The 60948-nt window shown below is 37.9% G+C and overlaps 5 protein-coding genes across 6 annotated transcripts; 3 read left to right on the top strand and 2 right to left on the bottom strand.

Moving 5' to 3' along the window:
- Positions 1–5018: 5018 nt before the first annotated feature.
- tsg101b (tumor susceptibility 101b) lies at positions 5019–9036 on the bottom strand. The gene is made up of 10 exons (XM_079454969.1): positions 8790–9036; positions 8621–8708; positions 8319–8384; positions 8015–8178; positions 7759–7885; positions 7602–7662; positions 7090–7187; positions 6752–6954; positions 5969–6208; positions 5019–5881 (listed from the first exon to the last, which is right to left on the bottom strand). The coding sequence occupies exons 1-10, from the start codon at positions 8832–8834 to the stop codon at positions 5792–5794; spliced, it is 1182 nt and encodes a 393-aa protein (XP_079311095.1). The 5' UTR covers positions 8835–9036; the 3' UTR covers positions 5019–5791.
- Positions 9037–9657: 621 nt separating this feature from the next.
- Positions 9658–14794, bottom strand: hrasb (HRas proto-oncogene, GTPase b). Its single transcript, XM_079468058.1, has 6 exons — positions 14469–14794; positions 12542–12673; positions 12181–12359; positions 11914–12073; positions 11668–11791; positions 9658–11493 (listed from the first exon to the last, which is right to left on the bottom strand). The coding sequence occupies exons 2-5, from the start codon at positions 12650–12652 to the stop codon at positions 11672–11674; spliced, it is 570 nt and encodes a 189-aa protein (XP_079324184.1). The 5' UTR covers positions 12653–12673; positions 14469–14794; the 3' UTR covers positions 9658–11493; positions 11668–11671.
- A 2039-nt stretch (positions 14795–16833) lies between these two features.
- On the top strand, positions 16834–28056 carry rassf7b (Ras association domain family member 7b). Of its 2 annotated transcripts, XM_079453880.1 has the most exons (6): positions 16834–17176; positions 21494–21641; positions 21727–22604; positions 23682–23838; positions 25732–25839; positions 26462–28056. In XM_079453880.1, exons 2-6 carry the CDS (start codon positions 21539–21541, stop codon positions 26491–26493), a joined length of 1278 nt encoding a protein of 425 aa, XP_079310006.1. In that variant the 5' UTR covers positions 16834–17176; positions 21494–21538; the 3' UTR covers positions 26494–28056. The 2 variants fall into 2 exon arrangements, with proteins under 2 accessions (XP_079310006.1, XP_079310007.1); XM_079453881.1 differs by lacking the exon at positions 25732–25839 and having other exon boundaries at positions 16964–17176; positions 26462–28053.
- A 621-nt stretch (positions 28057–28677) lies between these two features.
- Positions 28678–34026, top strand: LOC306895554 (malignant fibrous histiocytoma-amplified sequence 1). The gene is made up of 10 exons (XM_079458899.1): positions 28678–28793; positions 29307–30174; positions 30791–31088; positions 31162–31348; positions 31440–31624; positions 31712–32205; positions 32390–32535; positions 32913–33111; positions 33205–33272; positions 33358–34026. Exons 1-10 carry the CDS (start codon positions 28778–28780, stop codon positions 33378–33380), a joined length of 2484 nt encoding a protein of 827 aa, XP_079315025.1. The 5' UTR covers positions 28678–28777; the 3' UTR covers positions 33381–34026.
- Positions 34027–35633: 1607 nt separating this feature from the next.
- Positions 35634–37129, top strand: ascl1b (achaete-scute family bHLH transcription factor 1b). Its single transcript, XM_079470549.1, has 2 exons — positions 35634–36422; positions 36532–37129. Exon 1 carries the CDS (start codon positions 35834–35836, stop codon positions 36416–36418), a length of 585 nt encoding a protein of 194 aa, XP_079326675.1. The 5' UTR covers positions 35634–35833; the 3' UTR covers positions 36419–36422; positions 36532–37129.
- The last annotated feature ends 23819 nt before the right edge of the window (positions 37130–60948 follow it).

Here is a 60948-nt window from a genome sequence, read left to right as displayed (position 1 = left end):
TAAATTCCCAGGTAACTTACTTCAGAGCTTCATAAACACTTTGAAGTCACTCTGAACATCTGGCCAGGTTGTGTCTTATCATCTCAACCTATCCCCCTTTCAACTTTCCATCTGAGACTGGGTCTGGAAGCTGTGTAAACAAGTGCCAGATATAGGAAGATGACAAGAGATGTGCAGAACTCTGGATTCATTTTAGCTATTCCAAAATTTGTCAATTGAAGCTGATTCTATGATTGTTTTAGTGATTTCCCAGTTACTGTAATAAATCTCAGTATTCAGAGGCTCAAAGGAGTCGTCGCCAGTACGAAAACACTCTGATACGATTAAACCAGAGGTCAAACGCAGTTGTGAGCATCTGCCTTTATTCGTTTTAATCACAGAAGCTGTAGTGAAAAGGCAGATGAGACTGACCTTTGAATGCCTCTCTTAAAGATAGGCAGACACTTACTACAACGACTGTCAAGCGAGAATGACATGTCATTTGGTCCGTGCAAGTTGACCTCTAGTCCACAACAACAGGGTTTTACAGGCAGACGTTTCCATTAATTAATTACATCCCAAACCCCATTTCATTTAAGCCATTGTCTACGCTGAATGAAGCCATAACATGACAGTTAAATCAATCACCATTTCCTATTGTTGAATGAAAAATCTGTTCTGGGTAAAACATTACTTTAACTACTCATGTTGACTCGAGTCATTTTCCATTTATTCATGGTGGATGGACAACCCCTTAAAATGCACAAAAAGAACAGGAGAAAATCTGTACACTATATTTCCTTCTCCATTAACAAATGGTGCTCATGGGCATCATAATATGCTTATAAATAATGGGCATTCAACTACATGCAAAACATGTTACATTCTACGCTGAATTTAGGCAAATTGGTGCATTGCAATGACCTTAGAACCTGGCTTAGAAAAAGCATAATTGTGCTTTAAAATGACCATTACCAGGATCCGACTTCATGTTAATAAAAGTCCACTTAGTGGTGACTGACTTTATTTTATCATAATATTTGTATGGAGTTATTTACCGCTGCACTAATTTATGTTAACGCACTAAAGCAAATAAGGAATAAGGAATATTATCAAGGATATCAGCCTAATGTTCTTGCTATGAATTGTTGAGATCTAAGTGTAATTAAAAGTAGCCTTCATATATGTTCATGTATAATGAAGTTTTAATCTGATCAGGCAAGGACCATTATTGATAAAGTAGCTCTGCCCCTAAAAATATGTATATAATTTGCTGTTATGCATGTTCCTTGCTATGAATATTTTGTAGATCATATAACATGATTGTATTATGGATAATATCTAACAAAATAAAACATGTAACGCTATTCTTTTTCTCTTTCAATCCCTCTTATTTATTCAACCTCTCCTTTGGCGAGTTTTAGTTTAGTTTGGAGGGTTTCCACCCAGATTACATAAGAAAATGAAATAAAAGTATACAAAATCAGATTTAAGAACAATGAGAAATTCAGATGGATTTGTATGCCTTGTGTTAGTACTGAACCCTGGGTCACAGTTGTTATAAACACAGGTAAAGAGCACTTTTGTGACAAATGTACTTTTGCAAAATGATGCAACACTGCAATTATAAATTCATTTTGTTAAACTCTGTGAGTTTGGGAGAGCATGGCCTACAGTGTAATAAAGCTACCCCTGATTTTTATTAAATCGCTTGAGCCTAACCAGTAAGATTTAATGGCTTTCTAGGATTCCATCCGCCAGACCTGAGTAACAGACCCTCTGAGACTATTAAAGTTTCGATTATAACCAATACTATTCTTATCAAAACAATGAAATCCATTACAATGTCTGAGATATATTATATTTCCAGCAGAGATTAATACGAGATAAACTTAAAGTGCTGTTGCATTATGTTTTTTTTATATTCTTATTCAGATGGAATCATTATCATCGCAATCACCATAGTCGATATACATACTATAATCTTTCCATTACTGAAGTCTCTTATGTAAATAGTTCAATGCAAGATTCTTACCAGCAAACAACACAACTACGCCACTTACAGTGTGAACGACGAAGTCAGTCCGTGGTTCTGTGACGCTGCTGCAACGCCCTCTTCAGGGCATCTTTGAAACAGCGCACTCGGAAGTCTAATCGCACATTTGTTCTTTTTTTGTGTTGAGGAAGGCAGAGGAAAGACCGAGACCAACCACTATACTGTTTTTAGAATCTTGCTTATTTAACCAGTGCTAAAGAAAAACATGTAGTATAAAAAAGGAACATTTAAAAAAATTCATATATATATGCATTGTTGTATATGATTTAAAAGGGTGGTTTCCCAGACAGGGATTAATGCTAGTCCTAGACAAAACTAAATGTTAGAGCTGTCCAAACTGAAACAACTTGACATTGAACTATCTTAAAATACATTAGTGCCACTGCTTTGTCTCAAAATTCACACAAATGATGTAAATGTTACACTAATCCCTGTCTGGGAAACCCGCCTCAAAATGGTTAATAGTAATCATAGATTTTTGCTTTGCTTTGTTCTAAAAAAGAAAAGTAAGAACTATATGGTAACCATGGTGTAACTATAGTAACAGCACCATTACGCAAATGGTTTTACCGAAACACAATTTGCTAAAAAACACCATGGCAAATGTTGTTGGACACCTCAACATCCCTGATCAAGTAAATACTTTTTTTAGTAAACAGTTTTAGTGTATATTATTATTTGTACTTTATAAGGGTATTAGAGCCACCATTTATTATGTTTATCGAAACTGACATCAGACGAATCATCAGCATTCAGGATTCATCTATTCATGACACCCGCTCACTTTAGTTTGTGAGTAAAAATGTGGTACTCTTGCTTTCATTAAAAGCTGCCATATACTAACAGGTATCAGATGGTTGCCGGGCATTATCACATGATTCTGCGCTCAGACTTTGTTCCAATTCAGAAACAAAGAACATGAGAGAGAATCTTTTGAGCAGCTCATTAAGTTACCAATGCATAAAGTAGGCTTGGGAGAGAATAAATATAAATACTGTTCATCCTTAATTATAATTAGAGAGAGATGTTTCTGGGGTAAATAATTGCTACATAAGGCACAAATTGTTAGCAATTAGACGGAGACTCTGGTGCAAGCAGAGATAATTAAGTCTGCACTGCCTAAATAATTGCACAGTGGCAAACACAGAATGCAGCGTTGTTATTGTAGTAGACCCTTCAGATCAATGCAATTACATTAGTCCGTGGTCCAGTTGACCCTTGACTAAATGCAGAACACAACTTCAGGGCTACATAACTCTGATTACCTTTAACAGCAACTATTTGTGTATTACAATGATGTTTGTCCTGAAGAGTGTGAGTTGATGTTACAGTGATTGTAATCTTATCTGACAGTATATAAATAAAGGATTTCTCAAGATCCTTCTTTCCTATAGGAACCTAAACTGGATTTGAAATCCAGAGGCCCTCTCTGTGTAAAAAAACACGGTGTTTAAAGATATCCTAGATATACTGCACTGATACGAGGACCTTCTGGGGATCCACATGGGTCAGTTCAGTCAAACCCTTGACTGAAAAAACATTGCTCTGGGTTTTGCCCAGAGAGCTTACTTAAACTGAGGTCAACGGGCTGTCAGAAGGAAGAAAACCTATAACATTCCTATATGATGGGCTTTCAGAAGACAGACCATAAATGTTTCAGGTTTGCCTTGTCACCGTAGGACACAACCATTACTCCAGCTGAGAGCAATGGCGGTGACCTGACTGCCAGTAAACACATGCACCAGGCTCCTCTGCCTCACACACAAAGGCCTGTAAAAATCGACAAAGCCAAGGTGACACATTAAGCCCCATAAAGATATGTGTGGGCTCTGTGGTTTTTTTATGAGATTTTGTTTACAGGCCCGATCTGAGATAGTACATCAAATACACGCCACAGTAAATCAAACATGACTGTTTACCACCCCTGAGATAAAAAAAAAACACTGGAAGTGGTTGTAATCCATTCAGTTCTGAAAAGGATGCGAGAAGGTAATCAATCAGTACAGTGCCACTGCAAGCAACCGAGAAAATATGACGAACACGACTTCAACCAAGATTTTAAAAAGAAATCTACATTGGAATGTGAGGCGAGTCAGAGAGTGTGGGGTTTAAGGAGCCAGGCTGTTATGAGGTTACTCCGAAGGTGAGTGATTGAGGTTAGCAACTATGACAGGCCCATTAGCTCTAACATCTCCACATGCTGACACATCACTGCCTAGCAGCAATGAGTGAATTAGATTTAACATCACATCTAGCCTCAACACATCTCTTGTCCCCCCAACCCAAACTCAAATCGAGAACAGCACAGGTTCCAGTGGTGGTGGGCTGTTTCTTTCTCCCATGTGCAATAAAAGCTGATTAGAGTTGAAACAGTTGGCCGGTCCTGCCCGCCTTCACAGCTGCTGGATTAGAAGCTGAAGTCCATCATCTGTGAAATGAAATTTCTGATGGTCGAACAGGGACAGTTCGAGTTTGAGACTGTATACTTGTGCAAGAGGATGGAAGGTAAAAGGAGGCACACAACATGCAATTTCACACATCACAGGTAAAAGGGTCATGTGAGGTAGAAGATACGCATTTGCCAGTCAAGTGATGAACGATATGAAGCCCACTCATTGGATATTATGATAGAGATGGGTTTGTACCCAAAGCAGAAATTTTATAAGCTTTCTAGACTTTAAAATTTCCAGTATCTTGACCCAAAAAATAAGTAATCTGGAATTGTTTTTTTGTGGATTTTGCAGCATTTCATAGAAAAGGACAACAATCTACGAATGTTTTGATTTTATTTCAGACATACACTTTATAAAAATACCCTTTTACCTTCAACAGATTTGCTGACCAAGAATTTTTATAAAAACGTTTTCATCACGGCCGTAATCAAACACTTCATGATTGGACTGTAGTTACGATTCCAACGAATTCAGCAAACAAACACTATTAGCAAAGACATGCAATAAAGAGTTCCCTTCATACTTTCTGGTTAACATTTATCAAAAAGATATATAACAGTACAATCAAGCAATGTTATGTGCATGACTAATTTATCCCTTTGTTTAATGGTCCTCTGCACAAATACCAAATACATTCACGTTAATTGACAAATTACTGTAAATAGGAGTAGTTACAGCTCATCACAACACGTTTTAAAATCACACTGGTATACTGTGGAGAAGGATAATAGGAATGTATTATTACTCTATAGGTTACAAAAGACGTTTTAAAACATCTAAAAAAGTGCTGATTGTAAGAGAATGTAGTACACGTACATAAAAATCACATATAGAAACAAGACTAACATTCAGGTTGAATGTAATTCCCAGAATACTTTCCCTTTACCCTACATCAGAAAAGACACTTGGATAAACGAGGCACAAGTTACAAAAAGTGCAACGATTGCTGTTTTCATAGGAGTATGCAAAAATGCTTAGCTGAGCAAAAAAATATGGTTGATTTCCGTCCTTCATTTCACCCTCTCTACTTAGGAAACATGTACAAAGGTCATTTCATTGTATGTATAAGTTTATTTCTAAGTACATAGTTATTCGATGCACTCGTTGTCAGTTCTACTAATAATTTCATGAATGTAAACTTCCCACTCTGTTTCACAGAGATTTTAGGTTTTGGTCCTAGTAAGGTTGTAGTTAACCTGTAATATACTTATAAACACCATGGTTAAATAGGGTTTGGGAAAAGAGACCAATGCTTCCACTACAGAAAATGCAGGGTAATTGTTATACGTGTTGAGCAGCAAGGTCAATACAGGTCACTGAAACCTGCTATTTTCCTGGCCTTCTGCATCAAGGCTCGTAACTGGAACTGTTTTCTGGAGAGCAGCCTCACATGCTGCAAACAACCACACACACAAAATAATCATTATGGTTAATATTTACAGTTTGGACAAGATGAAAGAGAAATGTGCTTAGGACGTACCTTAAGAAAGACGTCCAAGTCAATAACATTTCTGCGTAATGCTTCTCCCAGATAGAAGATGGTGTCTTCTATGGCATTTTCCTCTGCATAGAGGTTCAGAATCTGCTTATATAGGGGAGCAGTGGGTGAAATGACATCATCAATGTCATTGTCCTCTGACTGTTTCTCCATCTTTCCCAGAGCTGCGGTCATTTCTTCGTCTTTACGCTTAAGGAGGTCAATGTTTTTGTCCACATCAGCCTGCAATACAATACCCTCGTATCAAAGTGACATATATAGAGTGGGGTTGAAAAAGAAAAGTCACACAAGACAGCTGGGATTTAAATATAAGCTTTAAAACTAGAAAAAAAAAATTCTAGAATTGGTATTTTTAAAAATTGACATAAAAAGTATAAATATTCTGTTAATTTTACTAATTGACATACAATTTATAAATATTCTGTATTATTTTTCTTTCTGTATTTTCTCTATTAAGTATAAACAGGAAGACAACGTTATTAACGGTGTACAAAAGCTCAGACTTCCTTGCTTTCTGCAAACCCTAAAAGACACTCTTTGGAACATTCTCAAATCATGCTGAAATAACATTTATCTGGTTTTGTGGAATCCATGCCTGATCAAGTGAATGTAAACATTGAAGGGGTATATTTAACAGTTATAATTCATTGTTAACCTGATAATATAAATTTGATATGGGCAACCCTCATTATTAGCTGTGGCAGGCAATGTTTTGCGTTTTTTTGCAAATACGATTACAATGTAATTTAAACGTGTACACTGTACCATCTCAAGGTCTAGTTTGGTCACCATCCCCTCCAGCGTCTGATGTCCCTTCTTCAGATCCTCCTCGGTTCTTTTCAGGGCATCAAGCTCTGCCTGAGCTCGATCCATCTCTTCTTTCATCCTCCAGCGCAACTTGTCGCTTACAGCAGACACTAAAGATGCACGAATCGTGTCTTCTCCAATGGTAGCATCACGGCTGGGACCTGAAGAGGTTTAAGAGATTAAGCAAGTCATCATAAAAATTGTGGGATTTCACTTGCGTTTTTGTAATTATCGACTTTTTTAATCAACTTTTGATTTCACTATTATTGGACATATAATACTGTATGTTTGCTCACCCACTGTAGTGACAGTAGACACTGGAGTGTAGGGAGAAGGACCTGATGTTGTGGGATAACCAGACACTGCAGCTGGATAAGGATAGCCCTGAAATCCACTGGCAGAAAGACAACAAAATACATTGTACTGGCCAATGCGAAATGGAGAAAAGAAAATACTCTACATGGGTGATTGGTAGCTCAGTGGTGAGCCAAGTGGGCATGTGATGATCACAACCCACATTCATTTTAATACTAAACACTTTCTCAAACCAAAATTTAGACCTACAGTATATCCAGACTTTACTAACATTTGTTTCCCAACATATAAGCCTGCTAACATATAGAGGCAGAAATCAGCACGGACTTAATGATACAGGTACGGTCAATTTCACCGCCGTGAATAGAGGCAAGTTACATACCTAAAAAAATATGAATACATCAACCCCGTTTTATCGAGGTAAAATATCATTCCACCAACACTAGAATACATTATTATACACCGTGAATTGTCGACACTTGAGTCTACTAACCCTGGATTGGAAGACTGACTTTGAGCAAATGGCAGGGCTGGTGTATTTGGCATACAAGGCGCTGAAAAACATTGGATTATATAATTATAGTCTAAATAATCTTACAAATGTTGTTTAAACACTCCACACAACGTAGTCCAAGCTACTTTACACTCACTGTTATGTGGCCCTGCTGCTGGGAATGCTGGGTAAGGTGACTGAGTGCTCGGCCGTGAGAAGACTGGTGGCTCCTCTCCAAACACCACAACCATCACTTGGATCAGTCCTAACAAATCTGATTGGGGCTAAAGAAGAGGACCAATTAACGAAACTTTAGCATAATGTCTGCACTAAAAACATGGTGCTACAATAATAATCATGGTCATAAAATCAAAGTCAAAGTCACAGCAACCTATAAAATCAAACAAACTCACAGCGTTCCATTCATGCAGGTACGGGAGATAAATCTTTCCATTGGCATCCACATGTTTCCCTGTTTTTATCATCATGGCACTTGTAGGTTTGACAAAACATATGGGAGGATTGTATGGATAGGTGTCGAGAAGCCACAGGCAGATAGGAATATTATACACATTTCCTAGTTAATAAGAAAACAGTAAAAAGTTACAATTGAACTGTAGTAGTTACTGTGTGCATAGCAGGGATTTGTACTCTGAACAGTGTCACAAACAACTACAGAATCTAACAGATCGAAAAACACAGCATGGCTCTCTATACCTCGGTAGTTTACTGGCACTGTTCCCGTAAGACTCAGCAGCTCTTTGTTGGAACCATCATTGAACACTGCAATAGAGAAAGCTAACTTAGTGCAAGAACATCAATATCAATGATCACTTAGAAAAATCGAAAATTACATTTCCACGAATGCACTGAGTAGCCCCTTGTTGCAGTCAGTTTGACAAGAGGAAAGTCTACAGTAACACGTAGTTACATGTAAACGTTTCAGCATCTATTTGATTTAAAGGTTTGCCTGTGGTTTATGTTTGTAAAGATATTTTTGGCAGCATAGCAACTCTTACCGTAGTTGTCCATCACAAGTTTAAGATCTTTGTACTGGGACGTCACGTTTGTTACGTCGCGTACGGTGAGATCTCTGTATTTATAAAGCTGCACAAAGAACAACCGTGAATACAAATGTAGTCACATAAACAAGTTCAGGTTCTTGGTAACGTCAAAAGTTCAACATACCTTTGACAGCAGTTTCCGTAAAGATATTTCATTCGCACCCGCCATGTTTTAAAACAATTACAGAAAAGTAGTCATAAGAAGGGCTATGTGTCGCCTATTAGTTGAAGTGTTTAGTTGTTGTTTTATTGATATAAATCATCGCTAGGAAACAACCACAACAGCTGGAAACCATTAGGTAATTTCCGGTCAGCTGACTGATGACGCTCTAATCAGATGGCGCTGCGCAGACTGACCACCTCGTGACATCAAAGTGCCGCGAGAGCGAATGTAAAATTATGCTCTCGCGGTAATTTGATGCAATAAGTCTGCGCAAAGCCGCGTGAAGTAGAACAAACATTTACATTTATTCATTTAGCAGACGCTTTTATCCAAAGCGCTTCAGGGAGCAATAAGCGATATGTCATAAAAGAGCAATAGTACGATAGGTGCTAATACAAAGTTACTAACCTTTCTATGTGTGGAGCTACATGGCAGGAGATGATATACAGTCTTTATAAATTCGTTTTTAGCATATTGTAAGCTGTGACCAGATCTTAAGTATAAATATCAAAATGATGTCAAATAAAGCAAACATGAAACAGGCAAACATTGTTCTTGAATAAACTGCTAAGGGGCGAGGTATAGTTCCCTTTACATGCGTACGCGAGGGACAGCGTACAGTGCATGTGACGCAAACATCGTTAACCACCATATAGGGAAATAATATTGTATTTATTTCTGTTTTCTTGAACACAAAATGGGATATTTTGACAGTCATGCACACATTTTTTTGTGCACAACACACAGAAACATGTCCTATACGTACAAATACATACATTTAAAGCAAGAGAATATCTCATAAGCGTATTCAAAACATGGCACAAACATTGCGATAATTCAATTTATGGATACAATCTGATTGATACATGAATCTCCTTCACATTAAAAATGTTAAATTTTTTAAGGTAAATACATCACTTTCGTGTGTTTTGTATATCTTGTATACAATTTTGTGCTATAGTAGTTAAAGAGTCATTGTTTACAAACAAATGAACATTTGCACAAAATAAAAATTAAATAAAAATGAAGCAAAATATTATTCCAATAAATTCAATTGATGGAAAATGCAAATAAATGTATTTAAGAATAAGTGACATACTAAAGACAATTCATATTTTAATTAGTCTATTAATTGCTGCAACAATCAATATGCTTTTCAATACAAATTCTACACTGCTTTTTAATATCAAAAAAGCTTTTTAAATATCCACAGGAAATTATTTGTATATACACACAACAGTAACACAAAAAACCTTGCAAATTTAATAGCAGCATTTAAAGTATGATCGGAATATTGTTTTAGGTCTTGTGTTTGACAGTGTTATGGGAAATGGCCATCAACCAGAAAAAAAACTAAATTCATCATTCAATCAATCATATTCATCACACTACCTGTCAGTGGTAGCAAACTAAATATGGAGAAAACCAACGAAAAAATGTCTGGACACCTACAGAATTCTGAGAGAACGAGTTGGAGGTCATATCCATGGCTACTGACTTAAGAGAGAATCATAGTATGTCCTTGAGAACAATCAATAGACTCTGAGTATAACACACTCCAGTCTATCAAGAAAAATCATTTAGCCATAAAGAGAAGACACTCTGTTCAAGCATATTACACACATTCATGGGAGTTAGTTTAAAATCTTTAAACTTGCACAAAGTTGTTTTGAGCAATTAGAAAAGAGAAAGCCATGAAAGTTGCTCCTCTGTCCAATTAAAAGGTAACATGTTGCTACTTGCCAACAAATATGGTGTGTATTACTATCAACCTGTTTTCTTATGATTATTTACAATAAAAATATAATACAATCAATGTCGTGCCTGACAGTGGGTATCCATTAAATGTGTAGAGCATTAAATTAAGTCCAGTTTTCCATGACGGGAGATATATCACTGACAGAAATAAGGCAAAGGATAGCATATAGTATAATAAAGTCAAGCTTACAGCACAGTGCTTGGTAATATCAATGCTTTTAAGGTAGTACATGTGTGGAGTTGCCTGATAGATGGGGTTATTCTGAGATGTGTCGAGTTCTTCAGCCAATTCTGATATTTGGAAACTATACAGATGTCCAACACAGTGATTTTTAAAAGAATCACATATAGATACCCAATCAAAATTGAGGGTCAATAAAAACAAAATGCACTGTAACCTGTGATAAACACACTGCATAATAGTAATTTTCCTCTTTGCAAGACCAATGAACACCAATGATTATGTACAATTTATTATTTGTCATCTACACATGGGACAATACAAATATTATCTTTCTCACATTCAGACATATACTAATCTAACTGATGCAGTGATTCGCCTCTCCGTATGGTCATTTTATGTGTTTTTCTAAAATCCACAGCTGATAAAGCAATACATGAGGTTATTTTCTGGGTTATTACTTCCAGTTAAGAGTAAATAGTTGGTTAAATCTAAATATGTGTCAGCTTTCATCCAGTCGTAGAAACTTCAGTGTTGAGACCATAAAATTGAGGTACAACTTTCATCCCCTATAAAGAGGAAAAACAGGGACGCTCCTAAGACGACTGCCAGAATAAGGGTTTCCCTTATAAACAGCCTCCTCTAACGTCCAGCTTATGTGAAGGGGTTGCAGCGTTTGCGGTCTCGAAGGCTGCACCTCTCTAAAAGCCATCTGACGCACATACACTGCAAAGAGAATAGGCGAAATTGAACACATGAATGGCAGCACACAATGACTTAATTGTGACTCAACAAAATGTGTAAATGTGTGTGTGTTTAGGCTGTGTGAGTCACTTTCAGCTTAATACTTGCTCGCATGGTTGGAATCATATACTAAAATGTTCTGAATAAAGCATTTACCAGATCATGACACCACGCAGCGGCAATTCATGCAGTCCTGGCCATTGTCATCTGGAGGGTTCAGTTTCCTCAGCTTGTGTTGCCTAATTTCACGGACAAGTGTGTAAAATGCATCTTCAACTCCCTATTTGGAGAAACACACAACAATTATTAGGGCTGTGTCTAATATAACGGCTGTTTGATAAATTCTTAGATACACTTTCATGCATTTTGCCCCTTGGAAATGTACTTTATCACGGAACGAACCTGTCTTGTTTTTGCTGAGGTTTCAATGTATGGTATACCAAAGCTACGGGCAAGTTCCTGGGCTTGTCTCGTGTCCACAGTGCGGGTTGGTAGATCACATTTATTACCCACAAGCACCATAGGCACATCATCAGAGTCTTTCACCCTCTTAATCTGTTCCCTTTTGAAATCATTACAAAAAATCCAAATTTATAGCAGCCACAAACAATATGCTATTTAATTAAGCTGCATATAAATGTTTGTATACTTAAGTTCCTGTAATTTAACCTGTACTGATGAATGTCCTCAAAAGACTTGGTATTGTTGATGGCAAAGACACATAGAAAACCCTCTCCAGTCCTCATGTATTGGTCTCTCATTGCACTGTACTCCTCCTGACCTGCAGTATCCAAGATATCCAAAAGACATGTTTCTCCATCAATCACCACCTGCTTCCTGTATGAGTCCTGCAAGTAACAAAAGAGTACAAAGTATTATCCAATGTAAGATATTTCACAGAATTTAGAAATATATTTTTATATACTGCAAAGATTCACCCTCAGAATGCTAAAAAGTATTTCAAGCTATATAAGGTACCATGGTTACATGACTTAAAATCTTCCTTTAATCAAATTGATTTTTGGCTAACCTCAATGGTAGGGTCATATTCATCAACAAAGTGATTCTGAATGAGTTGGATGGTCAAAGCACTCTTGCCCACACCACCTGCTCCCACCACCACTAATTTATATTCTGTCATTATTTCTGCTGGCGTCAGAGGCTGAGAAGAAGCAAGAGGGAACAAGGAAACAGGAAAAAATAAACAAGTCAATTATGACAGTAAATTACACACTTAAAATAGCTTACCCAAAATTGAGAATTGACAACAAGGAAATACAATGAAAAACATTTGCAAAACAGTATCAAACATTGAAGGTGTTATGGAATGTTAACCAATCTCTATCTAAATCTTATTTACTCTTCCTGGATTGAATCAATTTAATCTATTTATGCTGCCAATAAAACTTGTTTACACTAAACAAAAAGATGTTCAATCATACAGTGGTGTTACTCTTATGTTGTGTTTACTCTGGACTAAATGTGTTTAGTTTACAATGTGTAATCCCATTCTTTCCAAACATAATCTGAAAGTCTGGCAACTTTGACATAGTCAATAAAATACAGATTTACAGTAGAAATGTAAACTTCTGGATTATTCAGTGTGGTAACTACAATAGGATCGTCAAACGATTAAGGGATTAATTGCATCCAGAAGTTTGTGTTTACATAATATGTGTCTGTGTACTGTGATTTTGTATTTATAAAAAAAGACAAATGCATATGTATATATATATATAAATACATATTTATTTACACACCCATATTCCCTAAATATCAATACATGCATGTGTATATGAATACAAAATGAATATGTACAGTACACAGAACTATACTTTTATTCTGGATGTAATTAATCGTGATTAATCTTTGACAGCCCTAATCAACAAAAGACTTAAACAACCACGTTATTGCTCGCAAATAGGGTTGTTAAAAAATGTTTACACTGCTATAATTCATCAGTCAAGGTGGACACCGCATCAAGTATTCCGTTTGAAGATCTATTTATTTATCTATTTGCAGCATCACCTGATAAAATCAAATAATATTGCTCATATATATATAATGTAATACCTCGTCCCATGTGTCATCTACAATTGAAGTTTTGTACATACATATCTTTTCCTATAGTGCAACATAGCTTCAGTCTTTAGATGCTGGTCTATTATGTCTCTAATCTGGAGTTTCACGAGTAAGATTAATCATATCTGAGTAACACCAGGACACAGTGCATCTTGATGTCACCGACATATAATCACTAAAGGTCTCCAAATCACTAAATTCTTAAAGTTATATTAATTGTGTTATGATGAATTCTGCTTCATTTCCCATTTCCCTCTCTCTCTATATAACAAAGTAACTTTAATTTCTCCCATTATTGCTGGAATACAATGACATCACCACATAACATTATTGATTTCTCAGACAGCAGGATGTAAACAATGTGGTCATTTAGGTGAGCCCATCTCTGCTGCTGTACAATACAATGAACAACACATAATACGAGCTTCAAAAACGTCCCAAAAACCATTTGAATACAAAAACAAGTCTAGTCGAATGTTGCTAAAAGCGCATCTGTTTGTTTAAATCAATCGATCTTTTCTGTATTGAACATTGCAACTGTGCGGCAAACCGCGGGATCCTATGGATGCATGTACACATATGGGTGTGTGTGATACTTTTCTCAGGTTGCTACAATAAACAAACTGAATGAGATGAATGGAGTTGAGGCGCGCGCGCAGTGATTTGACGCATTTGTTTCGTTTTCATGTAACACGATAGTAGTAGTTTTCTAGTTTCGAGATGCCGGGAAAACGATGAATGTCTTGCTGGTATAAGTTAACCGCAGCAACATAACGTCCGTTCGTTTTGCGTTGGGCGTCAGCAAGGAACGTTTCGGAGTTGATGTTATTCCTGCAAGACACGCAGCAGGAAAACACGGCGACTGGAATACTTACAAAACACACGGGGCTGTTCGCTCGTCTCGACGACAGGACGCAAGTCAATAATATGTCGACATCCTTCCCGCTGCTTCACTCATGGCATTGCTGGGAATCGGACGGCGTGTGTTTTTCTTCTTCCGCTGCGTTATATCATTGAAGCAAATGCGTTCAACACAAACATCGAACAACGAGCTGCCGGTGTGCGTCGACAGATAGGCAAACAGTGTGTGTGTGTGTGTGTGTGCGTGTGTGTGCGTGAGTGTGTGTGAAGAGGGAGAATACGAAGAAGAGGGCGCTAAGAGCACCGCACACGCCCAAACCCAGTGTGTCTCAATACACACACAGCCTCACACACGGACAACACACTTAGCTTCCACAAGCATCATTATAAATTGGCCTAATGCTTTCTTTCTTTCTTTCTTTCTTTCTTTCTTTCTTTCTTTCTTTCCCTCCCTTATGAAAAAATAGAACCCTGGTTTTATTTTTGTCAAAGTTTATTTGTATAAGCCTTCCATAGTTTCAACACAAATATCATGGTTGTGGATACCATATTGAGAAAATGGAAAATTTGTAAAGTTAGGGCTCTTAAAACAACAAACTGTGATGACAAAACATATGTTTTTCCATTTTTATGATAAAACATCTTACTATCGGTTCTTAAATGTCTTCCTTTTACTTATCGCTGTAACATCACCAATACCTTTTAAAATAGTTTCAAGGCTTGTTTTGCTAGACTGAATGATGCACACAAGCTACTTAATTAGTTGAAATTCTCTGAGGAATACAATTATAAACTGAAATGTCAACCAAAAATTGTATCAGACGAGAGCAAACGCTAAACGGATTGGAATGAGAATTATTTATTAAATCTTACTTAAATGCAGTAGGCCTAAATGTTTAAGGTTGAGTCATTTTGTATTTTATCATCTGAATTGAAATTCCCAATGCCTATTGGTGTAATTCTCGGAATGCTCCACTCGGTGGCGTTCGTTACTCGTTGTAGCCGTCAGGTACACAATTACAATCGCTATTTAACCACGAATATATTTCATGCACTTTAGTTAGATGGACGCAGTGATCATCGCTGCAGATTTAAAAGAGCAGAAAGAAACAACAATGTTGTTGTCTATTCCTTCGTCAATGATGACTTCTTGTCTCACCGATGAAAGGCAGCCACAGAGTGTCACATGGCCCTTTGTGTGACAACCAGTGCGCCTTTCATTGGCTGTTTTGCTTGAAAAAGCATCGGTCACCAAGGCAACCAAGAGCCCGCAGTCCCACTTCACTTGTCTGTTGAGGCCTTGACAAAGTCTCATAGATCCATTATTACCCTCTGCTTGTTTTTACAGTGTCATCTCTTCTGTGCGTCTCGAGAGTTTGTACTAGGTAAGCCAACATAGAGGATGTATTATTCGTCTGATGTTTTGAACACAGCAATATGCTTTGAAGTATTGTGTGGTGAACATCCCACATGTTTAGGGGTCCTGAAAGATAATACGTGAACTGTTAATACCTTGTCCTTGTATGTTGTTTTCAGGTAAGTTACATGTTCCTTTTTTGCTTGTGTTTGATCAGCGGCCATAGGATGTGATAAATGATTTTTAACGGAAGAAGAATAATGGTTTGTTCCTGCAATTCTTTACCCGTTGAGTAGTAAAAGGTTTGACATGTTAAATGCATTGTGCTTCGAACAATTAGTCGCCTCATTTGCTTTATCCTGAAGTATATCACTTCAGACTTTATCGTGCCGCGTCTAATAAGTGCAAGATGTTCTATTGTAGATAATGGAGGCTTTGCCTTGGACTGATGTAAGCCAGGACCCGACTCTGTTATGTAAATTAGGAGTAAACATGGTCATCAAGGTGGCCACCTCGATAGTGAATGCAAAAAAAAAAGGGCAAATATTCCTTAGGCCTTCTTGGTTTCAAAGTCACATTTAGAGACATATAAAGAAATGTGTTAATGATTTCTGTTAGAAATTAAGCATTTTATTTGAAGTTCTGGTCACTATATAAAGTATAGGTTCCTAAAATTGTATTTCTTGTATCTTGCCTTTTAAATGTTAATGCAGAGGGTTATTACTTTATAAACAATAGAAATGTAGTTATGTAAATATATTGATACAGTTAAGCCTATATTAAAAAATACTTTTAGGTAAGTTAGTGTTGTTTTGTTTGTACATGTTTGTTATCTACATACAGGTTGGTATAAAGGGGAAATTTATTTGGAGGAAGTTATTGAGTTTAGAAAGGAAGCCAAACTATTTGTTATTTTAAAACAGTCTGGCAGTTTTCATATAACACACCTTTTGTTTCTTATACATATCTTATAAGTTTAAGGAAATAAAGTTATATCTTTCCACCCAAACAAAGACAAGAACAGAGAAAGACAGAGAGAGAGAGAGAGAGAGAGAGAGAGAGAGAGAGAGGGAGATAGTGAGAGGACTTGTTACCTGTGGAGGGGGAGGAGCATATGGTAAGCTGTGGTATGTGTCAGCATTGTGGAGAGTGGAAAGAGAGAGAGAGTGATATTCACGAGAGCAGTACGCCATTACTCCTGCTTCTGTAGCTACACCGAAACAACACCTGTGGGACACCAACATCTACGTGTTATATCTTAACTCTTGGATCATTTCCTTGAGAAAAGTTTGAGGACAGTGCTTTACGGAATTCAACATGATAACAGCGAAGGAGGGCATGAAAAGGCGAGTTTTCAACTCTAAGGTAAATATAGCTTTCCGTCTGACCAGCAGGTTTGTCTAGTTATTCTGCAGACCTGACAGTAAAAGCTGCCAAATTTTACACAGGTGTTTCCACCCTGTCTGGAAAAGAAGAGTCGCTTTGATTTGTTCTTTAAAAGCAATAGGCATTTTAATCAATGCTATGGAAAGATAATAAATATCAATGTGTAAGATTGGTACAGAAATAATGTCAACGGTTTGAAATCGCATCAGGTTTTGTTAAAGACTTCTTTAATTATAGGAAGTTAGTACAGTATGGTTCAGTCTTTATTTAACCGTGTATTATTTATGTCGGCTGGACTGTTTGGATTGTGTGAGCTGTAGAGCTGTGACCTGAGTGCTAGTGAATACTGGCGTGATCATGTTCTCTCTGACTCATTTAGTCACCGCGTTGAATGTCTTGAAAACTGGATGTACATTTTGTTTTGTTTTTATTTGTGACTTCATTCCTGATTTAAAATGTCTAGTACAAATCCAGTCCACGTGTAAAATTATCTTCATGGATTTTATTACATTTTATTTCAATAATTAAAATCATGTATGTGCTGTTGGTCATCAGCGATCCGCTATCATTTCCTTTTTCAATATGACTGTATAGTCATAACATGAAACACCAAAATGAACAAAATCACAGATAAGCATAAAATCTGTCTTCAAGAATCCTGCTTGCATTCTTTCTCCATATAACTTTGTAAGTATATGATATGGCACATGTAAATAAAAAAATACTCAGCTGACAAAATGATGTCACTCAATTTGAATATGCAAAACAAACTATGACACATCTGCTGCTGTTCACAAAGCATGTAACCAAGGGCAAATTGTCTATTTTGTCATCAAACTCATATGAGAATAGAGTAATGTCATTATTGCAGGTCAGTCAATGGTTCTGTTTAAACCTGCATGTAATGAATTGAAGAACAGTCTTTGACATCAATGTTCCTGAGCGTAATGTTACAACCTTCAGTGAAGAGATGGTCTCGCTCTGGGATGGTTTGAAAAGATGACCACTCCCAATTTATATCGAGAATGTGGATATTCAGCAGACTGGCCAAAGCCTCTACTTTTAGTCTGAAATACATTTCCTTAGAAAGCCAGGTAACACACTGACCTCCATTTCAACCTCTTTGTAATGTAAAAATCATAACAAGAGAGTGTTTTAACTTTTTCTTCGAATGGAATTTTTAACAGGAAAAGCTAGATTGGCCCACCTGTAATACCGCATGCCAGATGTATCGTACTTTGTTTGTAGGTATTATTTACCTCCACTCTTCAATGACCTCATAAGAAAGGGAGGGACTACACTCCTTCTTTAATACACAATGAGAATGGTTTAGATATGCTGTCCTACGTAAGCAGGCCAGTTTCGCCTCATTAAACCTGATGAAACCTAATGCCGGTGAGACACTTCCGTCAACCTGGTCCTAGGTGGTTCACATAACGAATGGACACACTGTTTTAAAATGTTTCTGGGTATCTGATTCTCACGGTTCATTGAGCGAGAACGCCGTCTACACAGTATCGCTTTAAGGAGGTCTATGTTTAATTAAGATGTATGCTCAGGTGACGTTTCGGGTGAAAAGAGAGTTCTGTAGGTCATGCAGCTGTCAAACATGTAGGAGTCTCAAACCCATCATTAGAAGGAAGGACGACTGTCAAAACCTGTCTTTCTAGTTGACCATATGTTCTGTTAGCATGTGCCTTCCTGGGTACTTATAACCCTGTATTGACAGGGAAACATGAGAAAAGGTAGGACTGCCTAAAGCATATTTGTTCACATGATCTACGGCTTCACTTTCAAAAATACCATATTCAAACAATTCACAGAAACATTTGAAAGAAGCATTTTGAAAGGAACATTAACACTATTACTTTTACACTATTGTACCTTAAAGGTACATTTAAGGCTGGCTTAAATGTGATTTGAACTCTATGCCAGGTGCTTGTTCATTCCGGCATTAGACCTTCCTATTTTATCACACAATACTTTCAATGTTTTATTGAATTGGCACTGATGATTATGCTCTTTGATGTTCCTGGACATAATACTGGTCTGGGGTTCAGGGTCTTACGTTTTTTAGGAATGTAATGTATCATATCGGGTTGACTTCATGGGTGTTTACAGCAGACTTTTGTAGGCAGACGTGCAGTTCATTTAAGATGTTAGAAGAAGAAATGTCTCTGCGATGCAGACACTAGTGTTGATCTGCTGATGGATGTAGACATGATCAAATCTGTTACAGATGAGAGCAAGCTTTCACAAAGTTTGCATAGTTTGATATTTTGTTTTAAGAGATTTCATTTCTTGACTGTCTCTCAATGTTAAGGGCCCAAAGTAGGTTAAAAGTTTGTCTCGTGACATTAATCAATCTACTAAATGGCATTAACACTAGCTATAAAGGAAAACATATTTACACTTGTATTATACAATTATAGAGCCATTTAGAAATGATTAGATTTATAGGATTGCATTTCATGATTTTAGGGTTTTCAGTACGGTACTGTATGATGTTTTAGCAGCCGAATCTGGTTGTGAGCCATACCTAGAGGTAGAATATGTCGCAACCATTAATGGAAGTTAAATCTGTCAAGGTCACTATGGTGAAATAGGTGATTACAATGAGTACAATATTTGACAAAGAGGTGTACCTGATTGAGACAAACATGCGCCATCTCTGCTTGGTTACCCTATCATGAATTAATAGCTGCTAGGCATTGTAAGACAGACAACATATTTGTCGCTTATTATTTTTACCATTAATAAAGGGCAAAGGGTGCATTAAATGCGAAACTAAAATAAAACTAAATCTAAAAAAGTTTTGATTCGTGTAAATGGAGCAAAACCATTGACCGGTAGTGTAGTTTCTTATCAAGCAGTGAAATCAATGATCTATTTTGACAGAAAGTAGTGTTTTGAATGTGAGTGCAGTACACACATTCTTCGAGCATGTGAGCACAGTTTCAAGGTTTACAGGAATGTGAAGGCCGGTTAATGATTGCCTCAGTAGTCAAGCATTATATATTATAAGGTTCAGGACATGAAAGTGTTTCTGACTTTCATCACAAGGAACGGCACGTTCTTATTAAAAGCTGATCATGAAAACCCATGATAGCAACCAGTTTTAATAGATCCAGTTTACCAGCATGTTGCTGAATATCAGCACTCCCCAAAAGTATATAAAAATGTATGCTAACTTGGGAAATAGGGCGGTTGCTGTTTTCATGGTTTATTCAAAACTCTTTGATCTGTTGCCTCCAGCTCATTAAAAAGAAAACTTGATTTTCATTTATGTGTGGGCTGTGGTGATTTATTGGTTCTGTGGTGAAGCAAAGACTGTTTTGAGCTACCTGTAACCGGAAACATAACCTAAATCATAGGTCATGTACAGTCTGTTCAAGCATGAATTTCCTCATTTTCCAAACATGCTTAATTCTAGTAAAACATGGTGTCAGGTTACAAGCGCCAACAATTCCACAAAACACATAAACAAAAAACTGTGTTTTGTTGACTTTTAAACATTTTTGAATAACGTGATACAGTGTTTCTAATTTCAGACATGTACAACAGCATTTCTCAAATTCAAACAATGAAACACTTCCTAAATAGTTTACTACACAGAAGCTTTGTATCTTTTTTTAGTTTTGGGATGTTCAGTTGGTTTCGATTTCAATCAACCAATATAACAAAGGAACAAAATCTTAAAAATTGCCAGTTCAAAATGGTTTTCAGTTCACATCAGTTTTAAAATTAAGGATTGTGCTGGTTGAGTTGACCAACAAGTCACGTTTAAAAGGGATATATTCCCCAAAATGAAAATTCTGTCACAAATTACACAATCTCAAGTAGTTTCAAACCTGTATAAATGTCTTTGTTCTGTTGAAAATCTGAAATGTATACAGTTTTTGAACCACTTGAGAGTAATTCATTTTTGGGTGCACTATCCCTTTAAGACCACACATTTCAGAAGTATAATGCTTGTCTGAAGGAATCTACTCACTGTTTAAAATACGTAAAGCCTTTATTACGTAAAGACCTGAGAAACAGCTTGCATCAGTATTCAGATTATCAGTGACACATAGCCAAACTTAAATTTGCTATATTAAAGGTTTCTCACTTTAGCAATGTGACTTGATGCTGAGTAGGTATGTACACACAAAAATGAAAGAATTAGAGATTTTTAGCTTGTTTAGATGGTTTAACAATTCCAAGCTTATCCAACTAGTCCATTTTGTGAACTTGTAAATGCATTTATCATTCATAATGTCATCAGTAATTACTCTTCACTCATCTCTTCAACAGAGCACTGTCATGTAGACACGCTCCCTGCTGACTTTCCACAGAGTCATGGAGCTGAAGGTGTGGGTGGATGGCGTTCCACGTGTAGTCTGTGGCCTATCTCAAGAGACATCTTGTCAGGATGTAGTCATAGCTCTAGCTCAGGCCATAGGTAGGCTATTGATTAAATTTGCAAATTTTTTGCCATCAGATAGTGTGGATTTGCACTTAAATGTTTGCCTTTTTGTGCTCTACAGGGCAAACTGGTCGGTATGTCCTCATCCAGAAATTACGAGATAAAGAACGACAGCTCGTGGCTAATGAACGCCCACTGGAGTCCCTCGCTAAACTTGGCCAGTTGGGCAGCGAAGTGCAATTCATCCTCCGTCGAACTGGCCCCACAAGCAGCGAAGCTTCATACAAAGGTGGAGCCCCTCCCTTGTCCGTGCCCCAAGATCCAGAGCCCCCCAAACACAAAGAGCCGAAAAAGGCTCTTACTTTTAATCTGGGGCCCTCGGCCCCGTCTCAAACACGTGTGAAAAAGTTTGAAAAACCAATCAGAGACTCTCCAAGGGTGTCCCCATCTCCAACATCCTCCATTGCTTCAGATGATGTGTCCAAAGAAGCGCTCTATCAGCAGATGCTTCGACAACAAGCAGAGCTGCAGGCCCTGCAAGGGCAGATGACGGGTGTGGAGAGGGAGCTCGCCGTTTGGGAACGATCTCCTCCTCCGGCCCTTTCCCCTGACCTCGTGGAGGAAATGAACCACCTGCAGCAGGCTTTGAGGAGGAAAGAAGCAGAACTGGCCCAATTACCGTACTGGGAAAAAGAATTTCACTCTGAAACTCAGAGGGAAGAGGACATACTAAAGCAAAAAAATGAACTTCGTATAGCAATAGATACGGAAAGCCGAAGGCAGCATGATGCAGAGACTCTAACAGAGGAGCTGGAGCGAGATATTCAGCTACTCATTGAAAGCAAGAGAAATGGTATGCATAAAGCCAAGCCCAGTATTGAAGATTCTGTGACCATAGCAAAGAGACAACTGGACAACCTTCAGCGCCAAACGGTTGAACTGCAGACATCAAAGGAAGAGACAGAAGAGTTTTTAAGAAAGGCGGAGGAAGAATTTCTGGTCAGTTCTGTTTTTATTTACCATATCAGAGGAACAGTTCACCCAAAAAAGAAAATTCTGTCTTTGTTTGTTTACTCTTATTAACCCTAAGCTGTTTCAAATCTGTATAAAATGATTTGTTCTGATGAACACAGAGAAAGATATTTGAAAGAATGCTTGTAACAAAACAGTTCTTGTTCACCATTGACTAGGAGATTCAACTTTGAATAATGTAGAAAAGCAAACAGTTCTGGGACACTTTTGACTACCGTTGTATTATTTCCTACCACGGTAGTCAATAATGGCCAAGAACTGTTTGGTTACAAGCATTCTTCCAAATAACTTTCCCCGTGTTCATATAAAACAAAGAGATGTATATAAGGTTGGAAAAACTAGAGGGTGAGTAAACAATGACAGAACATTTTTTATTTTTGGGCGAACTGTTCCTTAAAAGATTCACTCTTGTAACTAAGTTATTGCATTACTATTAATATATGTTTTTTATGCATAAATAAACCATTTATCTTTTCAGTTCATACGATTATATTGCAGTAAATTATGGGCATGCTCTGCACGTGCCAGAACTATCTGTCAACTTATTTAAATGTCTGAAAGTCATTTTAATTCAGCTTTTTTCCAACCCAGTTGTGCTAGTTGTTGTGTTAAGTAAAGTACACTCATCATGACTGTAACTGATCCATACAGCACCATACACACTATACTGTTGACTCACTGCAATCTCCAAGAAGAGAATTATGTATTATGTATGAACACTAGTCACACCTTTAATGCTTAAAGTAAGAAAGTTTATTGAGAAATCGACAGGCTACCCATTCACATCGCTTATCTCACATCTAGTTTTACAGTGACATCTTCATGTTAATTTATCTGGTTTGCATGTTTGCAGCCACTGTGTGACTGCTGGTGTTATCTATTTCTGAACATTTACACATGCAAAATTACATTAAAGCCACCTCACCATGCCACCAGAGCACAGCAGTGAAGGTCATGAGTGGGTGTTTCAATAAAAAAAGAGATCATCAGTCATTGCTTTAGCTTTTATTCCTCCAACATAACTCCAAATCTCACATTCTGTAGATCAAGAGCAAAGAACTGGATGATCTGAATAAGGAGCTACGCCAGTGTAACCTGCAGCAGTTCATCATGCAAACAGGTGTCACACCAGCACAGACCAATCAGCAAACAGATGACATTGATTTTGCTCTCCTCAAGCCTGACGGACAGAGTGATGAAGGTGTGTAACACTGTTAACCAGTAGCGAACCGTGCTGTTTGAGCCTTTGCCCTCTGCGCATAAGCACCACCCCCAACACACACACACTTACCACAGTGCAGTAAGGTTTTTTACCTCACTGTGCTTTCCTATAGTAGTGCGCATGCATCATTATACCATCACACTTATCACATAAGGCATTTACAATGCTACACCAGACTTGAAACACAACAAGCCGAACAGCACAGCAAGAGAGTTATCACCAATACAACACACAATACAAATCATTATTACCCATATGAATTATGATCGGCGTGCCGCGTGTATGCGCTCTTCAACGGAATGATGGACCGGGCTGCACACACATGAGACACTGCCTCCCAGTCTCATAATAAAACCAACACAGACTAATGTTCACAATACCTTTTGAAAAAAGCGACACCTCATGAGAATGCTCTCAGCACAGAATACCGCTGACTACACTAGCAGACAGTTAACAGAGATTCACCAGCGAATAAACTATGATTATAATAAATCTTAATATTAAATTGGTACAGTGAACTAAACATATGGAACTGACCGTAGTAAATGTACCATTTATCTTATAAAATGTCACTGTTATACAGAATAACAGCAAAAACGCACAATATGTTCAATTTAAGAATGACCACAGTCAAAATCACTCATCTGAAATAAAGCTAAGCAGCTGTGCACATCAACAAACAGAATGAATTGAGGCCCGGCGGCCTAACAAATCATAAATAAGTTACAATTGATAATAAAATTGCTTGATAACAAAGTCTTCTTCTTGTTTTTTGATTGAACAACGCTTATCAGCTTTTCACTTTTTTTTCGAGACTTGATAACAAAGTTCATCCGAATGCTGTCTTGAATGATGGTTTCCCGCATTTCTTCTTCTGCTTTTGAAGCTTTATGGCGTTTGGCAAACCAACTTATGATGCTTCTTCCACCTTACGAGACTGCTGGTAAAACAACCCCCCAGATGGCGGACAGTTAGCCAAAAATAAAGTGCGCTCATTTAGAAAGATGATTTGATTGGTCAGTTTCACTGTCATTTAAAATCAATCTGTCTAATTGATTTACACAATAGTACTGTCAGCAGTTGCCTCATTGAAGGCTCCCGACGTAAGCACGCGTTCGACTTCTTGCAGCATGCACAGGCTGCGCAGACAGTGTATGACATCACAGAACTGCGACTGTTCCGTGATCTTACACAAGAATACTCTTGTGAGACTTGGAAATCTCACGTAGATAGAGACCGCATCGATCCAGGAAGTCAAATATACATATTTGAAAGGGAAAATCGGCCAAATTTTATAAAAATGTATATTTTAAAGTTTTAAAATATTATTTTTATGATACTTTAGGTCCTCACAGAGGGCCTAGAAGGCCCTGAGGGTTCGCTACTGTTGTAAAATGTTTTTCTAACCACCAATAATACAAATTCTGTCATCATTTTTGATCACCCTTGAGTTGTTTCAAATATGTATAGACAAAATTTATTTGTTCTGGTGAACACAGTAAAAGATATGTGGAAGAATGCTTGTCACCAAACAGTTCTTGGCCACCATTGACTACCATAGTAGAAAATGTTACAATGATAGTCAAAAGTGCCCCAGAATTGTTTTCTTTCCTATATTCTTCAAAATATCTTCTTTTGTGTTCAACAATATTTCCTACTATGATAGTAAATAGCATCCTTCCAAATATCTTTCTCTGTGTACATCAGAACAAAGACATTTATACATATTTGGAACAACTTAAGGGTGAGTAAATGAAGACAGAATTTGAATTTTTTTGTGAATTATTCTTTTAAGAGGAAACTGTAATATATCATACAACAAATAGCAAAGCTTAGAAAACTTTAACATTAAGCCCATTTTGTTTATGCTAGATTCCAATTTCTCCATCTTGGAGTTCAACCCTCGCACCTCTGCCAAGCAAATACTTGGGAACCCACGCAGCCTTCAGAACCCACTTGTCTCCAGTCTTCATCCTGAGGGTGTGTATGTGTGACACGCAGCTTGCGTACTGCTGCCCTCTGTTGGCCTAAAGTCTTCTGCATGTCCACCTCTACCTCTTCCTGCTTCCCAGAATGCCTGCTCATTTCGCTGCACACCTCCTCTCACCTTTGATGGCTCTCTGTTTTGTCAGATGTATTGCAAAGAATGTATGTTGTAGGCACTTGTGAACTCCGCTGTTGTCTGAATGGACTTTTTTAAAATATAAATTATATTAATAAAATTGCAGATTTGGGAGCAAGAAAACTAAAACAGATTTATAATCAGATTATTAGCGTCTTCGCTTCATGCTGAAACATGCACTGCCTTGGGGTTCTTTTATTACGTGCAAGCTCTATCAAGTATTGGATAAAATAATTATGAATTCATGGAGAAATATAAGGACTTTCTTTACAAAATGACATAAAAATACATGATCAACTAATGTAAAACAAAGTGATAATGCATTGAGTTTCTTTTAAGCTGGTGGTTTTAAGACTTTTTTTCTTTTACAGTATATTCAGGTCTGTGTTTTTTGCACATCTGTCACATAAAAAATTACCCCTGTTTTTAAACCGTCCTCCGTAAACCGGAACCTCATTCCATTTTGTGTGTGTCTTACAGTCCTGTCATCACGAGAGGCATCATGGCACTAAAGTCTGGAGTACAACCCCAAGGAATTATTCACTGTTCACTTTATATTAGTATATCTGCATCATTTTGTTTTAATGTTAATGTTCTTTTCTTTTGTATAGTACTCGATGAAATGTATTTGTGAAAGCTATGTACAGTAAATAGAGTGCTGTCTTTGTAATTATTAAACAGATGAAGATTTTACACGTATTTTAACTATCTATGTATATTTCTTTTACTTAAAACATACCAAAATAAAGAGAAATTATTTCATGTTGCCTTAAAGATTCATCTGTGTTACTCTGGGTCAAAGAGATATGGTTATGTTTCTAATATTTACATTTGGTCATTTAGCAAACGCTTTGATCCAAAGCGACTTACAAGGAGTTCGGGGAGCAATGAGTGATATATCATAAAAGCACAATAGTACATTAGGTACAAAGTTACTAGTTTCAACAAGAGCTAGACCACTACCTGTTGAGAGAAGAGGGTTAGTGTTTTTTTTCAGTATTCGCTGAAGAGGTGTGTTTAAAGTCGTTTTTTGAAGGTTGTGAGAAATGTGGTTGACCGGACCACATTAGGAAGAATGTTCCACCAGAAAGGAGTTGTGAAGGAGAATATTTGAAGGAGATATTTAGTATTTTTTGTGTGCTTTATTTTTTTAAATGTTTGCAACATTGTCCAACATATCGTATGGGGTTTTCCTCATATTGTAAGAACATGATTGTCAATGTTTAAATCCCAACCAAGTGTTTTATTTCCTACATAAATGTTATTTGTGGATACTGACAGATCCTGGTTCAGATAATGTAAGCAGTCCATCGCATGCAGCTTTCAGATGCTCATTTCAGACATAAACTCTCCATCACTTTTCTACTGTGCTGCACTTCGGTCTTTCAACTCCACTGAAACAGGGCAAGCTGTTTATACTTTAAAAGGTCTCTGCAAGAAGCTGAAATCAAGTGAATGACGGATTCAATGCTTTCCTCCTGATTATATTATCAAATGCAGTATATTTTGTATTACAGGGGTGGGCACTTCAATGGAACTTAGTGTACTGACAAGAGGTGCAGCCATTCAAAGCCTTTTTTGTAGTGACATCATCTTCTCTGTGTTTGCTGTCATGTGGAATGCGTGTGAGGTTCACACAACTGCAGAACGTTTACTGGTTATTACATAAAATGTTTATTAAAATCCTGTTTGCTATGTTACGATCAATTACAGTTTGTAAATCTGAATCATACTTAGGTGTTACATCCGAAAAACCCGACAGTGAATTGAATTCCACATCTGCCTTCAATTACATGTTCACAATGTCTTTAATTGTGAATTTCAAACACATTTATACAGTATATAGATGAGTAAATCTCACGTAGATAGAGACCGCATCGATCCAGGAAGTCAAATATTTCATTTAAATCATTTAAATGTTGTGTTCTTTTACTTTAAACTCATTCATTTAAGCAAATACACTAGGGAACAACATGAATAGCTATAAACTGCATATTTGATCATAAAGCGCCATTTATTAAATATACTGTAAATTCAATACAACTCTAAAATAAAAAGTCCAAAGTTTGTGTATGTATTTATTAATGGTTGTCTATCTGGTGTGACTGGAAAAGCAAATGGCCTTCAGGTCCAGGCTAGTCTTTTGGTTTCATACATTTTCTATCATTTTGTCTTAGAATCATTCCTATTAAAATGGTCAGTCCAGCAGAGGTTTGCTTAAACGTCATGGGCTGTTCAGAGAGCATTTATTTTATACTATTCTTTTATAAGAGGCAAAGGTAGAAGGAAGAAAAAAAATCACGTCTGTTGTCTTTCCTATGAAAAGCAACGGTTACACTTTATTTTACAGAGACCGTGTTACAGTGTAATTATACATTTAAGTACCGAGTTATAAAAAAGAAATACATAACTATAGAGATAATTCATATTTACTATAGGGTTAGGATTAGGGTTTGGTTCAGGATTAGTTTCATGTAATTATGCATAATGTATAGTAAATACTATAGTAAATACAACATGTAACATGTGTAACCACGGATCCGTCAAATATTGTGTTACCACGGCAACTTCTGCCACATAAAACAGGAAGTCGCACTCACTTCGCATTTTGGCCAGGTGATGTGAGTGCCACCTTAGGTCACATGACAGAAACTGAAAAAGACACAGCTGAAGTTTCCAGAAAATGAAAGTAAAAGCTTACTGCTCTGAAGCATAAGTTGCCAATAAGGAAGTAAGTTACCGGTTACATTGACGCAGAGAGTGAGAGCGAAAAGCTTCTTGTAGCTACTTGACAACATGCTCTCTGTAAACGGTACGTTTTCACTGTTTATTCTTTAACTTGAGGAAATTCTAAAGATTTGTGTAAAGGTACTAAGAACACCAAATATAAAAATGAGCAGGTAGTAAGGTGACACCTCAGGATTTGCTGTATCATTGTAGTAGCTATAGAAATTGCTAAGCTCAGTAAATGGTGACACTCGCATTCACCTTTTAACTTCAGTTTCACTGAAAGAAAGAACCAATTGTCATTCTTGTAATGTTTTTGTCTCACATTTCCTAGACATCTGTGTTACGAATGATCTGTGTCAAAACACTGAATGACGTTTGATATAATCCATTTAAAGGAAAAGTTCACCCGCAAAATGGTCTCCATTGACTTTCCATGGTAGAAATAAAAGTGACTATGGTCAAGTCAATGGGGACCATTTTTGGGTGAATTATTACATTAACATTACTTTAAATATTAACAATTCTCGATATTTATGTCCAAACATTTTCTTTTAATCATTAAAAAACTGTTTACATTAAAACACTGTTCCCATAGGCACAAAAAATGGCAAAAAGGAAGAAGATTTTGCCGGAAAGAAACTCAGAACACTTCCCATTGAGCTACTCCAGAGAGGTCAAGATGTAGAAAAGGTGGATCTACAACGAAACAGACTCAAACAGGTGACGGGTATATCTCAACTTTCAAACCTGACAGAACTCAACCTGTCCAGAAATGAGCTTACTGACTTTCCTTTAGAGATTAAGGATTTACACCAATTGGTGAGACTTTACTTGAATCAGAACAATCTGAAAACCGTTCCAGAAGATGTTTTTCCACATTTGGAGAAACTTCAGTTTCTAAAGTTGAGCACTAATCGGATTGGAAAACTACCTGAAGACATCATCGGGTGTAAAAATCTCTCTTACCTCAACCTGTCTAACAACTGCCTGACAGATCTGGAACCTGTCGTGGGACTTTCTCACATAAAAGAACTGTACGCTGAGAAGAACCAGCTAGCCGAGCTACCGTATTCACTCTTTCAAACCAAAAGCTTGTCTCAGTTTAAAGTCAGTGGCAATCCTCTCAAAAAACCTCCTGAGGAGGTCTGTGCTGGGGGATTGAAGGATATCCAGAATTACTTTTCCATGCTTGAGTCCAACTCCCCAAGCGTTTGCAGTGTAAAGACCATGTTTCTGGGGAGCTCTATGGCAGGAAAATCCACTCTGTGCCGCAGTTTGAAGGAGGGCTACCCTGTCAGTGTGGCTGAGGATGATCGTACTGTAGGGATTGAAATCAGTGAAGTTGAAAGTGATGGTGTTCGTTTCTATTTTTGGGACTTTGCGGGACAGGAAGAATACTACATTACTCATCATGTTTTCATAACAGCTGAAGCATTTGTCATACTCACCATCGATCTTTCCAGGTATGGAGTAAATGCTTGATTTTAAAGGCTTTTGGATATTTCTAACTGAGTTTTGAATTAACTGAAAATTACCAGCAGTATTATAGTTAAACCTCAGGGAACATAGTAAAATTAAATAAAATTATGATTCATCTCATGACCCTTCCCGTGACCAATAATGCATACACTCAAACTGTGATTTACTTTTTTTAAACAATTTACACAAAAAAAAGAGAGTACATTAGTTTAAAATAAGTTAATGTAAGTACTAAAATTAAGTAAATCTAACTCAAATATAAGAATTCACTAAAAATATTAAGTGTATATTAAATAAATGTGTAAATTCAATACTTATTTCTTTTGATTAAATAATCTTAAATAATATATGTAAATACATAAAAAATTGCTATTTTTAAGCAATTTTATAATATGTCCCACTGAAAAATAATCAATTCAATGATTTTTAGGTAATATAGTGGTTTAATGTGGTCGCATTTACTTAGCCACTCAATAATTTTCATTTCCTAAAATAAAATTCAAGATTATTTTAAATAACTAGAAGATTTGCCTGTTCAATCCAGGTCACAAAAATCACACATTTAAATGTTCTTATATCTTCATTTGAACATTGTTTCAGTTACCAGACTGAGAGTCCCCAGTCTTTTGATGAAAAAGTGGGCCTTTGGATCAGAAATATTCATCTTAAGATACCAGGCTCAGTTGTACTGCTTGTGGGCACACATGTAGATCAGTGCATAGATGAGAATGAAGTAAAAGAAAAGAAAAAGGAAATCGAGGAGAACGTGGAAAAAATGCTTCAAACTCATAAGTCTCATTTAGATCAGAGGAAAACAAACCTGCAGAATATGGACAACCCATCACTGTACTCCGACCAGATAAATCAGATCGAAAGACTCACTGAGTACAACCTAAAGGTAATATGGTTACTATTATATAAAATATACATCCGAGAAAATGTATTGCTATGATCACATTTTTTGTTATCAGGTTCTTGACCTTGTAGTGATCGACTGCACAAAACCTCAAGACATTTGTAGGCTGCATGATCACATCAGAAACACAGTCTTGAACAAAGACACATTCCCCAACATAGAACAAACATTGCCTATATGCTACCATGAGGTGGAGGCTAATATCCAAGAACTTCTGAGAAATGGTGACATTTCTGAGCACGGTCTGTATATACTTTTTTCTTTTCATTTTGAATATGTCCAGTGTAATGTGTGCTTTTTAAAATATGTTATCTGGTCTACACGTGTTAACAGGTATTGTGACTCAAGACGTCCTCCTTCATGAGCTAAAGAACAGACATAATTCACTGACCCATGACAAGCTGAAGTTAATTCTTCAGTATCTTCACCGAATCGGGGTCATTATGTGGTACAAGGAAATCCCGGCATTAAAAGATTCTTTGTTTGTGAAACCATCCTTCCTCATCACACTGTTCAAGGTTCATACATCTAACATATAAACTGAAATTATAAAACTACACTTGTAGAACATATTTTAAATCTCTTCTCTTTTTATTCTGCCATAGACAATTGTGAGACATGACCTAGACCAAAGGCTGGATGCTATTTCTCCCGCAATGCTCAAGTTAGAAAATGCACTTCAGAAATACAAGGAAAGGTGGATCAGGGACTACAAAGACAGAGCAACATTAAGCAACATGGCTATTAGGATCCTAATGCGCACTGAGCTCCTAGATTTAGGGATTACTGATCAAGAACTAATTAAGGATGTGGTTGGTTCTAAAAAGACAGAAGGACATGTTCTTTCACTACTAAAACACTTTGATGTTTGCTTAACATCAAAACCTAGCTGTCCTCTCAATCCACATGCCAATGAATTTGTTCCAAAGAAAACATGGAAGCCCTTAAATTCAATTGTATTTGAACCAGATTCCTGTCTGTTTCCAAGTAACCTGCTAGACAATAAGCAGGTAGAGGAGAAGTGGGGACAAGACAGTACAGAGGACATAAACATCCATGTTTACTTCCTGCCTGAAATACCACACGGTTTCTTTCCCAGGTGAACATAGGGCTTCTCTTTTAGACAACAGATTTTTTACCTAGCCATTATGTTTCGTAATAAAGAAATGCTCCTATAACTTGCATATCTGACTAGTTTAAACAAAAAAGCAAATGCAGATATAAATGAATTCAGTATTTGTGGCATTGACTTTGATGTCATCACACTTACGCTTACTTTACAGACTTGCCATTAAGATATGCTCCTGGTACTCCCCATATTGGACAGGAAAAGACCAGTGCTTGCTCTGCTGCGGCAGTAAACGTATTCTGCTCAGAGAACACTGTGATAAAGACCACTTCATCGAGATACGCTGCAAAGATAGCGACAGTAAGCCTTACATCATTTCTTTTTGATTCTATGTATTGGTGTGTGACTTGGAACATTATATTACAAAACGGTTATGGTTTTTCACTTTCAATGTGCTTTTGTGAGAAATTCTAAAAACGCCAAGGCACAATATAAATAAAACATAAATTATATAAAATTAGCACAATAGAAGTATTCATGTAACTCATTGCATTAGAATTGCATTAGCAGTTCATGACTGCAATGACAACAGAAATCTATTCTAATCCATTAACATCACTGACACTTTGGCAACAGCACTTTTGTAACATACATTTCAGCATTTTTTGTATTTGATTATTATATCTGAATGAAACTGAGTCTTTGTGTTAATAAATACTGTATATTCCCCAATGTAGTTAAAACCTCAGCAGAAATCCAGAAAGCATGGGAAGCGATAAGACTGATCATGCTGCGTTTGGACGACCTCACAATGCAGTGGCAAGGGCTGTGTCAGATCGTCCAAAGTCCCTGTAGGGATCCAGGCTGTTCAGACTACTTTGAATGGAATGACTGGAAAGAGTGGCTCGACGAATCAGGAACAAACAAATTTAGTGTGTAAGTTGTAGTTTTGTCCTTTGTTCATATGTTTCTGTGCAACAGAGTATATGTTCCTTACCGACACACTGAATGCTGTGTTTTGTCTTATAGAGGTCTAGAAGAGAAATATGTTTGCCGTAATGGACACAAACGAAGAACAGAGTTGCTGTTCCCTAGAGGTAAATGCATTAATTTACAATGGAATATAATAATGCATACTTTTATTGCTGCCTTTTATAATCGACAAATATTTTGTATCTACAGCCCCTGATTTTGCTGACACCTAAACGTCACCTACAGGGAGAACATTTGGACAGGCCTTACAGTAAATGAACACCCAAATGAACATGTTGCATTGTAAAAAACGTATATAAGAAATACGGAATTTTCTTTGTAAAAGATTTTGATTTATAAATTTATGTTGTTAAATTTCTAATGCTTACGACAGTCTAAACTATAATTCCTGCACCACAGTTATATAAGTATCCTACATTATTTAACCTGTTTTTTATTTACTTGATGTAGTCTATAATGGAAGATTGTATCTGATTGTATTTCGAAGTTTAAAATGTATTGTTGGATAAAGGTTTAATCTTAATATGAAATTGCTCAGTAGGTACGATGTTTGTAGGTACACACTTTTGCCGCTAGGTGGAGGTATTGAATCATTACACTTTACATTTAGTTTAATTGTACTACATTGAATTTAGTCATTTAGCAGACGCTTTTATCCAAAGCGACTTACAAAGAGTTCAGGGAGCAATAAGGGATATGTCATACAGGAGCAATAATACAATAGGTGTTAACACAAAGTTACTAGTTTCAACAAATGCCAGAACAACATCTGTTGAGAGATATAAATTGTATCATGCTGCTACCACTTGCACTCCTTCTTCATGTAAAAAAATGCCCCAGTAAAGTTATCCATATACCAAATGACATGACTTACTGTCTTTTTTTGCGAACCTATGTTTACCTAAAGATATAAAGTAGGCCTACAACTACTGTACTGCACCTACTTACCTTAAAAAAATGAAACTATTAAAACTTTACTGCATAACAGCACATAAACAAGGGTTGAACAAAATCACGTGAACAGTGAGAAAATAAGTTCAATTAATAAGATGAAGAAGGCACTGTTTGCCTTTAATAACACTTATACATCTATTACTAACAATACAGTATATACCTTTTGTCTCAGCTCTTCCAGTTGCTTTAGAGAGGTTGAAGCAGGGAACCTGTTCTTGTGATCTTAAGTTGAGCTGTTAAAGGAGTAGTTCACCTTCAAAATGAAAATTCTGTCATCATTCATTTACCCTCTTGTCTTTTCAAACCTGTATGACTTTCTTCTGCAGAACAAAAAATAAGATATTTAAAATGATGGTAACAGAACAGAACAGCACAGCCTCTCGTACACTTCATTGTAACCGATGCAAGTGAATGGGAAACATTCGTCAAAATATCTTCTTTTGTGGTCTGCGGAAGAAATTCCTACAGGGTTAAAACGACAAGAGGGCGAGTAAATGATGGCAGAATTTTCATTTTGAAGGTGAACTACTCCTTTAAGGTTACAGATAAACAGGCTCACACCATTTTTTCCCTTTGAAAATCTTGCAAATCTCTCAGTTCACCAATATCTTTTGCTGCTCCATGGAATTCTGGCACGACTTGTTCAAACCTTGTTTTGGCATACACAATAGTTAAAACATTTTTTAGATTGAACCCTACAGCAGGTGGTGCTCATATTTTTCTAACCCCAAAATCCATAATTCCTAAAGAAACTGACCATGTTTTGTGTTTTTGTGAATGTTTTGTGTTTAGCCAATGTGTTTTTGATGGAGTTTATAATAATTTATAATCATAAATGTATTTTGAAAACAGAGATGTGTTGCCTATAAATGTACATTATTACAAATACATATGCAATGTTAAAAGGTTATTTAAGCGTACAAGTAGAAGGAACATCTAAAGAAAAATGAATAATTGTTTTATTGTAGTAAGCGCGGTAACCATGTTTTGGCGACGGCAGAATTGTTTAAGCGTGGTTTCAGAACAAGTAGCCTATAGGCCTACAGTTAAACTGTGGTTAGTGTAGTAGTGATAATATTCGTCAAGATGCATTTAGGAACACGATTAGGAACTTTTATTCAGTGACAGACCTCTGTGGGTATACCCACGAGTGCCCGAACACAATTTACATTTTTTATTTCTTCGCCGAAAACAAGAAGTAAGTTGTGGGGTAATTTAACAAGTAACGTTATATGCAGTCAATCGTTTCATTTGACATTATTGGAGAACACTGCTAGTTTCGAGGCACATGATTCGGAACACTAAAGAACATTTACGTTCCGTAACATAAATGTTCACTATCCGACCATTATTTCACACAGACAGCGCGTCACACGCGTGGCGCAGTGCGCTCACAGAATAGTCCCTTTGAGATCACCAAAGCCACGCGCCCGGCGCGCGAACCCCGAGCGGGGGATTCGTGCAGGGGGCGTGGTTTTCCTTTGGGAGCGTGCGGTCCGAATGGGGGTGGAGGTGTGGTGCACGTGTAGAAAAGGGCGAGCAAGTTCCTTCAATCCCAACTCAGTCGCCAAACAGGTGATATCGACATTCAGCCAAACCCTCCGACGATACGCTTCTTGAGAGCCACGCGAAAGGCACGAGAGCGGCGCTTTCCACCCGAACTCCCCACAGCTTCTGCGTCCGCTCACTTTCTCGTGTATTTATTTATTTTATGCGTTTTGCGGAGATGGAGGCAACTGTCATCTCAACTCAGGTGTCATTTTATCATCCGTTTTCGGAGAACTTTACATCTCATCAGAAACAGGACAGGGAGCGCACCTCTCCACGCGCAGAGCCTAAAGTGCTGAAGAGACAGCGCTCCAGCAGCCCAGAGCTTCTGAGGTGCAAGAGGAGACTGACATTCAACGGACTCGGCTATTCAATCCCTGAGCAGCAGCCCGTGGCTGTGGCCAGACGCAACGAACGCGAGAGAAACAGGGTCAAGCAAGTCAACATGGGCTTCCAGACGCTTCGGCAACACGTGCCCAACGGAGCCGCGAACAAGAAAATGAGCAAAGTGGAGACGCTGCGGTCGGCGGTCGAGTACATCCGTGCGCTCCAGCAGCTTTTGGACGAGCACGACGCCGTGTCTGCCGTGTTTCAGTGCGGCGTCACTTCTCCAGCTGTCTCCAATGCGTACTCGGCGGGCCCGGAGTCTCCACATTCAACCTACTCCTCTGACGAAGGCAGTTACGAGCCTCTCAGCTCAGAAGAACAAGAGCTGCTCGACTTCACGACATGGTTCGACAGATATTAACCAGGTAGGGACTGTTATTAAATCATCAGCTCAACCCGAAAAAATGTGTGACTATATTAAAACGACTTTAATTTTTACGTTTTACTCATGACGGTTATTGTTGTTTATTGCAGGTGTTTTATTGGATGATAAACATTGGTGCTGAAAGGACAGCACATGGACGGTGATGCGCACGAAGGCACCGAGGTTATTGATGGAGCACTGGCCACACAGAGGACTCTTTTTGTGCTGATCCACACATATGCAACACTTTGAAAACATCATAAATGCACAGGATTTGCAGCGTGCGCGTGAATCTACACCTGGGATATCTGCTGACCTGTGTTTCTTCACCCCATGAAACATATCATGAATCCAATGTGTATTCAACAAATTTGCTCTGTTGATGGAATAGTATGTAAAGGTGACCGAATGAGTTATTTTATACTTTCATCATTTACAAATAACGGAGGCAAGCAGTTAAATGAGTGACAAAATAGTGCCATGTACGGAGTCTGTTAGGGAATACACTAACGTTACACTAGGCAGCCCACAGGCAACCTGTATATCTTAATATTTTGTGCTAGACAAGCGGCATTGTTTTTTGTACTGGATGAATAACTTTTATATCAAAGTGTGCACTTGCGTGTTTTCATACAAACTTGTTTATATGCAATTTTTTATCAAGAGAAACCCTATTTTATGTAAAATAAAGATTTTATTTATTCAGATAATCACCTTGTGCCTGTCCTTGTGTTGTATTGCGCATGCGGGTTCTGTACAGAACAATGCACCAGTACTTGACATTTCAATATATTTGAGAAGCAATAATTTACACTGTACAATGAAATAACCCCCATTGGTTGTCAGATCATTTATCTTGGTGTCAAACGTTGACATCATAAAAGAAGGAACTTTAAGTTGTGTCAACACGGTTTAATTAATGGGAACATCTATAACCATATACATGAGAGTGACAGCCAGCTGTAGCTAGGGATAAACAATGGAAACTTGGATAGTTCATTTTTAAGCAAAAATAAAACGTGCAAAGCAATTTATATGTGTGTGACCCAAACTGTCTGTCCCAACGAAGCTGTGAATTCAGCAGAAGACTAACAGTTATGAATGAACTGTTTTGGAAGTAATCCAATAAGGATTTGCCGTTAACATATTATACCAATAAACCACTTGTCTGTTTTTCTCATAGAATATATACCAGAGTCTTGCCCCAGAGCTATCAACAGTCTTTTTAATGCTTGGGAAAAAAACGTTCACTTAAATCTAGGCTCAATAAAAGCTATTCTCGCTACAAATGACATCCTTCAAAGTGCTTCAAATGTGAGTCAACCTACCACTAGGGTTCTGAGTGCATGAAAATTTGCATTTGCTATTGTGCGTCTGAAGTTTGGATGCGCTGTAAGGCCTTTCGCCATCATCCAATCAGACAGACCCGTGCTGATTTTGAATGGCCTCTGATTTAAGTGACACAAAAGCACTTTTGTGCGAGGGCTACGCCATATTCATCACACAGTGCCTTCAACATAAATCTGATTGGATGTCTGGCTTACTTTGATGTTGCTTCAACGTACAAGTGGCATTGTGATGTCTAACTTCAGTCTGTACTGACTAATTTCAGCACTTAGAGCAGGAGGTCCTTTTAATATGTGAAAGAGTAAATTCATAAATTTCCCCATCAATAAAAATCCAGCAGAATGAGTGACACTACTTTACAGAGCCCCACACAAAAGGCTGATTTGGGTCCGGGGACGAATGAAAGGGGCAGCGTGTGGGCCTCATTCAAACAAATTTTAATCTTCCCTCTGTTTTTTTCCTACCTAGACTCCATCTCTTTTAGGTTCTAGTTTTGTCTCGTCTTTATTTCGCTGGAGATGCAACTCTACTTGTATGCCTTATTCTCCCAAAATGCCAGCTGATGTATTACAGTGATGCAAAAATAAAACAAGCAATTGGTCGAGAGGTTTTTTTGTAAATCTTGTTTGTTAAACAGCAGTGTCCCATTTTCAACTATAATGCACCCAAGCACCGAAGTACACAATAGATTCATTTGATGAAACACTTGACATTGAAATATTCGCTATGATTCTCTTCAATTTCATTCGAATTTTCTCTCTTCTTTTCCCATCTCTTGGCTCATAATTGTGTGCAGTCAGGTTGATTTACTCTGTCTGGCTCTGCATGCTAAACACTGTCTTAAATTGCCCTGCACCCTCCGCACACACTCCTTCATGCACACACAATAGTCATCCGTCTCGGCTGAGGGCCAATACCCCCCTACAAACTTCATCACACCCAAACAGCCCCTGCTCTGAGCACTGTACTCAGCCTCTGCCATTTTAGAAAGTGTGATGTTTTTATCACATTTGAAACCATTCTCTTGGTAATGTTTAAATACAAGAGATAAGAAAGATAAGACAAAGATTATTCCTGTAATTTATGATTATTAACCAAGAAGGGAATCTGCGAACGTGTGTGTGGTCAGTGAGGACTGTCTGTGTGCCGGTGCTGGCCAGGGGCCTTGTAAGCAAATATGCTCCTCAAGCTCCTATCTCTCAGCCACACTTCCATTGTTGTGAGGCATCTCATATCTCCATGGCTTCTGCTTGTTTGAGGAGCTGCTCTGATAGAGGCCTGCTTTGTGGGTGGCTTTCTGGATTTATTCAACGTAATCTAAATTATCAACTAGCTTTCTCAACTGGGACGCACGGTGCGTGCAAAAGCTGATTGGATGTTTGTGTTCTCATGTTTATTTCCTGCTGATCAGCTGTGTTGTCTTACGATGATTGTTATCGAAATGGGCGGTTGTGACCTCAACAGCTAGCTTTCATTTGAACTGTTCACTGCCATTTTGCACCGTTAAAGTTGCCAGGTATATTTATTAAAGGAAAAGTTCAACCAAACATGAAAGTTTATGTCTTCATTTAGTCAACCTCTTGCTCTTTCAAACCATTATGAATTTCTTTCTGCTGCAGAACAAAAAAATAATATAATTTGAGGAATGTTGGTAACCAAAGACAAACCTTCTACCCATTGACTTGCATTGGGTTTGTTTCTATACAATAGAAGTGAAGGTTGTTGTTGGACATTGTTTTGTCACCAATAATCCTCAAAAATGTCTCATTTTGTGTTCTACGGAAGAAAGTTAAAACAGGTTTGAGATGACAAGAGAGTGAGTGAGTAAATGATGAAATAATTTTATTTTTGGGGGTTTGAAATAACCCTCATTACAAACCTGTAAGACATTTTCATCTACAGAGCAAAATAAGATATTTCGAAGAATGATGGTAACCAAACAACACTGGACCCTGTTGACTTCCACTGTATGGACACAAAAGTCACTGAGACATTTAAAAATATCTTCTTTTGTGTTCTACAGAAGAATTTCATACAGGTTTTGAATGACATGAGGATGAATATGAAGACAGAATTTAAATTTTTTGGTGAATTATGCCTTCAACAATTGGAAAAATGACAGAAGACACTCCTTTCTAAAGGGAAAGTTTAAGATTGACAGATATTTATTCGATTAGCAAACCGGTAAACGTTTAATCTTATTCATTCTTTATTTTCCCCTAAATACCAATACCAGGTGAGCCACAGGAACACAAATTCAAACACAATTTCCAAGAAAGATACCATTTTTAGTGTTTCATTTTTTTAAATGTGCATTTACCTTAAATCTACTCCAGTTCTCCAGCAACACAGATTGACAGCTATCAGCGATGACCCTATGAAAAAGGTCACGCAAAAGCCTGGGTGTCACACCAGATTCCATCCCTGCCATTTAAGGCCTGCCCACTCTATGCTATGCCATTCTGCAGTTGTCCCCCTAGGCCACCATGCTCCACCAGCTGACACATAATGATAAGGTTCTCCTCCTGATAAGCTTTACATGCTGAAAAGAGTGATGGCTGTGGTACCCTACATTTCTCAAAAGAAGGCCAAGACATCTTTAGTTTTATAGCATTAGGCAATTTGTAAACTTCCTTGTACACATCTGCACAAGATCACCATCTCCTCACTTTAGATATCTAGCATCATGTCCGTTTCAGAGGCTACATAGAATTCTTTAATGTTTAAGATTAATATTTGCCTGGTGTGCTCGGCTCTCCTTATCACCCTCTGATTAAACAATCTGAATGCCTTGGCTGACACTATGGCCAGAAAAAAAGTATGGATGTGAGATCTAAACTCATTTATCGAGACCTGCTGATCAGGTAAATGCTCCAAACTATTTTGTGTCAATAACTAAGCAGGTGCTAAGGTGCTGGAAGCCACAACTATGAAAACAGCCAATGCTCAGTATTTTCAGATATTGAAACTTGTTTCAGCAAGTATATTGGTGTTGCAGGAAAAACAACAAATTATCATAATGTGTAATCTATAAATGATGGACTGTAGTGGAAATCTTGCTCTTCAAAGGCGTATTAATTTGATACGCTACCTGCACGCCTGTTCTAAAAACGTCCGGATCATTTGCATATGGTTCCTTTTTTGAGACAATTGTCTAACACAAACATTTGCTCAGGTGATTATCGATCTTCGCACTGTTATAGCCGCTCCATACAAATACAATTACTGTTTACATTCAGAAACCAGAAGTGCACCTCACCAGCTAGTGTAAATTCCACTGTTTTTCACCCAAAGAATATTATTTACACAATCTCCATGATGAGAATAAGATGGGATGGATTTAATGACACCCCCTAAACACACATACAAACTCATTGTCAAATCTCCTAATGCAATTACATGGAGTGTGTACTGTTTACATATGAATGACACACATTGCACACAAACCTGACCATCAAATGCGAGTGGGTACTTTTGCCTGTTGTTTTGCATTTCCTCTCATTCCTCAGGGCAAAAAGAACTTGCACATATAGCAAGACCAATATTGACCTCTCTCCATACACGCTTATTTGCATCGCAATGAACGGTTTCGTTTATTTTCAAATATTTAACCATCCAGATCTATCGCCTTCTGAACGTTCAACCGTATTTCTGTAAAGGGGCTTTTGTGCGCCCGATGCCTCAACCCACACTTTTCTTATTGGGTGTATTTGTCCATCATCGCAGACAGCCATAATGGAATTCAGCCTCTAATCACATCTACGCTTTATGCAGCGTTTTTGTACGCTTTCTCTTTCACTCATTATATCAATACTCATCTTCTAGCTTTGCCTAGCCGCCCTCTGTGAGTGGAGGACAGGAATGGGGGGCTGAGGGTGGAAAGGACTCTGAATGGGTTTATGAAGGGGGCTGGGGTTTGTTGAAGGGGTCCGGGGACCAAAGGTTTTGGGTTGTCGCTGCCCCTTCAAAAGAGCCAAACGTACCATTACGTCTTTGTCGGAGAGCTCTTGTACTATGCAGATTTTCCCTAATTCTATTCACAGCTCTCTTCTGCTCTAGACATTGAATAAGATTGTCGGATTGGGACGTTCTCTATATCCCCCCAAAAAAGGTACCAGTGCTAAAACAAATATGCATTTTTTTTAGCAGTCACTTTTCATTAGTTAAGCCATTTGATGTTAATGCTTGCTTAAATGCATCTCTGGTAGCATACATACTTTTGTCTTCATCCTGTTTTCAAGGTCAACAGAGCGCAGTTTCGGGGTTAGCTTTTCTTTTACTGCCCATTCTCTCTCTTTTTGATTCACTCTTTCTTGATGCATATTTCTCTTGCTCAATTAGATTTCAGCAGTCTGGATTGAAATTTGTCCCTACCTCTTTTGAAGCTCAGTCTACTGTTATGCAAATCCTTGAGTTTAAACTATTGGTTTGTTGGCTTTTGAAATCCAGTGTTGTTTTACATGAGCCAAATGTTTATTGGGCTTATTGGTTGAAGATGCTCTATAATAATATTTAAACACTACTGTATTGGCCAAAGTTTCCTTTGTTGTTGCAAATGAAAACATAACATTTGCATTCCTTTATAACAATTGTTTCTTGCACAGACTACTCTGTGTCATGTAGAGCATGATGTTGAAAGCGGATTGTTCCTAGCTGCAGGGTCACCGTGATGAATCAAGCTGCAGGTTACAACAGTCTGCTGCAAAGTCAGAACAAGTGACTGAGCTTCAAGTCACCTGTCCATCCCATAATTCATCCACTGTTCTCACAGGCTAAATAATCAGTTATTCGTTGAAGCCTTACTTACTTGTCACAAACTACTGATTCTTTTTTAAACCTTTACATCCGTGTATAAATAACTGTTAAATGCCTATATAAATAGCCTAAAACAACAGAAAATAACGTCATAGATAGCTATGACGTCATAGATAGCTTTAGATTGTTACAGTAAAGTGTATCAATACACATATCAATGTGGGACAATAAAAAAAATATTGAAAAAAAAAATGTATTTTTTATTTTGTACAAATTACATTCACAGATCTTTATTTGAAGAGCCTATTGTACAATTTACCTATTCAGTGACATTATGAAGGAAAGATCTTTTTTATATTTTTATAGTCTGCTTGTGCTTGTACTTTGGGCAAATAGAATAAAACAGTACTGTGTTCGACAGACATTCACAAACATTAAAGGGATAATTTTTTTTTTTTTTTAAACTATGTCATAATTTACTCACCCTCTTGCCATTTCAAACCGGCATTACTCTTATTTTCCTGCAGAACACAAAGGAAGATATTTTGAAGAAAGTTGGTAACCGAACAACGTTGGCATCCATTCACTTCTATAGGCACAAAACCGACAGTGCCGACATTCTTCAAAATATCTTCTTTTATGTTTAGCGGAAGAAGGAAAGTCATAAAGGTTTGAAATGACAAGAGGGTGAGTTTGACACAATTTTCTCTTTTGGGTGAACTATCAATTCTATTCTTTTCACACAATGACTACAACAAATGCCTACAATGTTTTTGTACAATGCCAACATCAATGTTATGCTATTCCATGTCTGCACACTGAAAAAACAAAGCAGCCCTTACATACAAACAGTACGATGAACAACTCTGCCATGGAATGCATGTTGAGACATTTGCCCCTGGCTCTGTTGATACTCAAGACAAAAAGTAAACCGTTGAGTAACTGCTCCTTAATGTTGTCACTAACATGAGGGTTGGGAATGACTGCGATGAAGTAGCAGATATGGCGGCAGACAGAATTTGCATGAGGTCATATTAAGGTGTTTTATGACATTTTACTGAAGACAAATGTGGATTTGTCATGGAGAACTGAGTTTTAGACTCTGGTCAGATCTTCTGGAAACTCTCTCAGAATCAGTCTAGTGTGAATTGCCAGAAAGTGTGTGCCATTCAGTGAACCATCATTCTTCTAGCAAGACTGAAATGCAAAGTGACAGATCCCAAAGGGTCTTCTGTGTGTTGTGAAAGTGTGCATGATGAATTCTGAGCCTCCAAGGCACAACTGTACCAAGCTTGTCTAACAAACACAAACCATGGAAGAAGATGGAGATAAAAGACAGAAATAGTGAAAACGTGATAAAGATATAAAAAATGTGAAAATAAAATGATAACATTGACACGAAACATGTTTTCTGTTTTCAGTGTTTTGAAACAAATTAGCGTATTTGCATTTGGATATCTCAACCTTTCTAATATAACGTATTTAATTTAGTCTCTTTTGGCAAAGTTGCGATTACAAAAGTGATTTAAACATGACCCACCTTGCACAGGATTTCACTTTTCAACTGACTAGTTGAACATTTTTCCAGCATTCTTTTTAGTTTTCAAATGTCTTTATCCTTAGTAAATGATCTACAATAAAAATGCACTTTAGACTGAATATTACAATGGAATGTTTGTGCCTTCATTGAGGACCCAGAGTGCATTTTCAAGTCTGTCTGTGCATTTTATGCAACCTTCCTTCCACCAATCCAGTAACTGACATATAACTGTATTTCGCCCCAGAACAAGAATTTAAAGCATTTACATTTATTGATTTGGAAGACGCTTTTATCCAAAGCGACTTACAAGTAGTTTTTTGTTACAGTGGCACATTACTGCAGAGCAATCAGGGGTAAGGTGCCTTGCTCAAGGGCCCTTCAGTCATGACCTGCTGGCACTGAGATTTGAACCAGCAACCTTCTGATCACGAGCCCAACCCTCTAACCACCATGTTTTCACTTTTTATGTAGATACTGATCTTAAACAAACATTACAGCAAAGTTTGAGGTAGCGGTCTGTGCTTGTTCTCTAAATGTCTTCGTGCCAGATAATGGATTATTTTCTTCCATTAATATTATGGAAAAGATCAAACCAAAAATCGGAACACCAGATATGGAGTTTAATATTGTTTTTAATTAGGAATGCACCGATACCATTCAGCACGACTAGTGATATTTTATTGGTACTGGTACTCGCTGTACCTTTTCACAACACAGTGAGAATGGAATAGCTTCATAATTACAAACAACTCCGCATTAACCACATTATGAAACAAATTATAACTTTATGTGCTTGTCACAAACTTTCAAAGCAAATTTCAGTCAGTTCTGTTATGTCACATGAGGTATCGGCCTTTGTTATCTTTGCATTTTTACGAGTATGAGTACGAGTATATGAGCTTTGTATCCGACCCGATTTTAATTATACAATTTATCTATATACTGTATATGTCACACATGCCATGAACTAATCGGTCTGTGCTAAGAATACATTTAATAGTGTAGCATGTGTGCAATATATTTTGGCAGGTGCATTAGACAGAGCAGCTTGTTTTTTTACATATAAAAAATATGTAATTTGCTTGTTCTACGTGTCTATGAGTGAACGAGCTGCACACTTAAAAGGGGGCATTCAACGGTGTTTCATACATTCAGACTTTTTTACAAAGTTATACGTGCTTGTTTTCTCATGCTTGACATGGTTAACCTGTCAAAAAACCAGTTGGACGTATTATTTCTGTGCTCGATGCACTACCCCATGCTTTCGTATGCTGTTTCCTGAAGTTTTTCCCGAACATTAAAATCTGTTTCGTAACAACTTTTCTTAGTCCTTATTTTGGCAATTTTCCCGGAAAAGCACACCCTCGGCAAGGCGATAGATATATAATTAAATATTTATCTGCAGTTTACTGTAGTGTGTACTATAGTATTCAGTATTTTTATGGACAAATGTATTACAAACTGTATAGCAAAGCATTGCAAATACAGATGTCAGAATGAAAAAAATAATTTTGGAAGAAAATTGTATGGCCCTAATTTATCCATTTGTATAAAGTCAATGTCCTTTTTCAGTTACCTGTCTGTTTATGTGATGACCTGCAATTGTGTTATTTTTAAAGATGATAACAGACTATACTTGTGCTACAACTGTTTGGCCTGTGCTACAAATCCTTAAAACTCTGTAGCACTGTTGCTATGCAAAAAAAAAAGTTAACATACAGCCCTGAACGTCAACATTATATTTTGTATATTTTGTGTTGCAGGTTGCAAAAAGAGAACAACCAATTGTCTCGAAGCAACCTGGTAATTCACATAAGTGATGCTTATATACCTGTAGACTTTGGCATATGAGCATGCAGAATTTCTATGTGTGTCATTTATCACATCAGTCTGCGGTCTCTTATATTGCCTGGCCCCTCTACAATCGGTAGTGGCAGATGGGGTTGTGCTGCAAGGGAAAAGACTTCCTGCTGCGTGTCCATTCTCACAGTGAGTTGAGGGGTGGCAGAAAGCACATCGCCGGCAAACCCCTGCATCGTAGCACATGGCGAGAGACTGAGCGCACAAAGTCCAGATCCTCGCAGGGGCCCACTGACCAGGGCCGGTGTTTCTCGTTGCATTCCTTCACCTCAACTTTCTTCTTCATGCTGTCTCCCTGCACTAGTTCTGCGTTTTAAGACTCCATTCATGCTCTAATCGCTTGTACAATGGACTCGGGCCAGGCCTCTTGCCGTCTTTGATTGAGCTAAGAAATCACATCCTGTCAAATGTAAACCAAAGACCAGCTTAGCGCGTAATAATATGTGGGCCATCTGTTCTTCAGAGAAAAAGTTTTCAAAACTGCATCAGAGTAAATTACGTACTTTCTTGCTAAATGTAAAGATTTACTTTGATTTATTTGTAGTTTATGTTGCTCAACTGATATGCTAGTTTAAGGTGCTAGCAAGTTCATGGGTTCGATTCCCAGAAAGCTTGCATTTTAATAAAATGTATTGGGTTTATTTACAAAGTTGCTTTTAATAAAAGCATCTGCTAAAGGGTGATAAAAAGAGAGGTTCAAAAACGAGTCTCTGTATTCAATCCTTTGATCTTCCATCCAAGTTCAGTTCAAAACAAACTCACGTGCTGCATCCACCCGTTTTCCCTCACCGGCCTGACACACTCTCTCTTTCTTCCTCTTGCATTGACGCTCCTTCTCTTGCTACTCTTTACATCTCTCCATTTTTGCCTAGTGTGGCCCAGACACCATGCGGTCTGGATGTTGTCTGCTTTGCGCCTTCTTTAAAGGCCCAGTGAATCTGCAGGGTAACAGCTATTGTGTTTCCCTATTGATCCCTGACCGGCCATATTGAGGCCCAGCAGGATTTCAAAGGGACAAAAGCAGTGTACTGCATTGTCCCATGCTCTAAATGAAGAAGTCCATCCTCCTACGGAGACCAGTCCCTGGAAATGTCAGCAGAGAGAGGTTCGATGGGGGAGAAAGCAAAGGGGAAATGGTTAATTATTAATACACAAATACAGCTCACCAACAATCGCTGTACTCCCTGCTAATTTCCTAAATGACGACAGAATCTCTGCACAGATGTTTGCCCTCCTGTATTAAAGTACATCTAAAGGAAAATGCTTGGAGACCACCAGTCTTCTGAGGAAAACAGTGTGTTATTGCTTTTATTTTAAAATAAGCTAAACATTATATATAAAGTAGCACTGGACACAAGGTCCTTTTGTCCATTACAGTGGCTGAAATGATCTTGAGTGATGTTACAGTTTTTTACACTTAATATCCAAAAGCTCTGTTCCCTTTGAATCTATGTAGTGGCCAATAAAACCAAAGCTATGCAAACTTTATGGAGAGCAGGAAGGTTTACCCTTGTGTGGTGCTGTGAGCCCCGGGGTAGAGCTTACTGAGGGTGAAATTGTTCAGGAAGTCACTTTAGACATCCACAATAACCCTACAAAGCACCCAAAATTGTATCACATCAGTTGTTTAATAATTTAGTACATATGTTGTTTGTTTTCTTATGGGATATTGAAAAAAATCATATCTCATGAGACAAGTGTTCAAATATTGTATATTTAGTTCAATTATATGTTTAGTGATTTGGCATTTCTAGATGTTTCTCGTAAATTAAATAAATAAAAGCACCAAGGCAATTGTTGTCACATCACATGAGAAAAGAGCTGTAAAGTGAGCATAGGCCCGAATTTGATGGGAAGTCGTATTGAAGTCTGACTTTTCATTGCATTTTCATTTTTAAAACTCTAAGGAAGAATTACTTGGAAGAACAATTAAACAAAAAACTGAACACTTTTATAATTTCACTATTTAGTCTCTCTGTTATCTAATAGAAACAACTGGTTTATTTTTTTGGTATTAGTGTTGTCTCCATATACACAAATTCTAGCAGTTGTAAACCGCAAAAGTATATTTGCTATGCCAATTGTAAAAAGTGTGTGCGAGCAAATACCTACAGTTGTGAAATGCAGTCACACCGGCGGCCTTCTCTCACGAGTGCTCGTCCTGTGCTTCTCTAATGAACCTGCTCTCTCAATCAGTCTAATCCCTCTTTTCAGCTCGAGGGTCATTTGGTGCAGATGCACTTCCAAGCCTTTGCAAAGTTTAATTAAACATTCCCCAGTTTCAGCCAGACTGCCCTTCTCCCCGCTGGCCCATTCAGAGCATTGTGAGGAGTAATGGCGTCCTTGTTTGGTTTCAACCACTACCCAGGGCCCTGTGGCTCTTTGGTAAAGAGGATGCTGTGCTTCCTCATAGTCAGAGGTGGTGGGGAGGTTTAATGAGTCTGAGGCAATGATCTGCCTTTGACAATAGAGTTTTATTTATGCTCTGGTGTCACATAACCACACGTGCGTCCTTCTGGAGGTTCAATTAAAACTGCACCCTTAAGCTCCATTGGGCAGCATTTCAGTATCTTATGCCCAGTATGAACAAAATGAGAATAGCATTAATGCAGCTTCATTAACTTAATTTACCTAAAGAATAGCCATAAAATGGGAATAAAAGTTCAACAGAAACATATTGTTGGCTGGTAGAAACAGTCTGACATGCGAATCACATTTCTAATTCATTATCATCTTTAAGAAGTAGTTCTTTATGTAGGAATTTAAATGTCTGTAATCTCCTTGCCATCTGGCCATGTTAATTCAATGTCTGACAATTATGGAGAAGACAGGACAAAAGTCAAGCTTTTTCTCAAATCTTTGTTTTTCTTTCATCAATGCAATTTCTTATCTCTCTTCACCAGCCCTGTAGTGCAGAATAGACACAGCTTTTCCCTGACCATTTCAACACTGCTTCTGTTTAAGAGCCTTTTTTGCGGGTCAGTTGATTCTCCCCCCATTGTTTGTTTGCTTCATTTTCTTTAGATTCAGTGTGTTTGCTTTAAAGGTTTTTTTGGGGGGTGACACTTTGCAAGGGTTCAGTGAAACAACCCAGCCGGGTCTCTTGGGGCTTTGGTTGACCGCACAGGTCTGCAACCATATGGAAAGGGTCTGACAATCAAATTACCTTTGTCTTGGTCACTTTCTCTGGGTAAATAAATTAAAATGGTCTTTTACGCAGTCTGACTGTTAAGAGGTCGGCAGGGCAGCGGTGGGGTGAGATGCCATTGATGCTAATTAGTAAATGAAATAATTGGATCATCTTTCTCACATCTTTCAGAAAATGTTCAGAGAAAGCTTTAAAGCAAGGTGATGGTATGTCCAAAGGTTAAAGGGACTTTTTGATTAGAAAAGAAAGGAATAATCCAATAATTTCTCTGCTGTTTTCAGAACTATTCAATAGTCTCCCAAGCAATGAAAACTTTCAGGACCACCGAAAGTAATGCATCTATAGATGGTTTCAAAGCAACAAGATAAACAGTACCGTGCTTGCACTTTTGTGGCCCAAATTTAACTTCCAGTACACATCCGCGAGGAAAAGATTCCCTGTAGATTATTCCTTAATTCAATTACATTAGCTAGCAATTTAAAAGTATGCCTAGCGATTTTTATTTTTGGTTACAAGAAGAACTGTTTGTTACATGGCTAAACCTTAAAGCGATAAAGTTACACGACCCATTCAACAAATTGATTGTTTAATAAAATGAATACACAATAAAACTAAACAAATTGTTTATTTAATACAATTATTATAAAATAAAATATTCATATAAATAAAATTCAATATGTAAATAGTTATATTATGAATAGCCAGACTGATAAACAAACACAGACCAGAAGTTAACTGGCGCATGCATCCGGTCTACATAGCCATGTACCCCGGACTACTGTAATATAAAGAAATTGAATTTACTGTAAAGAATTAAAGACATAGGAACAAATAATTTTTAATTCAATTTAAATTCAAATAAAGTTAAAAAGCTAATATTAAAAGCGAGATCAGATGTGTTTGCAAATACTCTTCCAGGCAGGCAGCCCCGGTCCTCAGCATATAAATACCTTCTTTTTCCTTTTGGCCTTTGGATGAAAATGTGAAAGGTGAATAGTTAAAGGCCATGGGTGGCCAATTAGAAACGGTAAGGGGAAAGTTCTCTTTGTATAGTTGTCCCCCTACCTACCTCCCCCTTCACACTTTGTCTATGCATCTTTATAATGCTCATACACCAATAACCCAATTACAGCACAAATAGAGAAGCAGGCAAAAAGCCTCTCTGTTTAGAAATGTAATAAAGTCTTTGACACTGCAATGCTCCAAAAATCCCATTGATGCACCTGTTATTGTCTGTTGGACTGCCTGCCAAAAAAAGCTACATTTGAGAATACACTTTTCTTCTGGATTTATGTTATATAATGTCCTCCCCTAGATGTTTATAGATATGGAACGTTTTTCTTCCATCTTGAAATGAAAGATCACAAACCCCCCCCAAACATTTTAATGGAAGCAATTCCGTTTGTAAAACATCCACACATTTTGAGACATAGAACTCCATTAATAAAAAACTAGGATACATCAATGATGTATGTGACATATTTGGTAAAGTCTTTTGCAAGTACAGGAGTGATTTTGAGGAGTTTTGGGGGGCGAGTTCAGAATGAATAGCGCTGGGGACGTGCTTCCCAAACCACAAATCTTTGTGTCAGCATGGCAGTGGGCTTGACTTTGGGGGGGCTCTTTGTTGGACTGGGGACAAAGCTTCCACAGAGCAAATCCCCTCAACTACAAAGAACATGATTAGCATGAGAAAACGTTTAGCTGAGGAACCATCGCCAGGCAAGCGATGATGAAGGACTGTGGTTTTTAGCAGTTCTTGCAAGATGGCATCATGCATTGGAACTCACAAATTCCAGCTCGCAGCCATATGCAGCCATGCAGGATAACATTATAAACATAACAAATAACATATCCACAACCAGTGCATTCTCGCTTTAATGTATTAGGCTTTAAAATATTTGCACACATAATAAATAAAGAAATAAATGTTTATCATGATCTACGGCCCTTTTTTGTCAAACTGAAAGATCTTTACAACTACGCAAACAAGACAGAACAAGTGTCTATTTTGGGTATACACATAGACTTGCAGAATCTTGAATTTAATCTAAATTGCAAACAAACCAGTTTTACTTTTCTTAGAATCTCGCCTGCTTGAAATAAAATTCCTGGATAGTTATGACTTTCAACTTAACTGAAATTTATGATAAAACAACTGCCCTAATGATCCCATTTTCATTGTGCTGACCTGTATGCAACCGGCTTTTACCTTTTGTAAATAATTTGTATTAAAAATGTGGTACATTGGCAAGGCCCATTTTTTAATATTGTATTTAGTTTCACACCTTTTTAAGATCTAAAGTTAATCCTTCTTAGGTAACTACCGGTTTATTCTTTTGACCTGCTAGCCAAAAACTCCCTGAGGTTAAAAGGAAGTGTCTCAGCAAGACACATTTTCAGTCTAGCACGTTTTCACACATCCTAGGATCTTAGAACGGTTGCCCAGCAAGTGCTCAGTCAGTAGTGGCTATTGGGGAGTACATTATCCCTCAAGTCCACTGTGACTCCAAAGAAAGGATTCCAAACACTGCTGAGAGTGGCCACCGCTCTAACACCCTGAGAGGAGTATTTTAGTCCACAAGTCATCTCCCTATACTACAGCCCTGGGATTAAGTAGGTATAGGCCCTGCTGTTCCACCTCCTGCCCCGGTCTGTCCTTTAGTCGGGGACTAAGGGACTCCCTTTTGTCCCTGATGAAGCCCTTCTCAGCTGGGGGAGCAGAGATTCTTTGTGTGCCCATGGGCAGGAGAGAGAAGGGGCCACAACTAATGAGAGATGAGAATTACGCGTCTAAAGCCTCTCATCTTTGACAAGCCCTCTTGAATCTCTCTCTCATCAGGCCTTAGCGCTCCCGCAATAAGGAGATAATTACACCGCTGTTTGGAGAGAAAGGCACCTTAGGCTCAGCCGGAGGGAAAGAGGTCACGGGCTGACCCTAGCGTGCGGCCAGCGTGACCCCTGACAGTAGGCCGCAGAGATTTGTCTATGGTTTACAGCACTCGAGAGGGCTGACTTTTTCCCCTAAGGACGGCATGCCATAGATGCCATTAACACTAACCACTAACCATGCCAGAGGCTACAAGGTCAGCTGACCATTATATTGTTTTAGAATCAGTTCTATGGTGAAAATGAGGAGTAAATTAGGAACGTCAGATAATAAATATAATTGAGGTAGATTGAAACTGTAAAAGTTTTACTTGTGGACTCAATATCACCAGAAGCCACTTGCTACTTTTGAGTTCATTTTTAAGGTATATAACAATATAGGTTTCTCATATTTGTTACAGTTTTGAAGCAAACAGCATTTAAAACAAACTCAAACTCAATAAATTAATATTTGGCCATTTCAAAGGCATTCCATTGTTTGTAACCCCCCGAAGTAATAAAAGACTTCAGATGAATTAAATGGCAGACAGCGTGGATGGCGTGAAGCTCTCCTGAACATCACAGATGCCCTGGCACCTCATTTATTATCATCAGGACCAATGGGCCTTGCTGCATTGTGTGTTCAGCTCCAACTGAGCTGTTAGTGCACTTTGCCTAGCAACATGTATCCCTGCAGGCCATTCCAGTTCAATGCATGCCCTGGTCTATGACCTCCATCACAGAAACACACACACACGCACAGTGACACAGCATACAAATCTAGTTATTCACCCATGCACTATAAACATTATTCACTGCAGTTAAAAAAAAGCACACCACCGGTCTGAGACACTTGTAAAAACCAAGTGACAAATATTAAAGGGTGACTAATTTTTTATGAAAAATGTATATACTGTATGAGGTTTCGTAAGGAAGGCAGCAATGTGTAAGTGATGGCATTTTCAAAATGTGTGCATTTTCTATTATGTAAAAACAGTTAAAAAAATATCTGAACATATTTATAGCTTACAAAACGTTGTCACAGTTTCTTTTATGTAATATTTTAATATGAGAATAGTTAGAGATCAATTATAATCTAAAGTTTAAAGTAAAAAAAAACACTCAATCATTGTTATTAAAACAAACTTGACAAGAAAAAGAGAGCAAAAGAAAAATTATTACTCCCTCTCCTTCATTCACTCTCGCCTTTCTTCTTTCTGTATTCATCACAACTGCAATCACTTTATCTTTTGCGTTCACTCCACTAAATAATATTAGTTAATGAGAGGCGTCATGCTCTACAATACTGAATAATATAACCCCATCAACCCTGCTTTACCTCTGGTCCCTCAAGGCCAGTTCTTTTCACAGCGCTCGCTCTCTCCTAAAGGACAGCTGCAGCAGGACAAGACAACCATAGCAAATCCTGAAGAAAGCTTTATCAGAGCGGTCATGAAAGAGGCCAAACTAGATTTCCCTACCAGCCAATCATACAGCCTCTCTGTTTTTACCCACACACAAACACTGAATTACAAACAGTCCCGCTGATGTGAGTGTGTGCCACTATTCTGTTTGCTCCCCTCCCTGCACAGCGGGGTTCTTGTATTGGGATGCAGCGTAATTTGAGGTTGTGGCCCCTGCGGTCAGAGTGGCACATGCCCGCTCAGAAAAGGGCGTGAGGCTGGCGGAATCCCTGCATTCCGCACGGCTCGTTCTGAATGGCTGTCCACTTTAGCAACGGGGAACGAAAAAGGGGGAAATTGAAAAATCATCTCGTAGATTACTGATGGGTTCTCAAAATTGAGAAACATCAGCTTTACTTTGCATTATTTTATTTACATAGTTGAGGCTAATAAGTAGTGTGATGTAATGTTTTGACCATTGTATGCTTAAACCACAAAAGAAGGATATGCAGAAAAATAAAGCAGAGTGATGCATGCCAATATGAATGGCTGTATTGTTGCCTTGTTTGTGTCTAAAAATTCAATACTAATCGTGAATTTGATAGAGTACCAAAACAGCACCGACTCAAGTGGGACAGCAGCACAATAACATTCACACCGCTGTAAGAAAAGTACTTTTCATCTTAAGGCTGCTGAATTGTAAGACACTGTCAAAAGCAGCCTGAACTGAGACTCTTCAACATCAATGCATCACTTTTGTGGACATTTTCGATGCGGTAAAGGACAGCCACTCTGACTGTGAATGGACACCAGTTTATTGTTGTGGTATCAGCGCAATGGGGGGCAGGCCTTACCAACCCCTCTGAGAGCCTCACACAAGAGATGCTGCTGGTGACCAGAGAGAAGAGGGCTGGTGAGGGCGGGTCCAATGCCTCAGCCCAGACACTCCCTTTTTTCTCTGTTCCTCCCCAGTTACATTGTGCTGGGGGCCCAATAAGGACAAGACAAAAGCCGGCCGCGGGCCGGGTGGTTCGAATTCCATGCGAGTGGAGTGTGTGCTGCCCTGAATCTTTTTCTTGTTTTGGGCAGAGGGCGGCTGAGGACCGGGGGGGTGTCAGTGTGACGGATGGGTTGCGGGTTGCTGGCGCTTTTGTGGATGGCGGTGTGTGTCTGAATAGGGACGTGCAGCCTCTGTCTCTGTGAGTTTCTAGAGCCTGAGGCTGGGTGTGTGGCGGGTGTAAAGGGGGATTTGATTAAGGAATAGAGGGGCACAAAAAACTTTCAGGCTTTTGGATGGAAGCGAGAACACAATGAGTGAGACTGAGTGAGCACCGCTGCCTAATATTAGCGTGAGGCACCGCATTAACAGCCTGCTGTGATGGGAATATAAAGACACTAGTTTCAAACTAAAACTGAAATATGAATATCAAATAATATCAGTTCAACACAGGTAAAGTGGGACATATAGACAAAAAAAGATACTGAAGCATTAGGGGAAGTTTATTATGGGATGGCGTCAATAAATGTCAATAACAACTTTACCTGTATTTGCATCCGTCTAAGATGTTTCATCTATTTGCATCTGGTAAACCTAAAACCAAAAACAAGAACAAGATACAGTATAAAGATGTGCAGATGACAGAACAGTAGTAAACTTAAAATATCGCTGCTGTCCTTTTGAAACCGTGTATCACCATATTTCCTTATTTTTATTTTTCGGTAAATCATTTTTGTCACAGGGTTTTGCAAATACCTAACCATTAAAAAGTATTAAAATATGTTAACAACACAATAATTACTAGTTTGCAAAGTACTTCTTTTAGCTGAAAAACTGAGGTTCTGAGGTTTCGAAAGGAATGTGTCGGACGGTATAAGACTATGAATCCAAAGATGTTACAATCGGAATTATATATATTAAAAATATATCTAACTACGTCATCATTTAGCTAAAAACTTTTGTTTCTTTTTTAATAGAATTAAATGAATTCCCACCTATATTCTGGTCTCTTATTGGCTGATGCTTCTTCATTACGTCAAAGTTATGCATTTCAAAACCTCAAATTTGTAACTTTATCTTACAAATTGTCTAATGAAAAAAATAATATGCTGGCACAATTATATTTTGTTAGCAAAAATAATCTTAAATCATTCTTAAATATTTCAATTCATCCTAAACTTTTGAAAAGTGGTGTATATGCACTCATATACATAAATATGACTGTAAACTCAGTCAGCAGCACTATAGTTAAGTAACCACATACATTTTGAAAACTCAATATATGTCCATCTCAACATGTTACCATATATAACATTCTGCACCATTGAATGCATCGACAGACAGTAGAATGCGATAACATTCATCGGTCTGCATACGTAATAAAGCAATTCACAGATGAATAACATAAGCTCCCCAGTGCTTAATAAAAGAGTGCTTCTCTGGCCTTGTCCCTAGTGCAAAAGTCAATGGGAGAACACAACGGTATGCATACTAATAATGAACCCACATGCCTGGAGCTTGGGACTTTTTGTTCTGGGATCCCTAGTCACTGTTTGTGCCTCAGTGGATGTCTCTCTCTGAGGGCAGATGAAACCATCACAAGCCCGGTGGCTCTGCAGGGATGACAGTTACCAGAGCAGATCACCTCAGACTTCTGATAGTTTGATGGGCGGACGATTAGCATTTCCTGCTTGTAACCTTTTGTGTGGCAAAGAAGGGAAGGTATGTTTGCTGTTTTGCCAAGTGAAAGTGTGCCACTCACTTACTATTCCCCTGTGGGGGTCTTGACCAGCACAAAAAGTTCTGCTTAAGCTCACAGACGTTTGGAATGGAGCTGTTTGCTGATTTGATGCACAATAGATCTGATTGAGAGAACTGGGGAACTGATTTTTTAAAGATAATAAATAGATACAACTGAATAAATGACCTCCAGCAAGTCAGAGCATTCCACTGAGTAAAGTGCACAGATTTGCGAAGGAGTCAGGTGTGAATTAGAGAAATTCCAGAGAAAAATCTCCCAACATCACAACAAAGCTTGTTAGTGTGAGCAGCTATGAACTAAAAATGGAAATCATTTTATTCACCCTCATGTTGACGTCAACCAGTATTATTTTGGGAATACAGAAAGGATCAATATTTTCAGAATACCGTCTTGTATTTCACAGACGAAAGAAAATTTGGTGCAAAAATAAAGCACATCTTTTTAGCACATGCTCCACATATTGCAAATATATTAAAGTGTATCACTTCTGTGTCCCTTAGAGACTGCTGAAAGCCCTAAACAGGATGCCTCGAGCATGGTAGCTTGATGGGCAGATGATTAGCATTTCTTCCTTGTTCTCTTTTGTGAAGCAGTAAAGGAAAACTATGTTTGCTGTTTGCAATAGTGAAAATGTGGTCCATTCTGACTGTCCCTCAGTGGGGGGGTCTTACCCATTACAATAAGCTCTGACTGAGCATATAGACTGCGCTGGCCACTCTTGGCACACAGGGAAAACAAAATATTTGCATCACCTGGTGCTCTAAAGCAAATGCAGGAGGAAGTATCTGCAGTCCTGAGGGAATTACTGAGGCATTCCCTTGTTTAGAGATTCCTAAGAGCAAGGTGCAAGAGGAGGGGGATGAGGAGATAAAATAGGACTTGATAAAACATTCCACTGATCTTGACACATTAACCACTATAACTGTTTTTATTAGACCATACATCTGTTTTTGTTGTACCATATGTTTTTTATTGAAGCAGCCATGTGAGACCTATGACAGATTCTTTAAATACAATTTTAGAATGTTGTTTTGTCTTGTTTACTTTTTAGTAGAATGCCACATCAATGCAGGTCAGGGGCCCGTTCTACGTACGTCGCTTACTAAAACCAAGGTCAAATGAAACTGAATTTGTATAACTGATAAATCAAGATTGTTCTTTTATAAATAAATTCTATTTTTTAGTGGTTAATTGCAATGAGATTGTGTTTTCCCCCACACAATAAAGTGTTTTATACCCATTAGTGTTCACTGCATAGGATATTGAGGAAAGTGTCTGGTGGACGGTTTCTTAAATTGGATAAACTCAGTAGCAGTTGCAGGAGTCCACATCATCTGAAAGGCATACATCTGCGGAGTCTGCACAGAAAAGTGGTACAGAGATGAGGAAAATATGATTTTGTTGTGTGAATTATTGATTTCTCTTCACAAAAGGCACAAGGCTCATCCACAGTATTCATTTTTAAAGTCTTTAAAGGTTAATAGAATATAAGCAAAAAAGCCAAAACTTAAATTCATTGACGTAGACAACATAAAGAACAGAAACCTAAAACTGGAGATTTCGTTAAAAAAATATAGGAGATTTAGAAACAATTTCTAACATATCTTATTGCAGGTCAAAGATGACACTGATACCTGCCTATTATCCATGGTGATTAAAATAAAATGCATGTGTTGTTTTTATTTAAGAATAATAAAGAAATTTTATTCCAAAAGTAACATATCACAAAGCTCAATCTAAGTGTAGTGGTTTGGAGATCCTCATTAGGCTGCAGCTCCATCAAAGGTCTCATCTCTTTTTTGATGTGTTTAGTGTAGCACATGCAACAGTACAGGCCCTGTCAGGTTCATTCCTTAGACTTTTTATACACCGAAATCCTGAATTCCTATCAGTTGCCCAAAGGTAATTTCACAATCCTGTCCTAGAGCTGGAGTGTAACGGGTTTGGGTCAGGGAATGGTGTCTTCAAACACAGTCCTATCATAAATGTGACTGAAGATTGTTGACTAATGCAGATTCAGGTAATTTTGCTGCTGGTGATCCTGTAGGTGCAGGTTACACATCAGTCAACTTCCTTATCGATTTAATTCCATTTTGCTACTACTGAAATACCACAAATTTGCCAATGGCAGGACAGACTGCCTTATTTTATAAATTCCCTGCATCATATACATATGCACTCTGTGCTTTTATATATATTAAATATGTATATAAACAAATGAATATGGCAATTATCTCCTTCACAAGAACAAAAAAAATATTTTATTTATATAATCATTAATTCATTCATTTCTGTCCTCGCTGAAAACTTTTCACAGTAAATAAAAATGGTTCTAAATATATTATATTACAATAAAAATTGTTCTAAAAGCAAAACAGCAAAGTCTTCAACATTTATCAACACTCCATTATCAAAGAGCACCATCTGGTGGTTACATGTAGAACCCACACTAGCCCAAGCCTAATTGTCCTACATTATAAAGAGTGTTTTAATGCCTGCAATATTATATTTATATGTTTGTTTATATTGAGAATTTATTCAAACATATGCTGAGCACCGATGCAAACAAAAAGAACTATCATAAGAATGAGGCCATAACTGCACTTCTGAGAGAAAAGAGACGACTTTATATTTTCTGCAGCATAAGAATGTAACAGGAAGTTGTGTCTTGGGGCTGGTAAAGTTTAGTGGAAGAGTCATTTCTCTTCTGTACTGAGTGTGCTTTGAGATCAGTAAAGAGAAACACAGGGGAGGGAATGTGCTGTGCCATTCTTCCATTTATTTTCATGGCTATTCCGTTTTCCTCAGTGCGGTGGGAAAATAGGGCCTGGGGAGCGACAGGGAGAAATGCCAATTACTGCAGGCATGCTATGGAGTACTTTGGCTTTGCTTCTGTTCTTCCATAGCAACGTATATCAATTGAATGCGTATGTTTGTTAGAAAACAGTTTATCGACTGCATTTCACTCAATATCCTTGCTGTAATGCCTGTAAGAAGAGGAACATAGATACATTTGGCAATTTTACTGGAAAATGAAGAAATACAAAAATAACTTAATTAGACGTATAAAACTTAACTTCACTTAAAAATAATTTCACTGAACATGTCCAGGAGGGTTTTAAAAGCAAAACAATACTGGGACAAGGGCATCGTGCACGCCTCATTTTGGTGCCAACGACATTACTTACTATTACTATTTAGTAGCTGTTTATATAAAATGGAAAAAATGTGTTTACATTGAAAGTGAACACAGATTAAAATTCACACATAAAGGTGATTTTTTATATACTAAGCCAAATTTTAACTGTGCTCAGTGCTCTTTCATTGTATAAAAAAATTGCTGTTTCGACATGGGGAAAAGTAACAGGAGTTTCAAATGACATGATGGTGGGTAGTTACAGACAGATTGTTCTATCTAAAGTAATTGATCAGCAAAAGTTTTCCTCGATTGTACTGAGCAAATGTGCATTTTTGCCAAAGAGATTTTACTTATAGTAACAGATGAAAACCTAAAGACACAAAAATGTTGTAGCTACATTTAAAATCAACTTGGTTCAAAAATCTGAGTGAGCACGTCCACACTTCTGGAGCCAGAGTTGTGAAAAGTCTGAAAAAGAGGACCATTCAATTCTCCATCAAGTCCACACTTACGCCCACCTCGCCATTTTGCAACTCCCACGCCTGTTCTGATAGATGGTGCATGGTGATCTAACTGAAACGAACTCAACACTTCCACCAACTTGTCATTATTATAAATGGGGTCTATTTGGTTCCATCAGTGCTTGTAGGGCAAAGGAGTAGAAGACTTCTTGTGTGGATGCTGGGTAAATTATTTGTGTTCTACAGTGGGGGAAATGGGTTAATATTTTAACCATATGACAACCTCCCAACAGGGAATGGCTCTCATTTTTGTTGCAGTTTGGAAAAATGTCGCCTGAAAGCTGCGCCATACATCACTGTAACATAAAAAGCCAGTGCAGTAAGCACACTTCAATTGTTCATTTGAATATGAGAATAAGACCCTGTCTCAAAGGCCATTAATATCTAATCTTGCTTCAGAAGACAATATTTACAGCTCTAGCTTGCAGACCCGGATTCCAGGCATTGCTTTTTTAAGCTTCTGTTTAGCATTGGAATATATGTTAACAAAATGAGTACATTATTTTTCACAGACCCATGAGGGTAAACTAAAACATTTCTATGGTATAGTCAAATACAGCACCAAATCCGTATGTCCCATAAATCAACATTGTATTAGCAACACCAAGGACATAAGTTTGATTCCCAAGGTACAGCCTAATTAAATGCACAGCATGTTGCTTGCTAAATGCACAAATGTTATCATTTCAGAACAGAAGATTCCGTAACATATATTATAGGCAAACTGTAAAAGCAAACACATTGAAATGGCATTGACACAACGTGGTGCGACTGGTGAAAACTGATTGCTTGAACAGGTGGTTCATCTGATTTAAACATTCTCCCGTTCTTCACCTCTGACCTACGCTACTGAATTCAGTTTTATATTTTCCTTTGATATACGCTACGCTGTCTGACTCCAAGTCATGACGTATAAAGATACAAATTATCTGTTCTAAAAGTGTATGTAAAAGGTTCAGCTCTATGTTGGTGATCCTGATCCCTTAATAGCTTAAAGAGGTTGAGTTATGTTAATGCTGTAAATGCCTTTGAAACCGAACACTCCTCAACGCAGGCTGAAGGACAGAGGGTGTCTGGGGAAATGCAGGAAAGCACACTCCTAGCAGATAGCAATACTCTCTCTCATTTTAATTCACACAGAATCATCTTTTTTTCGCATGACTCAAAAGCAAGATATAACATTTTAA

This window comes from Barbatula barbatula (assembly GCF_947034865.1).
Source record: "Barbatula barbatula genome assembly, chromosome: 1".
Lineage (NCBI taxonomy): Eukaryota > Metazoa > Chordata > Actinopteri > Cypriniformes > Nemacheilidae > Barbatula > Barbatula barbatula.
Note: the sequence above shows the minus strand (reverse complement) of the source record. Positions and strands in the feature narration are given on the sequence as shown.

What these genes read in the sequence shown, in the direction of transcription:
- tsg101b (XM_079454969.1), bottom strand. Translation starts at nt 8,834, where the DNA reads ATGGCGGGTGCGAATGAAATATCTTTACGGAAACTGCTGTCAAAG. An exon ending in AGCAGCAGGGCCACATAACA is followed by an intron (nt 7,663 to 7,758) that starts GTGAGTGTAAAG and finishes AATGTTTTTCAG; the next exon opens with CGCCTTGTATGCCAAATACA. An exon ending in ACTTGGACGTCTTTCTTAAG is followed by an intron (nt 5,882 to 5,968) that starts GTACGTCCTAAG and finishes GGTTGTTTGCAG; the next exon opens with CATGTGAGGCTGCTCTCCAG.
- hrasb (XM_079468058.1), bottom strand. Translation starts at nt 12,652, where the DNA reads ATGACAGAATATAAATTAGTGGTGGTGGGAGCAGGTGGTGTGGGCAAG. An exon ending in GAGGACATTCATCAGTACAG is followed by an intron (nt 12,074 to 12,180) that starts GTTAAATTACAG and finishes TGATTTCAAAAG; the next exon opens with GGAACAGATTAAGAGGGTGA. An exon ending in CCTCAGCAAAAACAAGACAG is followed by an intron (nt 11,792 to 11,913) that starts GTTCGTTCCGTG and finishes TTCTCCAAATAG; the next exon opens with GGAGTTGAAGATGCATTTTA.
- rassf7b (XM_079453880.1), top strand. Translation starts at nt 21,539, where the DNA reads ATGGAGCTGAAGGTGTGGGTGGATGGCGTTCCACGTGTAGTCTGTGGC. An exon ending in AGGCGGAGGAAGAATTTCTG is followed by an intron (nt 22,605 to 23,681) that starts GTCAGTTCTGTT and finishes CACATTCTGTAG; the next exon opens with ATCAAGAGCAAAGAACTGGA. An exon ending in CTCCAGTCTTCATCCTGAGG is followed by an intron (nt 25,840 to 26,461) that starts GTGTGTATGTGT and finishes TGTGTCTTACAG; the next exon opens with TCCTGTCATCACGAGAGGCA.
- LOC306895554 (XM_079458899.1), top strand. An exon ending in CTCACCATCGATCTTTCCAG is followed by an intron (nt 30,175 to 30,790) that starts GTATGGAGTAAA and finishes ACATTGTTTCAG; the next exon opens with TTACCAGACTGAGAGTCCCC. An exon ending in GGAACAAACAAATTTAGTGT is followed by an intron (nt 33,112 to 33,204) that starts GTAAGTTGTAGT and finishes TTTGTCTTATAG; the next exon opens with AGGTCTAGAAGAGAAATATG.
- ascl1b (XM_079470549.1), top strand. Translation starts at nt 35,834, where the DNA reads ATGCGTTTTGCGGAGATGGAGGCAACTGTCATCTCAACTCAGGTGTCA.